General features: G+C 35.8%; 1 protein-coding gene and 3 long non-coding RNA genes across 4 annotated transcripts; 1 reads left to right on the top strand and 3 right to left on the bottom strand.

The window, feature by feature from the left end:
* The first annotated feature begins 16108 nt into the window (after window positions 1-16108).
* On the top strand, window positions 16109-19547 carry LOC145045544 (protein FAR1-RELATED SEQUENCE 5-like). The gene is made up of 8 exons (XM_078993865.1): window positions 16109-16138; window positions 16558-16795; window positions 17510-17753; window positions 17826-18084; window positions 18206-18295; window positions 18380-18790; window positions 18926-19110; window positions 19193-19547. The coding sequence occupies exons 1-8, from the start codon at window positions 16109-16111 to the stop codon at window positions 19545-19547; spliced, it is 1812 nt and encodes a 603-aa protein (XP_078849991.1).
* A 6663-nt stretch (window positions 19548-26210) lies between these two features.
* Window positions 26211-27602, bottom strand: LOC144998194 (uncharacterized). The gene is made up of 3 exons (XR_013660193.1): window positions 27163-27602; window positions 26884-26950; window positions 26211-26271 (listed from the first exon to the last, which is right to left on the bottom strand). It is a non-coding gene; the product is annotated as an uncharacterized LOC144998194 (long non-coding RNA).
* A 7427-nt stretch (window positions 27603-35029) lies between these two features.
* Window positions 35030-36422, bottom strand: LOC144998201 (uncharacterized). Its single transcript, XR_013660194.1, has 3 exons — window positions 35983-36422; window positions 35704-35770; window positions 35030-35091 (listed from the first exon to the last, which is right to left on the bottom strand). It is a non-coding gene; the product is annotated as an uncharacterized LOC144998201 (long non-coding RNA).
* Window positions 36423-43835: 7413 nt separating this feature from the next.
* LOC144998218 (uncharacterized) lies at window positions 43836-45228 on the bottom strand. Its single transcript, XR_013660200.1, has 3 exons — window positions 44789-45228; window positions 44510-44576; window positions 43836-43897 (listed from the first exon to the last, which is right to left on the bottom strand). It is a non-coding gene; the product is annotated as an uncharacterized LOC144998218 (long non-coding RNA).
* Between the last annotated feature and the right edge of the window lie 26861 nt (window positions 45229-72089).

Below are 72089 nucleotides of genomic sequence, written 5' to 3'. Positions count from 1 at the left end.
GCCTATCTTGTAGAGACAGAGAGAGACCGAGCGATCTGGTTGATTTGGTTCCGTTATGTTACTAGAGCAGAGAGCAACAGAGCATTCTGCTAGGTTCGGTTCTTTGATTTTGCCAGAGCAGAGAGTAACCGAGCGGTCTGGTGGATTCGGTTCCTTGATTGTACCAGAGCAGAGAGTAACAGAGCGGTCTGTTAGGTTCGGTTCTTGAATTTTACCAGAACAGAGAGCAACCGAGCGGTCTGTTAGGTTCGGTTCTTGAATTTTACCAGAACAGAGAGTGACAGAGCGGTCTGTTAGGTTCGGTTCTTGAATTTTACCAGAACAGAGAGCAACCGAGCGGTCTGTTAGGTTCGGTTCTTGAATTTTACCAGAACAGAGAGTGACCGAGCGGTCTGTTAGGTTCGGTTCTTGAATTTGACCAGAACAGAGAGTGACCGAGCGGTCTGTTAGGTTCGGTTCTTGAATTTGACCAGAACAGAGAGCAACCGAGCGGTCTGTTAGGTTCGGTTCTTGAATTTGACCAGAACAGAGAGTGACCGAGCGGTCTGTTAGGTTCGGTTCTTGAAATTTTTATTTTTATTTTTATTTTTTTTTTTTTTAAATAGAGACATGAGGATTTGGGACCGATTCTGCAACCATCATGCCTAAGCCTTGCAATATCTGATTGAATGATGCTTCAGGAAGAGCTTTTGTAAAGATGTCAGCCAGCTGATCAGTGGTTCTTACGAAGTGAACTTCGACATTTCCATCTTCCACATGATCTTTGATGAAGTGATACCGTAGTGCTATGTGTTTGGTTTTGGAGTGTTGCACTGGGTTATGACAAATCCTAATTGCACTTTCGGAGTCACAATATAGTGGGATCTTCTTCATATTGAGTCCATAGTCTCGAAGTTGACTTTGGATCCAAATCACTTGTGATGTGCATGATGCGGCTGCAATGTATTCTGCTTCGGCTGTAGATAGCGACACGCATGTCTGTTTCTTGGATTGCCAGCTAACTAACTTCCCGTCAAGAAATTGACATCCACCGGTCGTGCTTTTTCGGTCGAGTCCACATCCTCCAAGGTCAGCATCAGAATAGGCTTGAACGAAGAAGCCTGAGTTGGATGGATACCAAAGACCTAAGGAGGTGGTTCGCTTGAGATATCGGAGGATGTTCTTCACTGCAAGCATGTGAGGTTCACGGGGGTTTGCCTGAAATCGAGCACAATAACACACAGAAAACATGATATCAGGTCTGCTAGCAGTAAGATACATTAACGATCCAATCATTTGACGATAGAACGTGATATCAACAGCTGGTTTGTCTAGAGATGGGTTAAGCTTAGTGCCGAATGCCATTGGGACTTTGACTTTTGAGTCTCCCATCATACCGAACTTTGCTAGGAGAGTCTTCGTGTAAGCTTCCTGATTAATAAAGATGCCTTCGGGTCCCTGTCTTATGTTTAAACCAAGGAAAAAGTTAATAGGACCCATTGAGCTCATTTCAAACTTAGTCTCCATCAGCTTTCTAAATTCAGCCGTTAAGCTTGGATTTGTGGAGCCAAAGATGATATCATCGACATAAATTTGAACTATCATAAGGTGGTTACCTTCCTTTTTGCGAAAGAAGGTTGGGTCAACCGAACCTTGTTTAAATTTAGACATCTTTAAAAATTTTGTAAGCGTTTCATACCAGGCTCTCGGAGCTTGTTTAAGGTCGTACACAGCTTTATCCAGAATATAGCAATGATTTGGATGCTTTTCGTTCACGAATCCAGGAGGTTGCTCTACGTACACCGTCTCTTCAAGTTCTCCATTGAGAAATGCACACTTGACGTCCATTTGGAAAACTTCAAAGTTCTTGTGAGCAGCATAAGCTAGGAATATTCTAACAGATTCTAGCCGAGCTACTGGAGCGAAAGTCTCTTCGTAGTCTATCCCTTCCTCTTGACAATATCCCTTGACCACCAAACGAGCCTTGTTCCGTATAACATTACCTTCCTTGTCCATTTTGTTCCTAAAGACCCATTTGAGACCAACAACCGAAGCATCTGGAGGAGTTGGAATTAGGCGCCAGACTTTGTTTCTTTCAAATTCGTTCAACTCGTCTTGCATTGCTTGAACCCAATCAGAGTGGTCGAGAGCAGTGTTAACTGTCTTTGGTTCAACTTTTGATACGAATGAATTGAACATGCAAAACTCTACCTTTGAAAATAAGGAAGTCTGTTTTGCCTTCAGTTGTGATCGGGTCAGAACCTTTTCAGATACATCCCCAACTACCTGAGAGACAGGATGATCTCTGGTCCATTTGATAAGAGGAGGGTAATTTGGATCAACGGTTGGGTCTAAGTCGGCATTGATTATTTCTTCTAGTTCAGATTGGCTATCATAACCGAGTGTCACATCGTCATGTTCTACCTCAGTTGGTGTACTTTGGAAGATATGAGGTTCGTGTGATTCTAGTGGACCTGAGCTTGCTGGTGTTGAGACCTCTTCGGTTGAAGTTGTGGAATTTGGCTCCCCCTGGACTTGAGCATGTGGCTCCCCCTCGACTTGTGTGCATGGCTCCCCTTCGACTTGTGTGCATGGCTCCCCCTCGACTTGAGCACTTGGCTCCCCCTCGATTTGAGCTTCGTTGGAAGGAGAGTCGTTACAGATTGATTCTTCTTCATACATTCTCCTTGCAGCATCTTCAACAATCTGCTCCATGTGATCAACTTTGTTATCTGTTGCACCAGCTTCAGAAAGTGAAGCATTCTCTGGTTCGTCAAAGAGCTCCAGAAATGTCTCGAATAGATTAGCAACCGAGACTGTAGTCATGCCATTTGGAGAAAAGATTTCCCCTGTGATATTTTCTTTAGCCTGTAGCTTCTTGACATAGTTGTCGTCAAAGGTCACATAATACGTCTCTTCAATTTTTCTTGAACGCTTATTTAGGACCCTGTATGCCTTGGATGTGAGAGAGTAACCCAGGAAAATTCCTTCGTCGGCTTTGACATCAAACTTGTTGCGGTGTTCTTTAGAGTTGAAGATGAAACACCTTGAGCCGAACACATGAAAAAATTTCACATTTGGCTTCCTGTTGTTCAATATCTCATATGGGGTGAGTGCGAACCTTTTGTTGAGATATGACCTGTTCTGCGTAAAACAAGCAGCACAAATAGCATCAGCCCAAAAATAAAGAGGTAAAGAAGCGAAACTTAGCATAGTTCGGGCAGCTTCACACAAGGATCGGTTTCGTCTTTCGACTATTCCGTTCTGTTGTGGTGTGTAGGGAGCTGAGAAATTATGACTAATTCCCTTCTCTGCAAGAAACTCTTCAAACTCCCTGTTCTTGAATTCGAGACCATTGTCGCTTCGGATGTTGCGAACAACCTTTTTGAGTTGTACTTCAATTTGCGTAATAAACGTTTTCAGCTTTTGAGTCGCTTCAGATTTGAGCTTTAGAAAGAACACCCATGTAAATCGAGAAAAGTCATCAACAATAACAAGAATGTACTTGCTACCACCGATGCTTTCGATAGATGAAGGACCACACAAATCAATATGAATTAATTCGAGTGGTTCAACAACTTTTGTGTTGATAATAGATGGATGACTTTGACGACTCTGCTTTCCCATTTCGCATGCAGCACATAGATGATCCCTGTCGAACTTGAGTAATGGAAGGCCCTTTACATGACCTCCTGTAACAAGACGATTGATATCTTTGAAGTTAAGATGAGATAATCTTCGGTGCCACAACCAGCTTTCATCGGATTGCGCTTTTGACAATAAGCATACAGCTGGGTTTCCTTTGATGGGTTTCATGTTTAAGGGAAACATTTCACCCATTCGCTCTGACTTGAGAATTATTTTATTTGACTTTTTCTCTATAATTTCTAAACCTTCATCATCGAATGAGACTTTGAGACCTGTACCTCCAACCAGTTGAGATACACTAATGAGGTTGTGTTGGAGTCCTTCCACATATGCCACCTTCCTTATTGAGAAATCCCCATTGGTTATCATTCCGTATCCCTTTATGGTGCCGAAAGAATTGTTTCCGAACTTGACGTTGCCACCATTTGCAAGCGATCTGTACTCCCTAAGCTCTTCTTTCCTTCCTGTCATGTGACGTGAGCAGCCACTATCAATGTACCATTCTTCATCAAACTGCTCGTCACTTATAACCTGTAAAATTTAGAGAGATTTAGGAACCCAAAGTTTCTTGGGTCCACGTGAGCTTTGCATGGAAACAGGAGCAATGAGAGAGATATCAACAAGATAAGTTCTTTTTACGAGAGTTGTTTTATCTTTCCTTTTAATGGTGTACACTTTTATTTTGTTAAGATTAGTAGAGTTAGATTCGGTCTTTGATGTGGATTTATCGACTTTCTGCTTCCACTTTTGCTCAGTTGATGAATGAGATTTAGAACGAGATTGATATGAAACTGAGGATGAAGAAGAATTGGAAGAATGAAAAGAATCAGACTTAGAAGGAGACTTTAGGTGACCCTTTTGTTTTTGATCATTGGAGGGACCGACCTTAGAGTTTTGAACTCTTTTGTCTTCAGAACCGAACCTTTGTGTTTGGTTCGAGCCACTTTTGGAACAGAACCTTTGGTTCTGGTTGATATCCTTTTCAGAACCGAACTTCTGCTTTCGGTTGTTGTCCTTTTGTGAACCGAACCTCGGCTTTCGGTTTTTGTCCTTTTGTGAACCGAACCTCGGCTTTCGGTTTTTGGGACTTTCAAGCTTTTCTTCAGGAATGTCTTCATACTTTAGATTCTTGTCTTGATGAGTGAAGTATGCATTCTGGGAACGCCAAAATTGTTTCCTTTCCGAAAGGTTCTTCCGGTATCTGATGTTCCTTTCTATCTTCCTGTTCCGCATCTGAGATGGTTGATGATGAACATTTGCTTTTGTTTTTGCTGACCCCTTGATCGGTTCCATTTGAACTGCGGTGGAATTACTTTGAGCTGAAGAAGCCGAAGGAATGGTTTCTGTTGGTGAGTGAACATCCTTCTGAGGAGTATCTTTTGTACCACTAGTGCTCGGCTCACTGAAGTTGTTTGGCTTATTCAAAGGTTCGGGTATATATCTTCCTTTGCTCTTCCATGAAGTTCGTTCAGATAAACCAATGATTTCGTCTGCATTATCAATAGGAGCTTCCCAGAAGTATTCATCACAGCCATCAGCATTGTCTTTGTCTACAATGGCTGCAAGTTCGGCTGTTTGATGTTCAGTTACTCCTGTTACCTTGTATACTTGATTTGGAGTAGTCCTGACCTTTTGATACACAACAGCTTTCTCAACTAATTTTGGGGATTTTTGATGGGACAACCGAGCGAACTCTACCGAATTTTCAGAAATAAGATTCTTGTGATTTTCTGGCTCGGTTTTAATAAATTCTGAGCAGTCAACCGTGTCCTCTACAGAAATTTCACTCATATTGTCATCCTCATCAAGCTCAGATGCATTTTCAACATCAATTTTGTTTTCTGAGCTTACTTTGATGTTTAAAGAGTCAAATTTTTGCATGGTTTCGGTCCTCAGTTTAAGTCTATCATTTTCATCCAAAAGATTTTTAAGCATGAGCTTGTGGTCTTTAGATTTAATGAAGGACTCAATTTTGTCCAGTCCATACATGTAGGTGGGATTTATGTTATCAGATGATATCACACTTTCACAGTTATATGCTTCGGCATCGATTTCATCTTCCTTAAATTCCAGGAAGGGCAAAATCATGCGGTGAATTCTTTGGCCTATTTCACAATCCAAGTGGAGCTGAGTAATATTAGAATACAGACGTTTAGCAATTAAACAAAAAACATTTCGTTGTTTTAACAATTTCAAATTGTCTCTTTGCAAATAAATGTTTTCATCTTTAACTCTGACTAATTCCGATTCCTTTAACTCTATCCACATTCTCCGCTCCTCACTCTTCGACGCTGCCCTGCTCAATTGATCAGTTAGGTTAGAATTTGTGACCCGAGTTTGAGTTAAGCTACTATCTAGATGAGATATTCTTGTATTAACACCTTTTAGTTCTTTCTCATAAGAGGATGATGGTATTTTACATGAAACAAAAACAGATTGTACCTTCTTTATCAGTTCATCAAGCTCATTGAACTGCTGGCTGAGTGGTTTGGCTGTGAAGCACATATCCTCTTTTGCATTCTGTCCATCATTGCCTCCATCGGTGTTGTATCCCCTCAATTGAGATACGTCAGAAACCATAAGGCATTTACCACCACTGCCTTCTTCCTTAGACACGAACGCCTTTCCATGAGTAGGCTGCCTCACTTCCTCGTCTTCTGAGTCAGTAGACCAAACTTCCGTGCTACTGAACTCATCACCTGGAACAGAACCCTGCACAATAAGGGCATTACAAGGCGGGTTAGCAGCAGACTTCTTCTTTCTCAACTCATCTAGCCTTTTCTGCAACACAGCTTCCTCATCGTTTCCATCATCTTTCTCAGCCATTTTCTTGAGGACACAGTCCTTAGCATAATGGTTTTTCCCACCACAGTAAAAGCAGCTCACTACAGAGTCGCCGTCAACCTTTGGTTCCTTCTTGTGCTCCTCAACTTTCGGTTCATTAACCACCTTTTCTGAGCTGTAACTTCCCTGCCAGTTTCGGTTTTTGTTGCTGGGAAATTTCTTCTTTATGAACCTTTTGGGATTGGATACCATCAAGGCATAATCTTCTGATGTGAGATCATATTCTTCCAGGCTGAGGTCTTCATCCTCCATAACGACTTTACTTTTTGACAAGAGAGCCAACGAACCGAGACCAGAAACGACATTCTTTTCTTGCACCACGTTTTTCTCTTGAGACTTGAGAATTCCCACCAGTTTCGCCAAAGAGTATGATTTAAATTGCTCATGGGCTTTAACTGTGGAAACTACTGCTCTCCACTCAGACCTTAGACCATTCAGGAATGTAACTTTCTGTTCGATGAGCTTCCTTTCGATATCATGTTTGATCATCTTGCTGAGAAGATGATTGAAGCGATCGAATGTCTGGGTCACAGATTCTTCAGCCCCTTGTCTGAATTCACCGAACTCAGATAGAAGCAGAGTTTGAATAGAATGTTCGAGATCTTCGTCTGTAGAATACAATTCACGAAGTCTGTCCCATACACCCTTCGCCGTCGTGCAAGAGCTAACCAATCTGAATGTATCGGACTAAAGGGCAAACCGGATCAATCTTAGTGCTTTGATATTGCATTGGAACTTGTCTTTTTCATCTTGTGCAATGTCTTTCACGTCCTTAAGCAGATCATTGTATTCTTTTTGAGTTTTAATGACTCTGGACGTTGCAGAATGAGAAAACGGTCCGTTGGTGATGGCTTCCCAAATCAAATACCCATTTTCCTCCGACCCAATAACGTAGTCTTCGAAATGATGTGCCCATACTTCATAATCGTTGGTGTATAAGATCGGAATCCTTGTCGTCGAACCAATGCTGTTTGAAATATTGATAACGTTTGATTGTGTCGCGTCCATTATGATCGTAAAAACCTGTTCAAAGATCAGACTTGTAATAAAGCGGATTAGGGCAAAATAATAAATATCAAGATACGTCAATAAAGAGATGACGGCTCAATAAATATTGATGATTGCGGAAAAACCCTAATGATAATCTTTTTCACAGAAAAGATGTGTATCAATTACACAGCCTCCTGCTATGATACCAATTGATGAGATTATAGAGTCTTTTAATCTATAAAGATCGATTAGATCTTGAACAAGTAAATAAACAATGACGATATAAACACAGTAAAATTATGGAACAAGAATGAATCAAACGTGTTGAATGATTAAAACAAAATCCTCAGAAGAGCTCGATTAAGAACATCAACTGTAGAGGATTGGAAGGTTACAAGTATGATAAAAAAAAACCTTTAGTCGTCTGGAAAATATTGTATACTCAGATCTCTCAAAACCTTAACCTAATATGCATGCAAGCATAAGCTTATATACAAAGCATAAAAAACACACGGTTGGACAAGCCCAAACCGTAATACAAAGAATTATAAACAAACGAGCCCAAAAGACGCTATCTTCTAAGCCCAACAGAATCATTGTCAAATTTTAGTACTGGTAACCCTCGAACTAAATCTTCAGTTACAAGTTTATTTATATTTCGAAAGTTCAAATGTGACAATCTTCTATGCCAAAGCCAGCTGAGATCATTAGTTGCTTTTGATAGTAAACACACAGCTGGTTTTCCCACAATTGGTTTGATGTCCAGTGTAAACATATCACCATATCTTTTGGATTTGAGAAGTATTTCATTTGTCTTTGCATTTGAGATGATACTTCCTTCTTCATTAAATACAACTTGATTTCCAGTACCCACAACAAGTTGTGATACACTTATCAAATTATGTTGAAGTCCTTCAACATAGGCAACTCTGTTTACAGTGAAATTTCCATTTGTGACTTTCCCATACCCTTTCACTTGACACTTGTGATTATTTCCAAATTTGACAACTCCAGCATTTTCCAAGCTTCGGTAATCTCGCAAATTTTCTTTTCTTCCAGTCATATGACAAGAGCAACCACTATCAATATTCCATTTCATATCATATTGCTCGGCACATATCACCTGCATTTATTGAAAAAATTTAGGAACCTAAGACTTATTGGGTCCATTATTAGTAGAATTAAACAACTTTTTGGAACTTAAAAAACCATGTTTTCACTTTGTTTGTAACAAAATCCATTATATCAACATCATCAGTTCTAGATATTGAAATATAGTCATTCAATGATTTTGGATTCCCATTGATTGTAATCTTATCCTTCACAACATTCACATTTTTGATAACTGCTTTCCATTTTTGAACCGGAACTTGCGAATTATGAGATGATGTACTAGCAGTTGAAGAATTATTTGTGAACTTATCAAATGCACTTTTGATTTGTTGTTCTGAAAACTTTCCACTTTGATATTTCTTTCCTTTCCCTTCAAACCATGATTGATCATGCTTACATCAGATTTTCCTTTTGTGTATGAAACTTTGGTTGGTTTTGATATTGAAGGATTTGGAAAATTTGGTTGTTTTGGTGAAAATTTCACTTTGACCTGAGTTGAGTTCTTCAAACTTGATGAAGTATTCGTAAATTTGTCAACATTTGGAAACTTTTGATTATTTGCAAATTTTTGCGAATTCTCAAATTTTCTATTGTTATCATATTTGCGAACATATGGAACTTTGTTAACAGAGTTTATTTGTTTATTAAAACTTGAATTTGTTTGTGTGTTTTTATTTTGAAATTTTGATGATGTTTTTGAAATTTGTTCTTTTTCATCTCTTGATTTTTCATTGGTCACAACTTGCCAGAATATTGCTTTTCTTGCTTGTCTTCTTGAAACATTATTTTCTGTTGAATAATTTCCAACCATCAATTTGAATTCTTGAGAATTTGTAATGATTTTTGTTTTTGAAACACATAAGGATTTTGGGTTAAATTGTTTTCTTCTGTGTTTTGATTTGCGAAGAAACCTTCAGTCGTGGACTTTTGATTATCTTTTTTCAATCATTTTATTAAACTCATGATGAACTTTCTCAGCATTTCCAGTAGTGACAAAAACTTGATTTGGAAAAATAGTTTTATCAGTACATACAAAATTTAGATATACCACTGTGTTGGTTTCCAAATAATGTGTGCCTTTGTCATTTAGAATTTTGTCAAATTCTTTTGTATTTTCAAACACTTGATCAACCACAACCCTTTGATGTGTTTCAGTTGAAATTTTCTTTTCTTCTTTATTTTCATCAGTATCATCAGATTTCCAGCTTTCAACTTCCACATTATCAAACTTACAATGTTGCGAAGTTGAAGAGTTATCAATTTCATCCTCTACTATTGAATCAACTATTATTTCTTTACCTTTGATCTTAGATGTGATATTAATGATTGACAATTGAGAACAATCAATCTCTTCTTCTTCTTCTATCTCACTGATTTCACTCACATTATCAGAATTTTCATCAATATCAGCATAATTGAATTGTGAGGTAAGAGTTGAATTTTCGGTTTTTGTTAAGATTTTCACTTGTTCACTTTTTGTCAAACTTTCATTTACAATGTTAACCAACTCATTAGCATTCAAAAATTCATCAATTTTGACAATACCATATGAATATCTATCATCAGGTATTTTGTCAAACTGAGCAATTGTACTTTCGCAATCATAAGAAACAACATCAACTTTTTCACGTTCATACTCAAGAAAAGGAAAAAGTTTCCTATGTTGTTCTTTGCTAATATCAGAAGAATGATGTAAAGCTGTTAATTTTGCATACAATCGTTTTGCAAAATTACAATATATGTTTCTTTGTGCTAGCAACAACCTAACATCATTAGTAAGATTATTCCTATCACAATCTATATTTTTGACTTTCATTTCTAATTTTTCAACTCTACTCTTCTTTATTTCTAAATCTCTTCGTGTCTCTTTAAGTTGCACATTTAATTTTTTAGCTTCATTACTAGCAGACACAATAACAGAATCAAAATAAGCCACAGTATCATCAAATGAAACAATTTCAGCATCATAAGCAGATAATGGAATATTAAAAGATTCAAGAATTGCATGTACCTTGGTTGTCATGGGAGACTTGTCAGTGGATTTAGACATAAAACATTGCCCTGAAATGTTCTCTTCGCAATCCTCAAAACTTGCGAACATTGCTCCATGTGTGGGATGCCTCATTTCTTCATCATCAGAACCTGAAGACCAGATCTGATAAGTTCCACTTTCTTCTATATCAGATTCTCCTTTAGCAACTAAAGACACTCCTTTGGTCTTAGCACGTAATTCTTTAATCTTTTCGGAGTAGTAAGCTTCATCTTTAACTTTTTCTTTCTTTTCTTCTTTCTTTCGCAACATGCAATCAGCTGCGAAATGATTCGCACCATTGAAATAGTGACAGTAAATTCCTAAATCACCCTTCAACTTTTTCTCTTCATTCGCATTTTTCTGCTTTTCATCTGTTTTCTCCATTTTCTTCCTCTCCTCCCCTCCAGTTCTTGTGACATCATTTTTTACATCACTATTCTTTCCTTTTGGATTAAAAGGCTTTTTGAAAAAAAATTTAACTCTGTTGTTTGAATAGTATGCTACAACTTCATCATCGGAGTTCATTAAAAATCCTTCTACATCTGAACCATATTTTTCATCATTTTCTGATACCTTTGAAACAAGAGCCAAAGGACCACCAATAGCTTGTTTTGATTCTTCATACATTTCTGTGACCTCACATTCATGTGTTTTCAGTTGATTGTAAAGATCATTCAATGTAGTTGTATCAAAACTTTGTTGATTCTTAATCATCATGCTCACATTTCGCCATTCCTTGCGAAGACCCATAATGAAAGTTAAATTGAACTCCATGAGAGATCTAGTGATACCATACCTATTGCAGCGAAACATAAGCTCATTCAGACGATCATAGCAATTTTCGAGAGTTTATGTATCCTTTTGTCTGAATTCCTTCAGTTCAACTAGACATTGCTTCACAGAGTTGATCTTCGTCTTTTCACTACCTTGATACTTTTCTTTTAGAGTATTCCAGATATCTTTTGTTGTTTTACAACTACGAATGTAATTGTAAACCACAGGAGGTAGAGCACCTCTTAGTTCTCTCATGCATCTCTTTTCATTATTCTTCAGTCGATTTCATTGTTCTTCAACATCAGTAGATGCAGTGGATGATCTAATTGGTTGAACATTAGCAGGAGCTTGTACTGTTCCATCGATACACTTCCAAAGTTCTTCATCAATTCCATTTAAGTAATCTTCCATTCTATCAGCCCACTGATCATAGTATTCTGGAATTAACATCGGAATTTTGGTTGAGGAACCAAGCAAGTGAGAGAAAGAAGTCATTGTATTCATGTTAAAGTTCGCCATTGATGAACACAGAAAATATCTGAAAAAACTTGAAAACTTGATGAATTTCAGAATTTTATCAAATGAATTGATCACAAATCACTAATCGATTACTCGACTTAACAATTCAAATACAAAATCAATTCAAATCTGAAGATCAATAGAGATTTTCAAAACCAAAAATGCACGGAAAATTTTGAGTAAATTTGTAACTCAAAAAGCAAATGATTCTTATACGAAAATCAGATCTAAGCAGTTTGAATCCTGCTCTGATACCAATTGATGAGAATTGTTATCGAGAATTTTGAAAAGAAAAGATAGATTTGAACGATTAAAGATGAAGAACACAAAGAGTAAATATTAATCAGATCTCATATTAATTAAGACTGATTACAAAATAAGCAGAAGAGAATTCTAGCATTCGTATCCTCTAATTCTAGCCTAAGTCCCTATTTATAGGGAACAGACAAAAAATATACTAAGTCTATACATTTTCAGTTCGCACAAAAAATGACTTAGCAAAATAACACAAAATGCGAAACAACACAAAACACTCTATTCGACTTTTTACAATATACATCAACACTTATGGGCTTAGACACCTAATCCAATAGTTAAGTCAGAGACATGCAATCATTACTTGTATTGGTAATGTGACACATTTTATATACTTATCGATCTTCTTGTCCTCTGGACTTACAAGACTCGAACATAGCATTGTGAGATCGTCAAATCGAGATGAGTAAGCTAAAATCTTCATTCCCTTCATGGTTAAGTCTTGCAATTCTTTTTTATATTTATTTATCTCATCTCGGAGGTAGTGTATTTCTATGTGCCTAATCTTTAGTACTTCCTAAGGTTTGGCATAATTGGAGTCAATGCACATGATTTTCATATAGTAGTTCCACCAGGTAAAGATTGTGTCCATAAAAGTGCAGGTGGCAAACTTACCACGACAATTTACTACTCATGAACTATCATGGAATATTGATTCCATCTTTTCAATTTAGAGTTTCATTCCTACAACTCCTTCTTTGATGTAGAAGGATTTGGTTTTGTAGGTCATGAATTCTAGGTATGTGTGTGCCTTTGCAATGTCATTATTACTTTCATGGATGTTGCTTCCAATTATACCATGTTCAGAGGCTTTGTTCTTATTGGTCTTGTAAGTAGCCAGATTGTTAGCAACTTGTTGCTCAATAATTAACTCACTTGTAGTTGTGTCAAGTGATTGTTTTGTTGATGGATGCTCACTCATTGATTTCTAGTGAGACATTGTTTCTTCCTATAAATGGTTCAAGGGAAAATGAGTAATGTGTAATTATCGTCGTAAATATAAGCGATAATACTACGATCATGTTATATTTGACATAGGGTTCGTCTAAGTATACGTTCATCATGAGTATTATGGGTAGGTAACTATACGTCATTACAAAGAAGGGAATTTACGAGAAGAATGAGTGGACGGAAACTATCATGTACTGTACAAAAGTGTGAAGAAAATATTGAAGAGAAATTTGACCACTACTCAATGTTTTGACCATATCTCAAGTTTTGAGGCTCTTGTTTATTTGAATCAGGATATTCTAGAAACTAAAAAAAATTTCCTACAAGTTTTATTTTTTGTGTTTTTAATGATTTTGTTGTTTTTGCTTTCTAAAGGGCCACATAATACGAAGGGTAAGTGCAGGTGCCCTATTTTGAACTTGGATGGTTCACACATATGTGGGACATTCCATAGCATAAAGAAATAGATTAATTGAATATCTAAGATGAACTCCATAATGATATGCGAACATGCATATTTAATAAGGTATTCATAAGATATCTAATAGGAGTATCCATAGACCATCATAGTGGAGTAATTATAATTATGCATTAAACATCATACATGATTGATGTTTATGAGTGAAAGAGTTTCACGAGGTTTGGAAGTAGATATCTACCAATATTCATAAGATGTTCACTAAAATTTTCAAGAGTTCCTAAGTGTTTCGAATTGTGATCATTATTGAGTCCTTTAGAATTTACAAGCATTTTAGTCTATCATCTACCGAATCTAAGTTTAGTTGCGCATCGGTCTAACCAAAACTAAACATAGGCGATCAGTCTATGTTCAGTTATGGTTCGACCCATGTACAATAAAAATTAGCTAAAGTATCTGACCTAAAGCATTTCGTTGTATCTGGGTTCGAGTTTTATATATAACTCTATATATAAATTAATAATATTTATTAATTATTAGTTTATAAAAATAAACTCAATGTATAGAGCATCGTAGCTCTAAAGAGTGAATGTAAGTGTTAGATGTTGTAGGATAGGGTATACCTAATCCTATGAGAGTAAGCCCTAGACAATAGTCATGTTTTCCTAAGAAAGTACAAGTTCGCTATAGTCGTTACCACTAACACTAATCTGTCACACCTCAGCCGACGGTGGAAGCATCGAGGTTGGGACATCAAAAATTAAATCACACTTAACACATATACATTGAATAGTACAAGACTTGAATAGCATTACATGTCTTCATAGAATTTAATACAAGGATTACATTGATTCAAACTTCGAAATTCAAGTTTACCTACCAAGTTTAGCAAAGCGTAAATTAACAAAAGACCTGAACAGGTTGGCCAACAACAAAAGACAAGAAAAGATAGGTTATTCCATAACTCACGAGGCTTGAAATCCAGCTTCTATTTTCTTAAGAATACACACGTTTGAACATACATCAATAAAAATTGTTTATGAGTTCTACAGATTTTGACTCTGTTTGTCTTGTTAAAATAGATTTTTTATATAATAGTGAACAGTTATCATATTGTATAAATGTTAGTTTTATAGTTCTGAGTTGTAATTTCACAATGAGATGTGTCATCATGGCCAAAACGTAAATGTACTTGTAGTCCCATAAAAGTATCGATGTTGATTTACTTTTGAAATATAAGTTAGAGTCCACAGGGTTTCGCGTTGTATACTCTTAGGTATTTATTTTATTTAAGTAAAACACTATACTTAATCCTGATCTAAGAGTCAATCATTATAATATATATAGTTCTATTCTAACTTGTATTAGAATTTGTGAAGTGAATTATGAGTATGTAGAATTTTATTCGAGCTATAGTGAGTTTTATGAAAATTAATTTTATAAAACGTAGAATGTTTGCAAGGAAAAGTTAGTACAAGTATATAATAAAAAATGTTACTGATATGATTTACATGAAACTCATACTTGTAATTCAATACAAGTATTCATGTTAATTTACTTATAATGAATAAGTAAAAAATCAATATATTTTCATGAAGTGGAATATTAAGTGTTTATTCTATGTAAATAAACACTAAATATTTGTTTAACATTCTACATGTAAATCTCTATACTACATATAACCTAATCTTAGTCTGTATTATTATTTTCGTATACAGGGTTTCATAGAACAATAAACGAGCTATATGACTTGAACCCACCTCCGTGAAGCACATTGAAAATTAGATTGTAGCTTCTTCTCCTAATGAGGCTTCATCGACGTTGTGATAAAAAGAGTACGATAAAAATAAGAAGTTGTCGTTTGTTTTGTCTCGTCAAACGATGGTTGCAGCTAGCAACCATAGACGGGGGTGTCAACCCGTATAGATCTATACACAATTTCTTCACTCATATTGGATTAACGATTATTAAAAAGGACTTCACTAAGTTGGTGATCTTATTTTGATGAATGAGAAACTACCACAACAATCTCAAGTTTTAGTTACAAATACCAATTGTTTATGTTCAGAAATTTTTTGTTGTAAAGCTTTATGAACTTTACATGAAAAGCTACAAAAGTTTTCATATCCACGGTTTAGTTATAATTCCCAATTATTTATGCTTGGAAACTTTTGGTTGTAAAGCATAATGAACCCTAAATGTAAAGCTACAAAAGTTTTTCGATCCATGTTTTAGTTACAATTCTCAATTATTTATGTTCGGAAACTTTTGGTTGTAAAACTTATTGAACCTTAAGTGTAAAGCTAAAAATTTTTTCCTATCCCAGTTTTAGTTACAATTCTCAATTGCTTATGTTTGGAAACTTTTGGTTGTAAAGCTTAATGAATCCTAAGTGTAAAGCTACAAAAGTTTTCCTATCCAAATCGTGTAGCATAACGACTGTGTTTCAACTAAAACTTGATTTCAACCTAAGTGAAACCCACCAATACCGTAACAGTCTAAACCTGCAAAACTATGGTAGAAAAATGCATATGAAAAATAAAGCAGTTCAACATGTACATAAACAACACAAACATTTTAACGAATACATATACCATTTCCTTTTACGTCTTTTGATATATATATATATATATATATATATATATATATATATATATATAATTAAGTTCAAATGAGAACTACTTTAAAGTCAGAACATGAGGACAAATCTCAGCTAATCAATATATATAATTAATTAAATATATAAATTATAATATTTTACATTAATAAAGGCAATGTTTGATTGTTTAATCAGATTTATAGAATATATCAATCAAACTCCTATAATGAAGGAACGTTTTATATTATCTCTATCAAACATTTATGAATTCTTCAATCATCAATCGTGTGTATCAATCTTGTGTGTCAGTCCTCAATATTAGCAAACTGAATCGAATATTCAAGTTAAGTTGTTCTGAAAGGTGTCCTTAAGAAGCAATTGAAGAATTTGTCATTCTGCAATGAGTTTGATGATATAAACGCGATCAATGAAGATGACGAGATCAATTACGCTCAAACTACATCAGTCGAGGACAATTTTTTGTTAAGTGATGATGAATTTTGTTCGACTGATGATGATAATACCGCGTTTGGGAAAGTCGACATCATGGATGACCACAATCAACGGGATTTCACATTTCTTGAAAATGTTGATCAATCTATTCAAGTTCCTGGTATGTTTGTTTTTTTTAAAGTTTGTTAAAAATGTGTCGATTACAAAACACAATTTTGTATATTGTTAGAATACTATCAAAAAATTGACATTCCAGTATCGTATACTATCTATTTAAGCTTATTTCATTAATTGACATTTTAGTATTGTATAATATCTATTCAATTTTATTTGATTTGTTGATTTATTATTTGTATTATGTTATTAACTTGTCATGGTTATTAGAAGTTACAGACATTGATCAAGACTTGGTAATAGCTGGTAAATCGTATTGGATTCCTTAGGTCCCTCATGATCTCAAGCCAATAATAAACCATAAATACCCATCTGATGATGCAATTGAAGACATGTACAGAAGATATGCATGTGCAGCAGGTTTTGATGTGAGAAAGTCAACAAAGAAAAAAGCATGGTATGGTGTACATGAAATATCTGCTATGTAACAGGAAAGGTTTCCAAAATACATCTATTGTTGAAGAAAGGCACGTATACGATTTAATTTTTTTTCCTGGAACTACCAAATGGTTGTTATATGAATTTGAAGAAAAACACAATCATCCACTTATACCAAGGGAACATATGTTGTTTTCACGTCATTATAGGAAGCTGGATGACACTCAAAAATCTTTCATTCTTACAATGTCTACTCAAAATATTGGTGCAACCATAGCTTAGAAGATGTTTACAAGTATTCTTGGTGGATACAATTTTGTAGGCGGTCTAATTGATGACTTCAAAAATTACATGAGGGATCTCAAATGCTTTATAGGTGGTAGTGATGCTCAGATGCTAGCGGACAAGCTGAATAACAGAAAAGAAAATGTTAAGAATTTTTCGTTTGAGTATCGAGTTGAGAATAAGCGGTTGAATGCTCTTTTTTGGGCAGATGAAACATCCAAGATAAATTATAAAGAGTTTGGTGATGTCGTTTCTTTCGATGCTACTTTTCGAACTAACAGGTTGTAAAAGATTGTAGTTTATTAAATTTCTATTTATTAATAATATACATATTAATTCAAATACTTTTACAGATACCATATGGTTTTTGTCCCTTTTTCTGGAATTGATAATCACAAGAGGTGTGTCACTTTTGGTGCTGGCTTGTTGAGCGGAGAAGACACTGATTCCTATATATGGTTGTTGAAATATTTTCTTAAAGCTTTTGGCAAACAACCATTGTTGGTTTTATCCGACCAAGACCCTGCAATGAAGAAAGCCATCAAAACCGTTTTCCCACAATCGATTCATAGGCTTTGCATGTGGCATATCACATCTAAATTGCCATTGAAGGTATTTATTCTTGTCTATGTAATACAATTTTACCTATAAAACAATCATATTTTTGGTGTATACAAATCAGAATGTATTGGTTTTATAGTTGATTACATATATTACATTTACAAATTCACAGGTTTCTTTGAACATCGTCAACAAACCTGAATTTCGTAAAAAATTCAACTTCTTGATATGGAATTCTAAGCTTGAAGTTGATGACTTTGAGGTAGGGTGTAAGTCGTTATTGAATGAATATAAGCTCACAGATAATAAATGGTTGGATGATATACATGGATTGAGACATTTCTAGATACCTGCATTTTTCAAACATGTACCTTTATCAGGATTAATGCGAACCACATCTCGTTCTGAAAGTGAGAATTCAACATTTCACCAAAACACGCATTATGCTTCTACTCTTGTCCATTTCATAATTTCATTTGAAGCTACTATGGAGAAGCAAAGATTCACTCAGTCATCTTTCGACTTCAAAACTAACGACAAACATCCAACAATGAGGACACCATTTGAGATCAAGAAGAATGCCTCTATGTTTTATACTCACACTGGTTTTCGTCAAGTTCAAAATGAAATGCACTTGTCTATAGTTTCATGTACTCAAATTTCGATCAGCACATTCAATGATGTTGATGAGTGTCTTGTCAAGGAATTTATTCATTACATTCCTTCTAATTCAAATGCTTCTCAGCTTGATCCAGAAGTTGAAAATGATGATTAATGGGATATACCAATACGCGAGTCTACTTAAAAGGTAATTGCTCTTGAAACTTGTACTCTTACTCTTTTAAGTTTGATATATTTTTTTACTGCCTTTTATTCACTTTATTCAATACAGGTTACACCCAATAAGTTTGCACAAACATTTACATGTCCTTGTATAAAGTTTGAGCAATTTGGTTTTTTGTGTCGCCACATTTTTACCGTAATGAAGACATATAACATCAAAGAGATTCCTTCCAAATATTTACTCAGACGCTGGCAGGAGGACATCATCCTCACAGAGCTATTGAAAGTTTTTTCGTTATGCTAATTCTCACGAGAATACCCTAAGAGTTGCACTTGATATATTTTCTACTGTTGACAACTGTGTATCTTCTCTCAGCAATAATCACACCAAATTGAAAGAATACTTTGACGAAATAAAGCAGCTTGAAGCAAAGTTCCTTTCCAATTTCACAACTCATGATAAAGGAAACAAGAATAAAGAGTTCGGAAAAACACTTGGTGTTACCATTCCCACTAGTGTGCATATTCACAATCCTGGAGAAATCCGCAATAGAGGAAGTGGTACTAAAAAAAGAATGAAAATTTCGAGAGAGGTTGCAACAGAAAAGTCAAAGGGTTTTAGATGCAGTTATTTTCGCAATGAAAACGATCATGATTGGCGAAATTGCCATGTAAGGAAAGAAGATGAGAAGAACAACATTTTCAAAGAACGTCCCGGGAAGAAGAATTAATTATATTTAGCATTCTTTTTATTGTGCGTTCATGTTCTAAACTTAAATTTTTTTCTTTACACCTACTTGTTTTAGATTTTTCATATTCATATTATAGACATGCTTGAATGCTAATAAGAACTTTGTTTGTCGTTTATATTGTTTTCCATTTCTCTATATATGTTATTTTTATCTTAGTCTATAGTAATTTTTTATGTACAAATTTATGCATCATTGAATGATATTAGTATTCATACTATTACAGAACACTCAATATATGATGTGTCGTTTCCAAAAATTAAAAACATATTAAGTTTTTCCAAACAAATGTTGTGTTGCATACATAAAAATATGACGTATTTTTCAAAACCCCTCGAAAAGAGCATACTCACAATGACAGTCATTTACAATACTACATACATTATCAAGTACTAAAATTTCATCACTTAATGTATATATCTTGTACTGTACCGTATACACATTTATTGTGTTCTTTTTTTAAAATTTTATACACATTACATGTACATATAAGTGTCAACAAAAATTGTACATATATTGCTAATTGCGAATTTATAATGATTTCGTTGTTCTACTTACAACTTTGGATTACATATACTTTCTGGAATTTACAGTTGTGTATTATGCAACATTCAAATCACATTCCATGACATGTCCATTAAAGTAAAAGCTATAAAAAATTAATTGTTGAAAATCGAATTCACTTTTACCTTAGAATAAATCATTTCAGACACATTGATCAAACAGTCAACACATAGTCAGCATAATAATCCATACATAACTAGTAGTTATAAGGGTTCAAACCACAACCAACATAAAACTTTAGACACATAACAAAAACAGATCCATACTACATTAACCCTAAATAAAAGCCTACCATCCCACCAAAGAAAACTGTTTGTCAAAACAATAGTAATCAACAAGCCAGACCCAAAAAAAACAAGCACCTTCCCCATCAACTTTTAACCAATTGTTTCATCAAAGACTACTTTTAGCTTCTCCTGAGCTGTTCTCTTCCTTGTCGCCTTATCCATTTTAACAAACTTTGCATACTCCTTTTCAAAATCACACTTCAAAATTTTATGATCAGACAAAAGCAACTTCACCAAATACTTGTACCTTAACTTCTGTAAATACATATCTTGTGTTTTTAAATCCACAGCTAGCCCACAGTCCCACTTTGATGTTTGATCCCCCATAAAACGCTCCATATGTCGCATAAGGTAGATTCCACCATCATCTGAATGGTTGTATGCTTGACACTTCATTTTCAACATCACCACATTCCTTGTCATCAGGGTCTTCACCCTCTTCTTATAGACATCATTTAGAAAACGGCAGGAATTTTTTTGCTGTTAACAAAACATTACAGACAATCTTTAATTATGTAACACAAATTTTACTAACCATTTACATAATCATATAAACATATATTAAGATTAATGATCTTATTTTTATACTTACCAGCACATGGGGTATGTTCCCATAGACCGACTCAACTGTCCCCACCAATCTCCTTTGATCAATTATCAAAATTGAAAAACTTTTAAGGTTAAAACATATGAGGTAGTAATTCCCATCAACAATGGGGAAGAAAACCTACAACATTTTAGTCAACATATAACACTTAATAAAAAACAAATAAATGTAATATTACACATTTTAATCATCATATTTTTATTACCAAATCCACATTTTTTAGCTCAGAATCAGTTGTAAGATCTTCAATTGCCGAGGAGACCATAACTTCAAACTCCTTGTATCTCACATCTTCATTTACCCTCTCGTCAAACATTGATTCACGCTAGGCATTACAATTAAACAACACAATAAGTAACATTAAATTTTTTAAAAACTATTATTATATTTTTTAAAATAAACCATACCAGTGTACCTGCTGTAAAAAAAATTCTAGACTATGACAAATCTGCCTTACTCTCTTCCAATTTGTTTAGTACAACACTCCAAAATTCGATTACATTTGAATGAATATTCACTTTTGCTGCAATAGTTCTGGCATTCAAAACCCTTCTTTCATTTCCCATACGAGCTCCCTGCATTTTTTCATGGTTGTATACATCAAATATTTTACACAACATTAATCATAAAAAAAAACAAATAAACAAGTATGCAACTACACCTTTTATCCATTCCTAATCCAATAATAGCTTGTGTAACCAATATTTCTTTTTTCTCAACTGAATCTTTCAAGTCCACAACTCTTTGTACAAAAGGTGACTTTAATATAGGCCCATGCTTCATTTCTCTTTTTTCTCTCATTTTAATCCTTACTACAACTTCAACATTTCTCTTTGTCCTTTTAAGACATCCCTATTCCACAATTGCATCATCTTTTCCTTCATTCCCTTTCGAAGTATTCATCTCATCTGCGCATTCATTAAGTATAGCTTCAAACGATGGACAATCATTATTAAACATACTACTCCTTTTAGAGTTATTCCTTTCTATTTCATCAGCTTGCTTTATCCAACCAGGTGTTAATATACAAGGAGAATCAAAAGTAGAATTCCCATTGTACATTACAACGTCCATTCCTATATTTTGTTGTTGTGTACCATCATGATGCTCAAACAGAACCTTATCATTGCACATACCGGTTGGCTTCACAATTGTCGGGGACATTCCTTCCATTCCATGATCTGAAGCATCCACATTCGGTTCATAATGATCTTTTGGTCCATTAAGTAAATCCTCCACCATCTTATTTGTCAAATTAGTAATCATTTGGTTCATATCCTCATCTGTTTGTCCTCCGTTTGTTGCATTCACACTCATACCATCAACCTTCATTCTATCTTCATGCCCTTCAGCAATTAAGGCTTTTAGTGTCGTCCCATTAAAGATGTCAACAACCTTCTTAATCACTGCCTTCATTTTATCATTATTCGGATGCATTTCCATACACATCAAACTACTTGCCTCTACAACATGCTTCTGCTCAACCAACCTTCCTACCATACTCTTAATAATCCCACAACTCTCCTACAATAAAAATAAATGAACCGTTACTTAAACAATCTAATATTTTTTTAATACTATACAATTAACAAACCATAAAATAAATTAATTAATATTCCTATTATATTTATTATACAATCATTTTACCTCAACTGATCTATCTTTTGAATGATCTTGATTCATCATCGCATCATAAAACACACCATCCAAATTTTCTCTTAAACTTAGATTTCCAAATACACCCCTGCTTACTTCATATTCTTCTAACACTCTAAGGTGCTCTGAATCAATTTCTATGATGAAGGGCCTATGCCTACGCAAATTCACATCTTCACATATCACTCTGTCTACATACGCCATCTGCACAATTATATTCAATAAGTTTTTCATTACAATTAATTTTTAATGATAAAAAAATTAAAAGATTAAATCAATATTCAATATCATACCATTAGAAGCGCTACAGGTCCTGTGAAGTAGCAGTTTTTGTCATTTGGCTTCCATTTATTCTTGCTTTTTCCTAAACAATCCACTATGTACTCACACCAGTTAATCCTTGATACATCTTCGCATTGAATTAACTTTTCAATAAAATTAATTCTACAAGACCCCATTGTCTCTGTTTCAGCAAAAGTGTTAACGAATAACGTCAAGAAATTTAGCTTAAACAACTCATCCGCAACATTTGTTTTCTTTATATTTTTCAAATAGTTCCCATTATAATAATTTCCCTTCCTATATTGTCCTTTCCAAGCTTCAAGCAAAGGATCATTCTTATCACATTCATCCAGTGTGTTAAAATCCAAACCCTTATTCGGAAGCCCAAACATAGCTTCCAATGTCTCGTTTGTTATGGCCACTTCTCCACTTTTAACCCTTATGGAACAAGAACCTATTGTGAAGCTATCTACAACAAAATATGCTAGCTTTCCAGATAGTGTATCAATCTTCATTCCCAAAAAAGATCCAAAACCCATATCACGTACCATTTTTTCTCTGGCTCTTTGACAAATACAAAGAATTTGGAGACATACGAGTACTCAACCTTTGAAATTCAGTTCCTACCTTCCCTTCTTTACATTTTCCTTCAGATCTAATTACTTTTTTCCCTTTCACCTAAACCTTTTTATCATTAACACTCTTGTCAACCCTTTTCCTTTTCATTTTCTTTTCATTCTTTCAAGAACCCACCTCATTTTTCTTCTCAACAAAATCATCATCACTTGATTCATTCTTATATGATTTTCCATTGCTTCTCTTTTTGGGTAATTCTAGTTTTTTCCCCACCCAGGTACCTCTTTCTTCCCTTCACTTCTCATATATTTATTTCCTTCAACTACACGGATGCTTGATGACCCTGTACATTTTAGTAAAAATTTATCATTCTTACATTTTACACAATGTATGTACAAAATTTATCCAATAACTAATGTACCTAAGAAAATCATTACCTCACATATTGACAAATTAATACAAATTCATAATAGATTAATCAATACAATCCATTTTATCTCATATTCACACATGAATACATATTCATGTGCCAAAAAAACTAACCCCTCATATAATGTACTCATAAAAGACTACATACTCACTTCCTATAACAATACACATTCACCGACAGATTACTCATTCACTTCCACATTCATTGTAGATTGCTCATTCACTTAATCAATTACAAACTGTAGGCGTAAAACTTATCCCACAAAACTTGATTCACATTCAATATAAAATTATCATTCATTGCCACACACATTCACTATTGCATAGTCATTTATATTCATTATTGATTACACATTCAATTATGAACCACATAATCACACATCCACATTCTATACAGATTACCAACTTCACTACCATACATATTCACTAATGAATGTATACTAATTTACTTACCATACATAACAACTATACCCATACACCCACTCATACACGCATAGACATTACTAAATTTATTTATTTACAACATCAAACTATGGCCTTAGAAGTAACACCATTCACTTCCACACTTATTAAATGTTGAATTTTTTAGGCATCATTACTCATATTCAAAACAAAAACAAAACATTCATTAAAGCATCCACATCAATACGCAAAATCAGTATTACCAAACTCAACAAAGAATATCACCTTCTACATAATATATTCATAAATGCATCTACATTTTCTCTATTGTTATTTTTCTACACAGAAGTATGTGCCTAAAAGGAATACACATTTCAATTTTAATCATGGAACACAATTTATGAAACTGAACCAATTTACAGTTTACAAATAACATTTAAGGCGATACGAACTCTTTTTTTCAAAGATCATACAAAATAAAATTCAAATTTTAATCAAACAACTCTATCGCATATGCTACAATCACATTTAAATACACATTCATTCAAAACAGAATTATAACTCATATCACATCCACAACCAAATTGTTATTCAAGCAAACCAAACATACGATCAAATCACACTCACTACCAACTACTAGTTACACAAAAAAACTTCAATTTTACCTATAAACAGCCAAAACATCATAAATCCTCAGAAAACCCTATAACAAAACCCTATTTCCGATCGTAGATCAAAAACCAAAAATTAAATCTTTATGTTATCTGATTCAATCTACAAGACTTCTTCTTTTTCAAGATCGATAGCATTGGTAGCCGTATTACTAAACTTTGACTGAAATCCCACTTCCATCATTCTTTGACTCCTTCTCAAGCTTTGTGCTCTCGTCCACCTCATTTCACTTCAATTTTATAACATAAAACAATTCACATAATATCTTGGAATTTTTTTTGAAGATTCTATCAAGATCGTTTCACCCAAATGGAAACGATTTGGTTAGATTTTTTCTCCGAGGGTTTATCGGGAACCGTTTGCAATTTCACACTATTACCTTATTTAACAATATCGTATGTTACATAAACCTCATTAAATACATAAATATCACTCTATAATATTACGAGTATCAACAAAACATGTTAGCATACATATAAATTAGGAATACTCAATCTTGACCCTTAAATACAGCAAATCTAATGGTTAAAATTAGTCCTTATGTTCTCACATAAAAAAGTTGTTCTCAGTTTAACCTAACCCTATATATGTGTGTGTGTATATATATATATATATATATATATATATATATATATATATATATATATATATAGGCTTAGGTTATTTTGTTTTTACTAAGTATTGTGTGCCAAAATGCACAAATCTGGACCAATGGATGAAATTAATCAATGAACATGATTTGAGGGTGTATGATATTACAATGGGGTAACATGTAGCATATAATCACACAATTTTAAGCAAAAGGGTATTTTAGACAATTAACTACATTTATAAAAGGAAATTTTCGGATTTTTAGGGATGATTAATTTTCCTAATTTAAAAAAAAAAATCTGAATTTTTTAATTAATTCAATTTCAAATTTTTACCGATTTTACTCTGTCAGAATATTATTTGTTAGAATGATGCTCTTTCAGAATTTTATTCTAATAGAATATTATTTTGTTAGAATGATGCTCTTTCAGAATTTTATTCTAATATAAAATTATTGAAGAAAAACAAAATTTTTGAATCGAATGTTGAAAAATAACAACATTCTAATATATTCTTATACATCCAAACTTAAATACAAATTCATACATATTCTTACAGACTAAAATCTTTATACATTTTAATATAATTATACATATTCTAAAAGAATATCAAGGTCTTCAACGCCTTTTTCCAGTCATTCCTATCACAAATACAACAAAAACTAATAATTGTTAAAAAAAACATGTTACTTACAATTAACTATCACTTAATATATTCTGATAGAATACATAGAATATGATATAATGCTTATAATACATTCTGGCAGAATACATTGATTTTATTATGATAGAATAAATTCTGATAGAATATATAGAATACATTCAAAGGTATTGTATTTACAGCTAGTAATTCCAACAGAATGCATACCACAAGGTTAAATTCTTTAAATACTCTTTCAGACATTTCAACAAACACTTGTTAGACATTATCATCGAACAAGCCAAAAACCATATTTGATTTACTTGCAATAGTTTACATATAAACATAATTTCCAGCAACATAATTTAGAATGCATACCACAAGGTTCAAAGAGTAAATTAATTTGTGTTTATGAAAAATAAAAAGGCACAAACAACCTAGAATTGTATTCCATAACCGAAAGAAAAACAAAATATATGGCAGACCCATTAAAGCATAGAAACGTGGTTTTCATATAAGATTTGAAAACATTATTTTGTAAGAAAGAAGAGCATCCACATAAAAGAAATTGAAACTCATCAACTTGAACACATGAATAAAGAATGTTACTTACATTATAAGGCCCTGATACAAGAGCTGGAACCATACGAACTAACATCTTTTTCTATGCTTCCTTCTAACTGAAAGTGACTCATTAAGCAAGAAAGAACAAAATTTGGAATAAGTAACTGAAGTTCACTGAGACATTTTAACAAACAGTTGGTGTGCAAATCGGAATATTTTCAATTCCACCAACAGTTCACTAAGACAGCAAGTTGGAATATTTTCAATTCTACATAACTAAAGAACTTACTATCTAAATATGACATTTTTAACAAAAAAGAAAAGTTACCCGGATCTGATCGATGGTGTGTGCCATGTGTCTCGTTACTAATCTTTGTAGAAAAATCAATCATATGCCGTGAAGATGATGACTGTGTTGCATGTAGTATATGAAGATGATGAAGAAAATGTCGACGACGGCATAGGGTTAATTATTTGGAGACTTGAAAATGATAAGATTTATAAAAAAAAACTGCACACGTGATTTAAGGGACCACCATTCGACTTCCCTGAATCGTTTGATGCCTTCTCGATTTGATGAAGACGATGATGAGGATCGAAGTCCCTTTCTCAGCCCACCCTACAAATCTATTTGACCCTCACTAGTGCCCTTGATTTTTGACTGCTCCCATTCGATCGTTCCTTATTCCCGATCTGTTGAAGAAGACGCGTCCCCTCTTTGTGCATTTAGGGTTGTGGATATGATGATTTTAAATAAGCAAAACAGTAGTAGACGTGATTTAAGGGATATACCAAATATATAAGAATTTATTTTTAGTTTATAAAAACAAAATGACCCATCTACCCTTTTTTTACATTAATGATTTATTTATTTTTCTTGAATTCTTATTGGTGCATTTAGGCACACAATAGTTGCTAAAAACATTTGAACCTAATTCTATATATATATATATATATATATATATATATATATATATATATATATATATATATATATATATATATATATATATATATATATATATATATATATATAACTTGATTAAATGTGACAACTATTAAGAATGGACGTAAAATATTTGTGAATATTACATCAATGATGTAAATGAACGTAAGATAAAAGGGAATGTAAATGAATGTAACATAAACATAAACTTAAGGTTGCATGTATTCTCCCCCCGAAATATTTGAGAAGATAAAAGGGATTGTAAAACTCACCATCATCGCATGAATTTTGTTTGTTTCGATTTTAGGGTTTTTAACTTGGTTTCTTTTCGTTTTTCGACCGGTGGACTTTTTGAATGAAGTAACACCTGATACTTTATCAATAATATATGTTTAACCTAGAAAATACTATTCTTATATTCAAAGAAGGCTACAGGTGTTCTTCGGAGGATACACGCGACCGGTTATGGTGGTGCGTGTGTTGTGATTTTTGACCCGTTTTGGGTTGTTTTTGTGACAAAAGAAGAAGAAAAATAAGAGTATATTACCTAGGTATTTTGTGTAAAAGTAGAGTACCAAAAAATGTTTAGACAAGTAGGATTTAAGTGTAAAAACATGGCAGCTTCTTGGCCCTTTTACCAGATGAAAACAACCACGTTTTGGGGCTGTTTTGTACCCTCAAAGATAGCAACAAATAGGAGGTTTTTAAGGAGTAAAGATGGGGTTGTGATTGGGTTTTAATACACTAAAAAACAAATCCTTGTAGGTTTTTTTAGATCACGAAATAGGGCAGTAAAATAGAGACCTTTTGTTGGGTGTTTGTCACTCAAAAAACAACCAATGTTTTCGGGTGGTTTGAGTCTCCAAAACTTAGCAAAAGAGCAAGAAAAGAATGGGTTTAGGTTCTGTTTTGGTGACCCATTTTGGAGAAGTGAATAAACATACTTTTAGAGGTGTTTTGGGGTTGCAACATTTTTTTTAGAAGCCATTATTTTGAAATCAGAGTTAATAAGAAGATAATGCGGAATCTCAAATCATAATTCTGTAGATATGTATGTTTAGTCCCGCCATTGCAATCTGATAAGTACGTGCAAAATAAATAATCCACAACTAAAAGTACATAGCTTAGTGAGTTCTTTAAAACACCACACACAACACAACATAATAATCAGCTAAGGATTATCAATGAACTCTAGAGACTATCAACGGTCTCAATGGGTTAAAAGCACCTATTATTGATTAACAGCACTCTTCATGGGTTATCGGCAACCCTGTGGACTATCCGGAATCCCAACAACTCATCTCATATATAACAGAAATCAACAAATAAGACCCAGCTGGTCGATATTCATATATTACCACACATGCCTGTATAGTGAGAAAAATCACCTAAATAAAGAGCTGATACCCCCTACTCTTAGCCCTGCATAATCAACTACACGAACCTCTTAAACCAAAACAAGATAAATATTAGGCTATAGCTCAACAAATCTCCAAGTTTGACTAATATTCAAACAGGTCAATAAGTCAATGATAAACAGTCAAAGTCCACTTTAGTAGGTTGCCACGCCATGGGAGAAAAACGACAAAATAATCGGATATCCCCCAGTCGTCACACCATGGCCTCCATTTCCCACGCCGTGGGAACTGGGTCTCAACAACTTAATGCATTAAGTTATTTTCGTTCAAATTCAAGAGCTCCAATACTCAGATCCAGTCATTCCCAAGGTCTTGATGGATAAAATCCACAGCTAGCCCACAGTCCCACTTTGATGTTTGATCCCCCATAAAACGCTCCATATGTCGCATAAGGTAGATTCCACCATCATCTGAATGGTTGTATGCTTGACACTTCATTTTCAACATCACCACATTCCTTGTCATCAGGGTCTTCACCCTCTTCTTATAGACATCATTTAGAAAACGGCAAGAATTTTTTTGCTGTTAACAAAACATTACAGACAATCTTTAATTATGTAACACAAATTTTACTAACCATTTACATAATCATATAAACATATATTAAGATTAATGATCTTATTTTTATACTTACCAGCACATGGGGTATGTTCCCATAGACCGACTCAACTGTCCCCACCAATCTCCTTTGATCAATTATCAAAATTGAAAAACTTTTAAGGTTAAAACATATGAGGTAATAATTCCCATCAACAATGGGGAAGAAAACCTACAACATTTTAGTCAACATATAACACTTAATAAAAAACAAATAAATGTAATATTACACATTTTAATCATCATATTTTTATTACCAAATCCACATTTTTTAGCTCAGAATCAGTTGTAAGATCTTCAATTGCCGAGGAGACCATAACTTCAAACTCCTTGTATCTCACATCTTCATTTACCCTCTCGTCAAACATTGATTCACGCTAGGCATTACAATTAAACAACACAATAAGTAACATTAAATTTTTTAAAAACTATTATTATATTTTTTAAAATAAACCATACCAGTGTACCTTCTGTAAAAAAAATTCTAGACTATGACAAATCTGCCTTACTCTCTTCCAATTTGTTTAGTACAACACTCCAAAATTCGATTACATTTGAATGAATATTCACTTTTGCTGCAATAGTTCTGGCATTCAAAACCCTTCTTTCATTTCCCATACGAGCTCCCTGCATTTTTTCATGGTTGTATACATCAAATATTTTACACAACATTAATCATAAAAAAAAACAAATAAACAAGTATGCAACTACACCTTTTATCCATTCCTAATCCAATAATAGCTTGTGTAACCAATATTTCTTTTTTCTCAACTAAATCTTTCAAGTCCACAACTCTTTGTACAAAAGGTGACTTTAATATAGGCCCATGCTTCATTTCTCTTTTTTCTCTCATTTTAATCCTTACTACAACTTCAACATTTCTCTTTGTCCTTTTAAGACATCCCTATTCCACAATTGCATCATCTTTTCCTTCATTCCCTTTCGAAGTATTCATCTCATCTGCGCATTCATTAAGTATAGCTTCAAACGATGGACAATCATTATTAAACATACTACTCCTTTTAGAGTTATTCCTTTCTATTTCATCAGCTTGCTTTATCCAACCAGGTGTTAATATACAAGGAGAATCAAAAGTAGAATTCCCATTGTACATTACAACGTCCATTCCTATATTTTGTTGTTGTGTACCATCATGATGCTCAAACAGAACCTTATCATTGCACATACCGGTTGGCTTCACAATTGTCGGGGACATTCCTTCCATTCCATGATCTGAAGCATCCACATTCGGTTCATAATGATCTTTTGGTCCATTAAGTAAATCCTCCACCATCTTATTTGTCAAATTAGTAATCATTTGGTTCATATCCTCATCTGTTTGTCCTCCGTTTGTTGCATTCACACTCATACCATCAACCTTCATTCTATCTTCATGCCCTTCAGCAATTAAGGCTTTTAGTGTCGTCCCATTAAAGATGTCAACAACCTTCTTAATCACTGCCTTCATTTTATCATTATTCGGATGCATTTCCATACACATCAAACTACTTGCCTCTACAACATGCTTCTGCTCAACCAACCTTCCTACCATACTCTTAATAATCCCACAACTCTCCTACAATAAAAATAAATGAACCGTTACTTAAACAATCTAATATTTTTTTAATACTATACAATTAACAAACCATAAAATAAATTAATTAATATTCCTATTATATTTATTATACAATCATTTTACCTCAACTGATCTATCTTTTGAATGATCTTGATTCATCATCGCATCATAAAACACACCATCCAAATTTTCTCTTAAACTTAGATTTCCAAATACACCCCTGCTTACTTCATATTCTTCTAACACTCTAAGGTGCTCTGAATCAATTTCTATGATGAAGGGCCTATGCCTACGCAAATTCACATCTTCACATATCACTCTGTCTACATACGCCATCTGCACAATTATATTCAATAAGTTTTTCATTACAATTAATTTTTAATGATAAAAAAATTAAAAGATTAAATCAATATTCAATATCATACCATTAGAAGCGCTACAGGTCCTGTGAAGTAGCAGTTTTTGTCATTTGGCTTCCATTTATTCTTGCTTTTTCCTAAACAATCCACTATGTACTCACACCAGTTAATCCTTGATACATCTTCGCATTGAATTAACTTTTCAATAAAATTAATTCTACAAGACCCCATTGTCTCTGTTTCAGCAAAAGTGTTAACGAATAACGTCAAGAAATTTAGCTTAAACAACTCATCCGCAACATTTGTTTTCTTTATATTTTTCAAATAGTTCCCATTATAATAATTTCCCTTCCTATATTGTCCTTTCCAAGCTTCAAGCAAAGGATCATTCTTATCACATTCATCCAGTGTGTTAAAATCCAAACCCTTATTCGGAAGCCCAAACATAGCTTCCAATGTCTCGTTTGTTATGGCCACTTCTCCACTTTTAACCCTTATGGAACAAGAACCTATTGTGAAGCTATCTACAACAAAATATGCTAGCTTTCCAGATAGTGTATCAATCTTCATTCCCAAAAAAGATCCAAAACCCATATCACGTACCATTTTTTCTCTGGCTCTTTGACAAATACAAAGAATTTGGAGACATACGAGTACTCAACCTTTGAAATTCAGTTCCTACCTTCCCTTCTTTACATTTTCCTTCAGCTCTAATTACTTTTTTCCCTTTCACCTAAACCTTTTTATCATTAACACTCTTGTCAACCCTTTTCCTTTTCATTTTCTTTTCATTCTTTCAAGAACCCACCTCATTTTTCTTCTCAACAAAATCATCATCACTTGATTCATTCTTATATGATTTTCCATTGCTTCTCTTTTTGGGTAATTCTAGTTTTTTCCCCACCCAGGTACCTCTTTCTTCCCTTCACTTCTCATATATTTATTTCCTTCAACTACACGGATGCTTGATGACCCTGTACATTTTAGTAAAAATTTATCATTCTTACATTTTACACAATGTATGTACAAAATTTATCCAATAACTAATGTACCTAAGAAAATCATTACCTCACATATTGACAAATTAATACAAATTCATAATAGATTAATCAATACAATCCATTTTATCCCATATTCACACATGAATACATATTCATGTGCCAAAAAAACTAACCCCTCATATAATGTACTCATAAAAGACTACATACTCACTTCCTATAACAATACACATTCACCGACAGATTACTCATTCACTTCCACATTCATTGTAGATTGCTCATTCACTTAATCAATTACAAACTGTAGGCGTAAAACTTATCCCACAAAACTTGATTCACATTCAATATAAAATTATCATTCATTGCCACACACATTCACTATTGCATAGTCATTTATATTCATTATTGATTACACATTCAATTATGAACCACATAATCACACATCCACATTCTATACAGATTACCAACTTCACTACCATACATATTCACTAATGAATGTATACTAATTTACTTACCATACATAACAACTATACCCATACACCCACTCATACACGCATAGACATTACTAAATTTATTTATTTACAACATCAAACTATGGCCTTAGAAGTAACACCATTCACTTCCACACTTATTAAATGTTGAATTTTTTAGGCATCATTACTCATATTCAAAACAAAAACAAAACATTCATTAAAGCATCCACATCAATACGCAAAATCAGTATTACCAAACTCAACAAAGAATATCACCTTCTACATAATATATTCATAAATGCATCTACATTTTCTCTATTGTTATTTTTCTACACAGAAGTATGTGCCTAAAAGGAATACACATTTCAATTTTAATCATGGAACACAATTTATGAAACTGAACCAATTTACAGTTTACAAATAACATTTAAGGCGATACGAACTCTTTTTTTCAAAGATCATACAAAATAAAATTCAAATTTTAATCAAACAACTCTATCGCATATGCTACAATCACATTTAAATACACATTCATTCAAAACAGAATTATAACTCATATCACATCCACAACCAAATTGTTATTCAAGCAAACCAAACATACGATCAAATCACACTCACTACCAACTACTAGTTACACAAAAAAACTTCAATTTTACCTATAAACAGCCAAAACATCATAAATCCTCAGAAAACCCTATAACAAAACCCTATTTCCGATCGTAGATCAAAAACCAAAAATTAAATCTTTATGTTATCTGATTCAATCTACAAGACTTCTTCTTTTTCAAGATCGATAGCATTGGTAGCCGTATTACTAAACTTTGACTGAAATCCCACTTCCATCATTCTTTGACTCCTTCTCAAGCTTTGTGCTCTCGTCCACCTCATTTCACTTCAATTTTATAACATAAAACAATTCACATAATATCTTGGAATTTTTTTTGAAGATTCTATCAAGATCGTTTCACCCAAATGGAAACGATTTGGTTAGATTTTTTCTCCGAGGGTTTATCGGGAACCGTTTGCAATTTCACACTATTACCTTATTTAACAATATCGTATGTTACATAAACCTCATTAAATACATAAATATCACTCTATAATATTACGAGTATCAACAAAACATGTTAGCATACATATAAATTAGGAATACTCAATCTTGACCCTTAAATACAGCAAATCTAATGGTTAAAATTAGTCCTTATGTTCTCACATAAAAAAGTTGTTCTCAGTTTAACCTAACCCTATATATGTGTGTGTGTATATATATATATATATATATATATATATATATATATATATATATATATAGGCTTAGGTTATTTTGTTTTTACTAAGTATTGTGTGCCAAAATGCACAAATCTGGACCAATGGATGAAATTAATCAATGAACATGATTTGAGGGTGTATGATATTACAATGGGGTAACATGTAGCATATAATCACACAATTTTAAGCAAAAGGGTATTTTAGACAATTAACTACATTTATAAAAGGAAATTTTCGGATTTTTAGGGATGATTAATTTTCCTAATTTAAAAAAAAAAATCTGAATTTTTTAATTAATTCAATTTCAAATTTTTACCGATTTTACTCTGTCAGAATATTATTTGTTAGAATGATGCTCTTTCAGAATTTTATTCTAATAGAATATTATTTTGTTAGAATGATGCTCTTTCAGAATTTTATTCTAATATAAAATTATTGAAGAAAAACAAAATTTTTGAATCGAATGTTGAAAAATAACAACATTCTAATATATTCTTATACATCCAAACTTAAATACAAATTCATACATATTCTTACAGACTAAAATCTTTATACATTTTAATATAATTATACATATTCTAAAAGAATATCAAGGTCTTCAACGCCTTTTTCCAGTCATTCCTATCACAAATACAACAAAAACTAATAATTGTTAAAAAAAACATGTTACTTACAATTAACTATCACTTAATATATTCTGATAGAATACATAGAATATGATATAATGCTTATAATACATTCTGGCAGAATACATTGATTTTATTATGATAGAATAAATTCTGATAGAATATATAGAATACATTCAAAGGTATTGTATTTACAGCTAGTAATTCCAACAGAATGCATACCACAAGGTTAAATTCTTTAAATACTCTTTCAGACATTTCAACAAACACTTGTTAGACATTATCATCGAACAAGCCAAAAACCATATTTGATTTACTTGCAATAGTTTACATATAAACATAATTTCCAGCAACATAATTTAGAATGCATACCACAAGGTTCAAAGAGTAAATTAATTTGTGTTTATGAAAAATAAAAAGGCACAAACAACCTAGAATTGTATTCCATAACCGAAAGAAAAACAAAATATATGGCAGACCCATTAAAGCATAGAAACGTGGTTTTCATATAAGATTTGAAAACATTATTTTGTAAGAAAGAAGAGCATCCACATAAAAGAAATTGAAACTCATCAACTTGAACACATGAATAAAGAATGTTACTTACATTATAAGGCCCTGATACAAGAGCTGGAACCATACGAACTAACATCTTTTTCTATGCTTCCTTCTAACTGAAAGTGACTCATTAAGCAAGAAAGAACAAAATTTGGAATAAGTAACTGAAGTTCACTGAGACATTTTAACAAACAGTTGGTGTGCAAATCGGAATATTTTCAATTCCACCAACAGTTCACTAAGACAGCAAGTTGGAATATTTTCAATTCTACATAACTAAAGAACTTACTATCTAAATATGACATTTTTAACAAAAAAGAAAAGTTACCCGGATCTGATCGATGGTGTGTGCCATGTGTCTCGTTACTAATCTTTGTAGAAAAATCAATCATATGCCGTGAAGATGATGACTGTGTTGCATGTAGTATATGAAGATGATGAAGAAAATGTCGACGACGGCATAGGGTTAATTATTTGGAGACTTGAAAATGATAAGATTTATAAAAAAAAACTGCACACGTGATTTAAGGGACCACCATTCGACTTCCCTGAATCGTTTGATGCCTTCTCGATTTGATGAAGACGATGATGAGGATCGAAGTCCCTTTCTCAGCCCACCCTACAAATCTATTTGACCCTCACTAGTGCCCTTGATTTTTGACTGCTCCCATTCGATCGTTCCTTATTCCCGATCTGTTGAAGAAGACGCGTCCCCTCTTTGTGCATTTAGGGTTGTGGATATGATGATTTTAAATAAGCAAAACAGTAGTAGACGTGATTTAAGGGATATACCAAATATATAAGAATTTATTTTTAGTTTATAAAAACAAAATGACCCATCTACCCTTTTTTTACATTAATGATTTATTTATTTTTCTTGAATTCTTATTGGTGCATTTAGGCACACAATAGTTGCTAAAAACATTTGAACCTAATTCTATATATATATATATATATATATATATATATATATATATATATATATATATATATATATATATATATATATATAACTTGATTAAATGTGACAACTATTAAGAATGGACGTAAAATATTTGTGAATATTACATCAATGATGTAAATGAACGTAAGATAAAAGGGAATGTAAATGAATGTAACATAAACATAAACTTAAGGTTGCATGTATTCTCCCCCCGAAATATTTGAGAAGATAAAAGGGATTGTAAAACTCACCATCATCGCATGAATTTTGTTTGTTTCGATTTTAGGGTTTTTAACTTGGTTTCTTTTCGTTTTTCGACCGGTGGACTTTTTGAATGAAGTAACACCTGATACTTTATCAATAATATATGTTTAACCTAGAAAATACTATTCTTATATTCAAAGAAGGCTACAGGTGTTCTTCGGAGGATACACGCGACCGGTTATGGTGGTGCGTGTGTTGTGATTTTTGACCCGTTTTGGGTTGTTTTTGTGACAAAAGAAGAAGAAAAATAAGAGTATATTACCTAGGTATTTTGTGTAAAAGTAGAGTACCAAAAAATGTTTAGACAAGTAGGATTTAAGTGTAAAAACATGGCAGCTTCTTGGCCCTTTTACCAGATGAAAACAACCACGTTTTGGGGCTGTTTTGTACCCTCAAAGATAGCAACAAATAGGAGGTTTTTAAGGAGTAAAGATGGGGTTGTGATTGGGTTTTAATACACTAAAAAACAAATCCTTGTAGGTTTTTTTAGATCACGAAATAGGGCAGTAAAATAGAGACCTTTTGTTGGGTGTTTGTCACTCAAAAAACAACCAATGTTTTCGGGTGGTTTGAGTCTCCAAAACTTAGCAAAAGAGCAAGAAAAGAATGGGTTTAGGTTCTGTTTTGGTGACCCATTTTGGAGAAGTGAATAAACATACTTTTAGAGGTGTTTTGGGGTTGCAACATTTTTTTTAGAAGCCATTATTTTGAAATCAGAGTTAATAAGAAGATAATGCGGAATCTCAAATCATAATTCTGTAGATATGTATGTTTAGTCCCGCCATTGCAATCTGATAAGTACGTGCAAAATAAATAATCCACAACTAAAAGTACATAGCTTAGTGAGTTCTTTAAAACACCACACACAACACAACATAATAATCAGCTAAGGATTATCAATGAACTCTAGAGACTATCAACGGTCTCAATGGGTTAAAAGCACCTATTGTTGATTAACAGCACTCCTCATGGGTTATCGGCAACCCTGTGGACTATCCGGAATCCCAACAACTCATCTCATATATAACAGAAATCAACAAATAAGACCCAGCTGGTCGATATTCATATATTACCACACATGCCTGTATAGTGAGAAAAATCACCTAAATAAAGAGCTGATACCCCCTACTCTTAGCCCTGCATAATCAACTACACGAACCTCTTAAACCAAAACAAGATAAATATTAGGCTATAGCTCAACAAATCTCCAAGTTTGACTAATATTCAAACAGGTCAATAAGTCAATGATAAACAGTCAAAGTCCACTTTAGTAGGTTGCCACGCCATGGGAGAAAAACGACAAAATAATCGGATATCCCCCAGTCGTCACACCATGGCCTCCATTTCCCACGCCGTGGGAACTGGGTCTCAACAACTTAATGCATTAAGTTATTTTCGTTCAAATTCAAGAGCTCCAATACTCAGATCCAGTCATTCCCAAGGTCTTGATGGATAAAATCCACAGCTAGCCCACAGTCCCACTTTGATGTTTGATCCCCCATAAAACGCTCCATATGTCGCATAAGGTAGATTCCACCATCATCTGAATGGTTGTATGCTTGACACTTCATTTTCAACATCACCACATTCCTTGTCATCAGGGTCTTCACCCTCTTCTTATAGACATCATTTAGAAAACGGCAGGAATTTTTTTGCTGTTAACAAAACATTACAGACAATCTTTAATTATGTAACACAAATTTTACTAACCATTTACATAATCATATAAACATATATTAAGATTAGTGATCTTATTTTTATACTTACCAGCACATGGGGTATGTTCCCATAGACCGACTCAACTGTCCCCACCAATCTCCTTTGATCAATTATCAAAATTGAAAAACTTTTAAGGTTAAAACATATGAGGTAGTAATTCCCATCAACAATGGGGAAGAAAACCTACAACATTTTAGTCAACATATAACACTTAATAAAAAACAAATAAATGTAATATTACACATTTTAATCATCATATTTTTATTACCAAATCCACATTTTTTAGCTCAGAATCAGTTGTAAGATCTTCAATTGCCGAGGAGACCATAACTTCAAACTCCTTGTATCTCACATCTTCATTTACCCTCTCGTCAAACATTGATTCACGCTAGGCATTACAATTAAACAACACAATAAGTAACATTAAATTTTTTAAAAACTATTATTATATTTTTTAAAATAAACCATACCAGTGTACCTGCTGTAAAAAAAATTCTAGACTATGACAAATCTGCCTTACTCTCTTCCAATTTGTTTAGTACAACACTCCAAAATTCGATTACATTTGAATGAATATTCACTTTTGCTGCAATAGTTCTGGCATTCAAAACCCTTCTTTCATTTCCCATACGAGCTCCCTGCATTTTTTCATGGTTGTATACATCAAATATTTTACACAACATTAATCATAAAAAAAAACAAATAAACAAGTATGCAACTACACCTTTTATCCATTCCTAATCCAATAATAGCTTGTGTAACCAATATTTCTTTTTTCTCAACTGAATCTTTCAAGTCCACAACTCTTTGTACAAAAGGTGACTTTAATATAGGCCCATGCTTCATTTCTCTTTTTTCTCTCATTTTAATCCTTACTACAACTTCAACATTTCTCTTTGTCCTTTTAAGACATCCCTATTCCACAATTGCATCATCTTTTCCTTCATTCCCTTTCGAAGTATTCATCTCATCTGCGCATTCATTAAGTATAGCTTCAAACGATGGACAATCATTATTAAACATACTACTCCTTTTAGAGTTATTCCTTTCTATTTCATCAGCTTGCTTTATCCAACCAGGTGTTAATATACAAGGAGAATCAAAAGTAGAATTCCCATTGTACATTACAACATCCATTCCTATATTTTGTTGTTGTGTACCATCATGATGCTCAAACAGAACCTTATCATTGCACATACCGGTTGGCTTCACAATTGTCGGGGACATTCCTTCCATTCCATGATCTGAAGCATCCACATTCGGTTCATAATGATCTTTTGGTCCATTAAGTAAATCCTCCACCATCTTATTTGTCAAATTAGTAATCATTTGGTTCATATCCTCATCTGTTTGTCCTCCGTTTGTTGCATTCACACTCATACCATCAACCTTCATTCTATCTTCATGCCCTTCAGCAATTAAGGCTTTTAGTGTCATCCCATTAAAGATGTCAACAACCTTCTTAATCACTGCCTTCATTTTATCATTATTCGGATGCATTTCCATACACATCAAACTACTTGCCTCTACAACATGCTTCTGCTCAACCAACCTTCCTACCATACTCTTAATAATCCCACAACTCTCCTACAATAAAAATAAATGAACCGTTACTTAAACAATCTAATATTTTTTTAATACTATACAATTAACAAACCATAAAATAAATTAATTAATATTCCTATTATATTTATTATACAATCATTTTACCTCAACTGATCTATCTTTTGAATGATCTTGATTCATCATCGCATCATAAAACACACCATCCAAATTTTCTCTTAAACTTAGATTTCCAAATACACCCCTGCTTACTTCATATTCTTCTAACACTCTAAGGTGCTCTGAATCAATTTCTATGATGAAGGGCCTATGCCTACGCAAATTCACATCTTCACATATCACTCTGTCTACATACGCCATCTGCACAATTATATTCAATAAGTTTTTCATTACAATTAATTTTTAATGATAAAAAAATTAAAAGATTAAATCAATATTCAATATCATACCATTAGAAGCGCTACAGGTCCTGTGAAGTAGCAGTTTTTGTCATTTGGCTTCCATTTATTCTTGCTTTTTCCTAAACAATCCACTATGTACTCACACCAGTTAATCCTTGATACATCTTCGCATTGAATTAACTTTTCAATAAAATTAATTCTACAAGACCCCATTGTCTCTGTTTCAGCAAAAGTGTTAACGAATAACGTCAAGAAATTTAGCTTAAACAACTCATCCGCAACATTTGTTTTCTTTATATTTTTCAAATAGTTCCCATTATAATAATTTCCCTTCCTATATTGTCCTTTCCAAGCTTCAAGCAAAGGATCATTCTTATCACATTCATCCAGTGTGTTAAAATCCAAACCCTTATTCGGAAGCCCAAACATAGCTTCCAATGTCTCGTTTGTTATGGCCACTTCTCCACTTTTAACCCTTATGGAACAAGAACCTATTGTGAAGCTATCTACAACAAAATATGCTAGCTTTCCAGATAGTGTATCAATCTTCATTCCCAAAAAAGATCCAAAACCCATATCACGTACCATTTTTTCTCTGGCTCTTTGACAAATACAAAGAATTTGGAGACATACGAGTACTCAACCTTTGAAATTCAGTTCCTACCTTCCCTTCTTTACATTTTCCTTCAGCTCTAATTACTTTTTTCCCTTTCACCTAAACCTTTTTATCATTAACACTCTTGTCAACCCTTTTCCTTTTCATTTTCTTTTCATTCTTTCAAGAACCCACCTCATTTTTCTTCTCAACAAAATCATCATCACTTGATTCATTCTTATATGATTTTCCATTGCTTCTCTTTTTGGGTAATTCTAGTTTTTTCCCCACCCAGGTACCTCTTTCTTCCCTTCACTTCTCATATATTTATTTCCTTCAACTACACGGATGCTTGATGACCCTGTACATTTTAGTAAAAATTTATCATTCTTACATTTTACACAATGTATGTACAAAATTTATCCAATAACTAATGTACCTAAGAAAATCATTACCTCACATATTGACAAATTAATACAAATTCATAATAGATTAATCAATACAATCCATTTTATCCCATATTCACACATAAATACATATTCATGTGCCAAAAAAAACTAACCCCTCATATAATGTACTCATAAAAGACTACATACTCACTTCCTATAACAATACACATTCACCGACAGATTACTCATTCACTTCCACATTCATTGTAGATTGCTCATTCACTTAATCAATTACAAACTGTAGGCGTAAAACTTATCCCACAAAACTTGATTCACATTCAATATAAAATTATCATTCATTGCCACACACATTCACTATTGCATAGTCATTTATATTCATTATTGATTACACATTCAATTATGAACCACATAATCACACATCCACATTCTATACAGATTACCAACTTCACTACCATACATATTCACTAATGAATGTATACTAATTTACTTACCATACATAACAACTATACCCATACACCCACTCATACACGCATAGACATTACTAAATTTATTTATTTACAACATCAAACTATGGCCTTAGAAGTAACACCATTCACTTCCACACTTATTAAATGTTGAATTTTTTAGGCATCATTACTCATATTCAAAACAAAAACAAAACATTCATTAAAGCATCCACATCAATACGCAAAATCAGTATTACCAAACTCAACAAAGAATATCACCTTCTACATAATATATTCATAAATGCATCTACATTTTCTCTATTGTTATTTTTCTACACAGAAGTATGCGCCTAAAAGGAATACACATTTCAATTTTAATCATGGAACACAATTTATGAAACTGAACCAATTTACAGTTTACAAATAACATTTAAGGCGATACGAACTCTTTTTTTCAAAGATCATACAAAATAAAATTCAAATTTTAATCAAACAACTCTATCGCATATGCTACAATCACATTTAAATACACATTCATTCAAAACAGAATTATAACTCATATCACATCCACAACCAAATTGTTATTCAAGCAAACCAAACATACGATCAAATCACACTCACTACCAACTACTAGTTACACAAAAAAACTTCAATTTTACCTATAAACAGCCAAAACATCATAAATCCTCAGAAAACCCTATAACAAAACCCTATTTCCGATCGTAGATCAAAAACCAAAAATTAAATCTTTATGTTATCTGATTCAATCTACAAGACTTCTTCTTTTTCAAGATCGATAGCATTGGTAGCCGTATTACTAAACTTTGACTGAAATCCCACTTCCATCATTCTTTGACTCCTTCTCAAGCTTTGTGCTCTCGTCCACCTCATTTCACTTCAATTTTATAACATAAAACAATTCACATAATATCTTGGAATTTTTTTTGAAGATTCTATCAAGATCGTTTCACCCAAATGGAAACGATTTGGTTAGATTTTTTCTCCGAGGGTTTATCGGGAACCGTTTGCAATTTCACACTATTACCTTATTTAACAATATCGTATGTTACATAAACCTCATTAAATACATAAATATCACTCTATAATATTACGAGTATCAACAAAACATGTTAGCATACATATAAATTAGGAATACTCAATCTTGACCCTTAAATACAGCAAATCTAATGGTTAAAATTAGTCCTTATGTTCTCACATAAAAAAGTTGTTCTCAGTTTAACCTAACCCTATATATGTGTTTGTGTATATATATATATATATATATATATATATATATATATATATATATATATATATATATATAGGCTTAGGTTATTTTGTTTTTACTAAGTATTGTGTGCCAAAATGCACAAATCTGGACCAATGGATGAAATTAATCAATGAACATGATTTGAGGGTGTATGATATTACAATGGGGTAACATGTAGCATATAATCACACAATTTTAAGCAAAAGGGTATTTTAGACAATTAACTACATTTATAAAAAGAAATTTTCGGATTTTTAGGGATGATTAATTTTCCTAATTTAAAAAAAAAATCTGAATTTTTTAATTAATTCAATTTCAAATTTTTACCGATTTTACTCTGTCAGAATATTATTTGTTAGAATGATGCTCTTTCAGAATTTTATTCTAATAGAATATTATTTTGTTAGAATGATGCTCTTTCAGAATTTTATTCTAATATAAAATTATTGAAGAAAAACAAAATTTTTGAATCGAATGTTGAAAAATAACAACATTCTAATATATTCTTATACATCCAAACTTAAATACAAATTCATACATATTCTTACAGACTAAAATCTTTATACATTTTAATATAATTATACATATTCTAAAAGAATATCAAGGTCTTCAACGCCTTTTTCCAGTCATTCCTATCACAAATACAACAAAAACTAATAATTGTTAAAAAAAACATGTTACTTACAATTAACTATCACTTAATATATTCTGATAGAATACATAGAATATGATATAATGCTTATAATACATTCTGGCAGAATACATTGATTTTATTATGATAGAATAAATTCTGATAGAATATATAGAATACATTCAAAGGTATTGTATTTACAGCTAGTAATTCCAACAGAATGCATACCACAAGGTTAAATTCTTTAAATACTCTTTCAGACATTTCAACAAACACTTGTTAGACATTATCATCGAACAAGCCAAAAACCATATTTGATTTACTTGCAATAGTTTACATATAAACATAATTTCCAGCAACATAATTTAGAATGCATACCACAAGGTTCAAAGAGTAAATTAATTTGTGTTTATGAAAAATAAAAAGGCACAAACAACCTAGAATTGTATTCCATAACCGAAAGAAAAACAAAATATATGGCAGACCCATTAAAGCATAGAAACGTGGTTTTCATATAAGATTTGAAAACATTATTTTGTAAGAAAGAAGAGCATCCACATAAAAGAAATTGAAACTCATCAACTTGAACACATGAATAAAGAATGTTACTTACATTATAAGGCCCTGATACAAGAGCTGGAACCATACGAACTAACATCTTTTTCTATGCTTCCTTCTAACTGAAAGTGACTCATTAAGCAAGAAAGAACAAAATTTGGAATAAGTAACTGAAGTTCACTGAGACATTTTAACAAACAGTTGGTGTGCAAATCGGAATATTTTCAATTCCACCAACAGTTCACTAAGACAGCAAGTTGGAATATTTTCAATTCTACATAACTAAAGAACTTACTATCTAAATATGACATTTTTAACAAAAAAGAAAAGTTACCCGGATCTGATCGATGGTGTGTGCCATGTGTCTCGTTACTAATCTTTGTAGAAAAATCAATCATATGCCGTGAAGATGATGACTGTGTTGCATGTAGTATATGAAGATGATGAAGAAAATGTCGACGACGGCATAGGGTTAATTATTTGGAGACTTGAAAATGATAAGATTTATAAAAAAAAACTGCACACGTGATTTAAGGGACCACCATTCGACTTCCCTGAATCGTTTGATGCCTTCTCGATTTGATGAAGACGATGATGAGGATCGAAGTCCCTTTCTCAGCCCACCCTACAAATCTATTTGACCCTCACTAGTGCCCTTGATTTTTGACTGCTCCCATTCGATCGTTCCTTATTCCCGATCTGTTGAAGAAGACGCGTCCCCTCTTTGTGCATTTAGGGTTGTGGATATGATGATTTTAAATAAGCAAAACAGTAGTAGACGTGATTTAAGGGATATACCAAATATATAAGAATTTATTTTTAGTTTATAAAAACAAAATGACCCATCTACCCTTTTTTTACATTAATGATTTATTTATTTTTCTTGAATTCTTATTGGTGCATTTAGGCACACAATAGTTGCTAAAAACATTTGAACCTAATTCTATATATATATATATATATATATATATATATATATATATATAACTTGATTAAATGTGACAACTATTAAGAATGGACGTAAAATATTTGTGAATATTACATCAATGATGTAAATGAACGTAAGATAAAAGGGAATGTAAATGAATGTAACATAAACATAAACTTAAGGTTGCATGTATTCTCCCCCCGAAATATTTGAGAAGATAAAAGGGATTGTAAAACTCACCATCATCGCATGAATTTTGTTTGTTTCGATTTTAGGGTTTTTAACTTGGTTTCTTTTCGTTTTTCGACCGGTGGACTTTTTGAATGAAGTAACACCTGATACTTTATCAATAATATATGTTTAACCTAGAAAATACTATTCTTATATTCAAAGAAGGCTACAGGTGTTCTTCGGAGGATACACGCGACCGGTTATGGTGGTGCGTGTGTTGTGATTTTTGACCCGTTTTGGGTTGTTTTTGTGACAAAAGAAGAAGAAAAATAAGAGTATATTACCTAGGTATTTTGTGTAAAAGTAGAGTACCAAAAAATGTTTAGACAAGTAGGATTTAAGTGTAAAAACATGGCAGCTTCTTGGCCCTTTTACCAGATGAAAACAACCACGTTTTGGGGCTGTTTTGTACCCTCAAAGATAGCAACAAATAGGAGGTTTTTAAGGAGTAAAGATGGGGTTGTGATTGGGTTTTAATACACTAAAAAACAAATCCTTGTAGGTTTTTTTAGATCACGAAATAGGGCAGTAAAATAGAGACCTTTTGTTGGGTGTTTGTCACTCAAAAAACAACCAATGTTTTCGGGTGGTTTGAGTCTCCAAAACTTAGCAAAAGAGCAAGAAAAGAATGGGTTTAGGTTCTGTTTTGGTGACCCATTTTGGAGAAGTGAATAAACATACTTTTAGAGGTGTTTTGGGGTTGCAACATTTTTTTTAGAAGCCATTATTTTGAAATCAGAGTTAATAAGAAGATAATGCGGAATCTCAAATCATAATTCTGTAGATATGTATGTTTAGTCCCGCCATTGCAATCTGATAAGTACGTGCAAAATAAATAATCCACAACTAAAAGTACATAGCTTAGTGAGTTCTTTAAAACACCACACACAACACAACATAATAATCAGCTAAGGATTATCAATGAACTCTAGAGACTATCAACGGTCTCAATGGGTTAAAAGCACCTATTGTTGATTAACAGCACTCCTCATGGGTTATCGGCAACCCTGTGGACTATCCGGAATCCCAACAACTCATCTCATATATAACAGAAATCAACAAATAAGACCCAGCTGGTCGATATTCATATATTACCACACATGCCTGTATAGTGAGAAAAATCACCTAAATAAAGAGCTGATACCCCCTACTCTTAGCCCTGCATAATCAACTACACGAACCTCTTAAACCAAAACAAGATAAATATTAGGCTATAGCTCAACAAATCTCCAAGTTTGACTAATATTCAAACAGGTCAATAAGTCAATGATAAACAGTCAAAGTCCACTTTAGTAGGTTGCCACGCCATGGGAGAAAAACGACAAAATAATCGGATATCCCCCAGTCGTCACACCATGGCCTCCATTTCCCACGCCGTGGGAACTGGGTCTCAACAACTTAATGCATTAAGTTATTTTCGTTCAAATTCAAGAGCTCCAATACTCAGATCCAGTCATTCCCAAGGTCTTGATGGATAAAATTTCCAACTTTACTTATTAAGACATCCAAATTAGTCTAGATCCTTAAACCTAGATCGTTAATGATAACCTAAGGCATAGAATCAACCATTAAGCTCTTAATGACCAGTGCTACAAATCCATAGCTTCCAGAAGGACTTCTTCTTCTATTCTAACATAAAGATCGAAACTTTACGGACATGTACGACCAATGCAAAGTTAGTTCTCAATCTAGGTCAAAATGGGAAAAAACGACCAACATTTAATATATAGATCTCAAAACACAATCAAACTTTAGATCCAAAAGATATATTAACCAAGGGACCAAGATGAGCTATAAGGTTGCAAACTTTGTCTCTTCAAACCAACCCCAACCTGAATACGAACCAAGAAATGCGATAAATCTTATATCTACGAAGAAAGAACCAAAAAGGTGGAAGCTTTATACCTTTCAAAGCTCCACAATATGCATGATGTGCAAGATCGAAAGTAAAGCACTCTTCCAACTAGCAAGCACACCACTCTATCTCAAAAAATACAAGCCAAAGCTTCAAACTTTAAGAATCACCACTAATACAACAAGAATCACTCTAAGCCGGTTAGGGTTTCATTTCAAAGGGTTGGAGGCTGAAAAGGATGCCCTAATCCTTGGGATTAAGCATTTAAATATGGAGAAAACCCTAAAAATCAAGGACTTAGGCCAAAACAATTTTAACGACGTGACGACTAACTAAACACACGGTCATGCATAAGATACACCACATCGTGGTGCTTTAATCACCACATTGTGGCACTTAGCTTCTAGAAAAAAATCAGATCTCTGATCCCATCAAGCCCTCACCTGATCCATCCTAGTAACTGGCGTTACAACGCTCCCCCACTAAAATTATATTTCATCCTTGAAATCTACATTGGTTATAATTTTAATTGCACTAACACAATCCATATGATCCCACCAACCTTTTCAAATAATTAACACGTCCATAACGAACTCGAGTGACCATATAGAACCTAACTGAAGCCAACAACCAATCGGTCACTTGAACACTTAACCGTAAAAATGACCTAAATCAAAGTTAAAGGTACTTAAATGTGAATTTCCAAAACCAGGTCTAACAGTCATCCCCATTAATGTACTCTACAAACCGGAAGTCCAACAACCGAAGCACTAGAGACATACATATCGGCTGGCGATCATCCACTCGCCTTACATACCCCCAAGTCCCTAACCAATGACACCACTTTTAGTCGCATAACAACACTCAAAACACTCTGATCAAGAGTTCGACCCGTTCCAATCTCAAAGATCACCTAAGAGCACCCAACTTCACACTTGGCTTTTTGACAAGTCATGACTAACTAACTGATCCCACAAGCGAAACCATAGTCAAAACCAAATTCATGTGTTATCCAAGCTTCCCTAACCATTCATGTGAACAATTGTGATCTAATACACCCAAGAGACTCATAACCACCCGGATCACCGACCTCCTGGTATTATAACCAGTGTACAACTATCCTTATGTCAATCTAATCAACTACGGGTTACCAGCAACCCTGGGACTATCAGAAGTCCGGAGAACCATTAGTGGTCCTGAAGTTATCAACAACTTTGTAAATACTTATAACAGCCATCAACTACTTAAGACTCAACTAGACTGGCGAGTAGCCTACTACGACATACGTAAAATAGTGAGAGAATTTACGTGATACTTCTTGTAACTCTCTAAAAATTCAAGCTAATTTAAACGTTTCAAAAACATCCCAAATTCATTAAGTTATTACAAAAAGGTTTTCAATACATTTATTATCAGAGTATTCCCAATACCATAACATAAAACATAAACATGAGGAGCGGTACGATCACGCCTTCGCCTTGCCACGGTCTCCTAAAGTACCTGAAAAACATTAAAACCACAACTGTAACCCCAAAAGCTTAGTAAGATACCCCCAAAATACCAACCACATATACCACGCATAACATATCATAACCGAACAAAACAACCATGCATTTCGGGTCTACTGTGTGACTGGTCCGCGGCACCGGGCCTTCAGTCCACCTGGTCCACCCTCCGAGTCTAGCCATGTCCCTCGAGTTTGCAGTGTGGTTAGTCCGCCCGCACCGGGCCTTCAACCCTCCTCGTCCACTCTCTAAGTCTACAGTATGACCGGTCCGCCCGCATCGGGCCTTCGTTCGGCCTGGTCCACTCTCTGAGCCTCGGCACGTCTAGTCCGCCCTCGTGGGGCCTATAGCCTATCTGGACCGCTCGTTGGGCCTTCGGAATAACTGGTTTGCCCTGGGTATGTTGGCCTATAGCACAAAGCATGCCCCGCCTCAACCCAACCCCAGTCACACAACCATGTGCACATAGACATACAATCATATAACAATTCGCATCCAATCAAACCGATCTAGCAGATCACATAACATAACATACTCTAAACAGGATACCAACCTAGCCGGTCACTAGCATAGCATCATCCTATATACCAGGATACCAACCTTAACCAGGTCTCTAACATATACCACCCTAACTACCAGGATACAAACATAACAAAGCAACAATATAACAACAATACCCAGATTACAATCCAATAAACGGTCGGCCTTGGTGCCTTAGACCCTGTTGATATAGTGAGGATAACTCACCTTGCAACTGCTGACTGAAAAGATAAGATCACGCTGCTCCAACCTCCGATACGAACTCCACCCCTGATAATACCAAAATACTAAACCCAATAAATACCAAAAATTACCAAAATACCCTTGAAGTCAACTGGTCAACTCTTGGCCAAAGTCAAAGTCCTCAGTCAAAGTCAAACTTCATGACTGACGCTACTCGCCGAGTCAGCCCGCTAACTCACTGAGTCCCTCAACTATGAAAAATCTCGTCTCAACTCACTGAGTCATCCCTTGACTCACCGATTCTCAGCTTAACCAGAAAAGGCTAGGACCTCAAGACCAGACTCGCCGAGTCCAAGAACAGACTCGCCGAGTCCAAGGCTATCTTCAACCAACTCGCTGAGTTGTTCTTCCAACTCGCCGAGTTTCGTCCCATCTTCAAGCAACTCGCCGAGTACACCCATGTGACTCGCCGAGTACCACTAGCTCTTAACCCATACAGAGGCTTTCCAAGCCATGCAGGGGTTCCAATCCATGGATCTACTCTTCCACAAGCTATTCCTCACGTAAAGTTGCAAACTTTAAATATATCCAAAGAGATCTAATCATATTATACTCTAGGGCTAGGGTTTGGGACAAAAGAACTTCACCAACAACTCTTGAGCATAGACTTTATGGCTTTCTGGATCATTAACAACCTAGATCTGAGGTAGCAACCTCAGATCTTACACCAAACTTGAGATGGGCCTCATTCATACCACAAAAACCCCACAATTGATAGATCTAGATGCACAAAAGCTCAAACAGCAGATCATTACCCCAAATGAAAGCTCCAACTGAAGAATAAGCTAAATCTCTGCAAAGCCCCTTGCTCCAACCTTCTTGTTCTTCACTTCCCCTCCAAGATTTCCTCCTCCAAGACTCTATATGCTCTCCAACTCTCTCACAACCGACAGTTAGGGTTTCTGGACTTCAAGGGAGAGTAAAGAGGCTGGGGAGAGGGTGTTGTGTTCATTATATAGGGCTCAACCCCCGGGATTAGGGTTTTCCCCATACAGCACCAACTCGCCGAGTCCACCCATGAAACTCGCCGAGTTGGTCACGTATCACGTGACCTGAACGCAACTCGACTTGCTGAGTCTATCCATAGACTCACTGATTCCGACCTTCTTATTTACACTTATAGTCCTTCAACTTTACTTCTAAATTTCGGGATGTTACACTTCTTCATAAAATGAACATGGGTCCACTAAGAAGAATCCCAACAATGAACTGCTACAAAACCACCAGGAGTTTTCTAGCAAGTCAAAACACTACAACAACTCGACCCAACCTACTGGTTACTAAGCCTTTAGTGACAACATGATACTGCTCAAGCACCAATAAGGCTACACTATTAACAAATCAATACATAGGTCTCGAATTAGCAACTATCAGCACCATTCACTAGCATGAAACCCATAATGGCTCACGACACGCCATGAAGCCTTCCATCCAATGGGAGGAGAAGCTCACGGCTCCTCATCATCCTTGCCATCACCTAACCACAACCACGAGGACTCCCAACCAACATCAAATAGTCTAAAGACACACTGTCATCATCCTACTAACCAATAAGGACCCAGACGACATCCCACTTAACACTATCAAAATTTATGAGCCATATCATTATGAAACACACACTCTTCCACAACACTACACACTCCAACTTGTAAATACAACATGACACACTCCCTATGAGAAAACACAATGCTCCTTAGGCGAACTATGTTTCTTCTTGAACGTGACCTTACCAACAAGCTAATGTACCGGTAAATCGAACAAAATGACGAATCCTCAACCACTATTGGACACATTCTTCTATTGGCCACATTCAAGATCCCACACCTTGAAGAACTGAAAAAATCCCATCAATATGTAAAAGATCAACAAAACATTCAATTTCAGAAAGGATTCCAAAATTAATTAGAAATGCTACCAAAATCCTGCTCGAAACAATCCTAATACTAACCCAGTCGATGCGATATGCCGAAACTGAATCTTGGGCAACCAGTATCATTCCTAAAAACTGTACATCATTGATTCAATATTTGATCTTCCAATAACTAAGACCAACTATCATCTCAAATCACAAGATTCAACAATTCCACAACCAAGAATCAAGAGGTAACCTACACCGAGACTAAAACATAACTTTACTAGACTTGACTAAGGGTCGGCTCATCAGTAACGACCTTAGTTGATTCTAGTTGAATACTTTGAATAACCTCAATTGCTACTTATAAATAAACAACCAATGATCAAAAATTGATCAGGAACCCAACCCGATGCCCCATACATACTAAACAAAATACCTACAAAAATACTATTAGCGAACTCTGAAACTGCCTGATACATCAATGACTGCCAATCCTCGGCCATGAATAACCAACCTATACCCTGAGCTAACAATTTTTCCTATAAATGATACACATATGAGCATTCAATGCCCCTCCATCCAGATTCTTGGTGCTACCCAAAAAGGATATACTTGCCATAATAAGTTCCTTACCCATCAACTTTATACTCTGAGAACAACTCGTGCATTCTCAAAGACGTGCACCTAATGATAGCTTGCTTTAAACCCATGATTTGTCTAAACCTTAAGTTATCCGCATCCATGGAAGGTTCTAATAGATACTCGCAACATGAAATTTATTAATCACGAGCACTTCGATGGTAACCCACTTTCTTACCCCATACGACCATAAACCTAAACCAAAATCTTGCTCACATGAACTACATACTCCTCTTACCCCTCATGATGAAACGATGAAATCGAATAATGATCCTTCAAGAAGAATACCCAGTTCTCCCCCACTTAGTGTTTGAACCATCATCGATTTACAAATGAAACCCCAAAACCTCAGACCAGCTTAACTGTGGCCATACTCAACTTGACTCTTAGAATGCATAAACAACACAAAATGATCATTATAACAAGAAAACTCTGAATCTTAGATGTAGACTTTATAGATCTTTCTCCCAATATCGCTAACTAAACATAGTGAAAATGATAAGAACACAATTGGGTAGGCTAGGCACCTTCCGAACTAAACTTACACACATGAAACCTTACACTTGGAAGGCTGATCAACAACTTCATCCTCCTCTTGAGACTCCAAGAATCCCTTACAAAGGCTCAAACATAGCTCCAACAAACCCAACATAACTACAGAAATCTCTCACATCCTAAAACATGAACCACTCGATGCCCCCCCCCCCTCAGATTTACATGACCTTTAAGAGTCTACAATACATATTCCACCTACACATGGCCATCACCTTGGCAATCGAACCACAAGAACCATCTAGTCTTAAATATGCTTTTACCACGACACAAAGACAAATTAGTACGAACCAAAATTCACCTTCCTTCAGAAGAACCGGTGAGGAGATGGCCATCACCTATCTTAACCATCGAGTGACCCACATCCGACCCCTCCTCTTGGGGCCTAGTGGGTAGGAAATACAACCCCGATACAGAACGTAACATCCCTTGCCATCGGCTGACCACTCAACCTTATGCTACAACTCTCGAGTCGATCATCTCAGTAGGTTCCTTCATGAGTACCGCGACTAAGACTGGAACTACTTTAAGCAAGGTTCTAAATGTCTCTAAATCAGCTAACCCTCATAGGTCTGCACCAACGAATTCTAAACTATCACGGGCACTAAGGTCTAAACAATTACCAATCTCATTCAAAGAAAATATAAATGATATGGTGACAATGACAGAGATGACTGCAACTATGTTGGTGTTATTCCACACGATCTACCCTCCACTAGCTTCCTAGAAACCTATTCAACCCTTCCCGATCCCCATGTAGGTCCTGTGACTTCAGTAGTATGGGCCCCTACTACCTTCTATACATATATATACGTGTCTTGAGAATTACCTCAAAGTTCCTAAGTCACTATACCAAACCACTAACAATCTCAGATACTTGTGCCACAACAGACATACACTACCACCCATCCTATACTCTCTCTTTCTATATATATATATATATATATATATATATATATATATATATATATGATTCTTCTCATGCATGAGCATCCACTAAGATTCTTTTCTAGGAACTCTATCACTGCCAAGTGTATCAGCGCACCTAAATGCTTAGAGAACCGACAAAAAAAATGTTAAGATTACCACCATAGAATTGTTGGATTAGGTATTTAAGCCCATAACTATAATTGCGATGTACTTGACCCGATAGTAGCATGGTCCTTTAAGGTTGCCTTCACCAGTGCAATTTGATAGGATGAACTTTTGAGAATAAGGTTATTTATGATTTATTAATATATTATAAGTATAATATATTAATTGAGAAATGATATTCTTTAATTATTATTGATCAAGAATTAATTTGGAATTAATTTTGTGATCAAAAGAGACTAATTAAGTATATGGGGATTGATTATGTAAATCAATGATTGTTATAGTGTGGGCTAATGCTCAATGGTTATTTAGGATCGACTAAACCAACGAGATAGTCCATGGATAGTCCATGGAGGTTCAACCCATGGAGCCTAAGTAATGTGAAAGGTCATGGTGCATTAGGGTTTGCATGGATGTAATACTAGCATTTGTCACACTATAAAAGCACACCCCTAGAGCGAAAATCAGTTACTCCATTCATTCTAGGAGAGTGATATTGATTTTGTGCTAAGTAACTTATTCTCTCAAACCTCCTCTTGGATTTGGTTTTTGTAACACATTAGAGGCATCACAATTAAGGTGCTCAAGCTTTCAAAGGTCAAGAACTACAGCCTACATATAAGTGGTAATCATCTAAACTAGTTTTTATGTTATATAGCTTCAATTGTAGGCTAGTTATGGTGTATGTTTTGGAAAATTTAAAAATGCATGTATAATTAGAGAAAACATAGATCCAAAGCATCTAGGGTTGTATATGCATCATAGGAGTGTTATAGTGCTCAAAACCCAACAGTATCATCAGTGCCTAGGTCATTAATTCTCATTAAAAGTATAATGATAAACATAAAGTCACTAAACTTTATTAAATTCCCAATCTTAGTTACTTTAGGAAAATGTGAAAATGGTGCTAATCCATGAAATTACACTTTGCACCTTGTTAAGTCGTTAGTGGAGCATGTGTTGTTAACCGACACACTAATCTAGGACTGACAATGTGTGGCAAAGGGTAGCTTGATGTTATTCATAGATAATTGGAATGTGTGTGGTTAACTGGCACATTGTTTAGGTGATTTGCAACATTGAGTGTACCAAGCTAACTTGCATGGTTATTCACACATTGTTTGTGATCCTTGGCATCCTAGTCACAAACTTGATAAGCACAATCGAGATTTAAACATGCCATTAAAATGTTGAATTAATCTCAATGGATCTAGGAATTTTAATCCAATTAAAATTTAATAATCTATTTCTTTTTTCATGGCAGAAATTTGTAAATCGTCATTTACCTATCTTCAAATATTTTACAATTGGATTATGGCATCCTTTTCGCATTTGTAGAATATTGTGTTGGGTCCTAGCCTTAATATTTCATTTGGGTGTTATATTAAGGATTATCATCTAATCTAAACTTTGTTCTTCTTCTTTTTCATATATCTATCCCAAACAATGCTTCCAACCCAATCCTTCAGGATGTTTCTCCCTCATCAACCTATCTGGGAGGCTAATTTTCGATGGCTCGAACTTCGATGACTGGATTCGAAACATCCAAATGGCTATTCGCTATGAAGACAAAAAATATGACCTAGATAAAGAGCTTAAGGAGATTGATGTCACCACTGCTACTCCCGAACATATTGCTGAACATACTACTCATGAGAGGGATGTGACAAAAGTGTCGTGTCTAATGATTGCTACCATGACTGCTGAGCTACAGAATTCCTATGAGGACTACTATCCTTTTGAAATGTATTAAGATTTAATGGAAAGATGCCAACAAAGTGCTCGGCAGGAGAGGTATGAGATCCTTGACTCCAAGATCACAACCGAAATGAAGGATGGAGAACCCATCATGGCCCACTTGTAAAAGATGCAGAGATATGTGGACCTCTTGCTTAAATTGAATGTCAATTTTGATGAAGCGTTGGACATAGATATCATTTTACACTCTTTACCTTCTTGTTATGATCAGTTTCGTATGACGTATCATATGAAGAAGGAGGAGGTCACTCTTAGCAAACTTCAAGGCCTTCTAAGAACTACAAAATACAACTTGAAAGGAATGTTGGTTGTGTCTATTCCTACTACTACTACTTTTGCCCCTATTTTGGCAATTGGACATGGGAAGAGAAAGAATATAAAGGCTCCCTACAAGAGTCTTAAGGGAAAGTCTCTTGATGTATCCTCTTCCAGTGGGACCAAATTTCGTTCTGTTAATCCCTCATCCAGTCCGAAGGATGCAGAGTGCTTCCAATGTCATGAAAAAGGGCATTGGAAATGAAGCTGCCCAAAATACTTGCAAGACATAAAGGATGGAAAGATCACGACCTCCTTTGAAGGTATTTACACTATTCAATCTAATAACTCATCACATGCTAATTCTTGGGTCCTTGATACAGGTTATGGATTTCACATTTGTTTTGAGTTGCAAGGAGTAAAAAGAAGTGGGGATGTGGAGCACGGGATGATAAACTTAATCATGGGAAAAAGGAAAGTGTCGCATGTAACCAAGACTGGAGTTTATTCTTTATTTCTTAGTAATGGTTTAAAGTTTGGATTTGAATAATTGTTGTTACTCAGCCGATATGACGATAAACATTATTTCCTTTCATAGTTTGTATAAACAAGGTTTTACCTTTTCTTTTAATAATGAAGTTGGTAGTATTAATTCTTATTATCATGGTGTGTTTTATTTTGAAGAATTACCTTGCAATGGTATATATGAAACTGTGATGGTTGTAGATAACCTAGGAAATAATGTGTTGAATATTGATTCCTCCAATGTTTTGGACAAGACATGCTTGTGACATTGTTGTCTTGGACATGTCAATGAGAAGCATATAGCCTAACTCCAAAAGGATAGAGTCTTGGAGTCATTCGACTTGAAGTCATATGAAACTTGCTAATCTAGTTTACTTAGAAAGATGTCCAATTCACCCTTCAATGGTACTTGTGAAAGGGGTGAGGATCTGTTGGACCTCATACACACCGATGTGTGTGGAACATTCAGAACCGCCACAAGGGATGCTAACCTCTTTTAAGTGACTTTCACTGATGATTACAGTAGCTATGGCTATATCTACTTAATAAAGAATAGGTCGGAAACTTTTGAAAAGTTCAAGGAGCTTAAGCAAGAAGTGGAGAGTCAATTGGGCAGGAAAATAAAGATGTTATGATATGATCGAGGAGGAGAGTATCTTAGGATCGAGTTCTTATAATATCTTAACGAATGTGGAATTGCTTCACAATTTCCACCTAGGACACCACAACTTAATAGTGTCGCTGAAAGGCGCAATCGAACCTTGATAGACATGGTTTGTTCCATGATGAGTAGAGCTTCGTTACCTATCTTATTTTGGGGGTAATCCTTAGAGACTGCCGCCCATATCCTTAATCTAGTCCATACCAAAAAGGTTTCCAAAACACCTCACGAGAGGTGGACAGGGAAGGTTCCCTCGTTAGACCATATCAAAGTTTGGGGGTGCGAGGCTTTCATGAGACTCGAGACTCACGACAAGCTCGATCATTGGACTAAGTAATTTATTTTCATTGGCTACCCAAAGAAGTCCTTTGGATATCTCTTCTATAGACCGAGTGACAATGTTGTCTTTGTTGCTATGAGATGATTCGTTCGTGAGAGAGTACTCATATACCAAGAGCACAGTGGTAAGAAAATTGACCATGAAGAGCTTCAAGAGTTAAGCAATGAAGGAACCCCAAACACTAGTACTCAACCCGAGGAGGAAACTCCGATTGAACCAATTGACAAGTCCGTACCTCTGAGGCGTTCTAGTAGACTTAGTGTTCCACCTGTGTTATATGGTTTTCATATAATAGCTGAAGGTGATACAATTATTAGTGATAACACACTGGTAAATCTGGATGAACCTAACAACTACAAGGAGGCCATGGCAAGCCCCGAGTTTACATAATGGAAAGAGGCTAAGGACAGCAAGATTCAGTCCATGTATGACAATCAAGTTTGGAACTTGGTTGAGAATGTACCGGGTCGTAAGACAGTCGGATGTAAATGTGCGTTTCAACATGGAGAACTCCAAGCAAGGTGACTTACCTATCCAAGGCAATAGAAAACTGAGTAAAACTCAGAGTTTGAGTACGAAGCCTGAGATAGCAGAGATGAGTCGAATACCATATGCTTCCGCAGTTGGATCGGTTATGTATGCTATGACTTGTACTAGCCCTAATGTTGCCTTTGCATTGAGCATGGTCAGCAGATATCAAGGGAATCTTGTTAAAGCCCATTGGACTGTGGTTAAAAATATTCTTAAGTACCTGTAAAGAACTAAGGACTGGGTACTTACCCTCGGTGGGAGTGATGACTTGGGAGTGACAGGGTATAGTGATGCCAACTTTCAAACTGACAGAGATAATTTCCGCTCTCAGTCGGGCTGGGTGTATACCCCGAATGGAGGAGCAGTAACATGGAAAAGTTCAAAGCAGGAGGTTGTAGCTGATTTAATGTGCAAATCAGAGTACATAGAAGCAAGCGAAGCTTTGAAGGAGGCAATATGGTTGAAAAACTTCATCGGAGACCTTGGGGTCATACCATCCATAAAGGAGCCTGTGGAGATTTTCTGCGATAATGAAGGGGCGGTTGCCTTAACCAAGCAACTAAGCGATCATGGTATATCCATACATATCAACAGAAAGTACCACTTTATAAGACATCAAGTAGAATAAGGAAACCTCGTGGTGAAGAGCATATCGCCAAAGAACAACCCAACAGATCTCCTTACGAAGGCACTGACTAGGGTTAAGCACTTGCAGCATGTAAGGGGCATTGGGCGAATGGACGGTATTTGTTTTAGTGTTTAGATAAATAGAAACTTGTAACAACGAAATTGTAATAGACATTTGATGATTAAATAAAAAGAGTTTTATTTATAAGTAAAGTTACTGTCTTGTGTCAATTATTTACTATTGTTTCACTTTACATGTTTTGACTTCTAGAATAATAAGATTATTCAAACCATCCACAAGCGATCATACTTTGGAAGTAAGTAATGAGGCTAGACTGTCGTGAGTTGGCTTGTAGATTTTCTAAGGCGTTAGACATAGCAAAAGTTTGCTACACCATTCATGAGTGGTCCTGAAATAATATTTGAGTATTGGATTCAACCCGCACTCACCTGAATTACTTCATGGAATTTATCACGAGTAATTATGAGACGATAATAGCATATAATCTTCAAACCAAGATATATGAGTTGTTGAGGATGATTTGGTTGTGCATTGATGTCATGAAAATGTATCAATAACTTGATGTTATAAAATGTGTCATTGTGCATTATTTGATGAGTAGTTAGTACAAGAATATAATTTCGAAGTTTATCTGCTCCTTTTATCCTAAGAGGATTAAAAGTTATATCTTGGGCCCCTTAATGATTCTGTTTTGACTATGTGTCGGTCCCAGTCAGAACTAAATTGATGTGTTCAGTTATGTTCTATGTCAAACGAATCGGAAATCGGGAAACAAATTGCAGGACAATAAGTATGACTATGTTCCATGTATTTGTCCGCATAGATATCTTGAGAACAAAGGAATATATGATTCCTTATCTAAAGGATGCGTCACTGATTGGGTTAGAGTTCGACAACGGCTTTTGAGAGCTACGATTGCTAATCGGATTTTGAAGTTGCATTGGCAGTTATAATTATTAGACTTAGCTAAGTGGGAGCCTGTTGGATTAGGTGTCTAAGCCCATAACTATAATTGAAATGTACTTTACCTGATACTACTAGGGTCCTTTTGGGTTGCCTTCACCTGTGCAATTTGATAGGATAGACTTTTGAGAATAAGATCATCTATGATTTATTAATATATTATAAGTATAATATATTAATTGAGAAATCATATTATTTAATTAGTATTGGTTAAGAATTATTTTGGAATTAATTTTGTGATCAAAAGAGACTAATTAAATATATGGGGATTGATTATGTAAATCAATGATTCTTATAGTGTGGGCTAATGATCCATGGTTATTTAAGATGGGCTAAACCAATAAGATAGTCCATGGATAGTCCATGGAGGTTTGACCCATGGATCCTAAGTAATGTAAAAGGTAATGGTGCATTAGGGTTTGCATGGATGTAACCCCTAGCATTTGTCACACTATAAAAGGACATCCATAGAGCCAAAATTGGTTACTCCATTCTTTCTAGGAGAGTGATATTGATTTTGTGCTAAGTAACTTATTCTCTCAAGCCTCCTCTTGAATTTGGTGTTTGTGACACATTAGAGGCATCACACTTGAGGTGCTCAAGCTTTCAAAAGTCAAGAAGTACACCGTACATATAAGAGGTAATCATTTAAACTAGTTTTTATGTTATATAGCTTCAATTATATTTTAGTTAGGGTGTATGCTTTGGAAAATTGAAAAATGCATGTAGAATTAGAGAAAACATAGATCCAACTCATCTAGGGTTGTATGTGCACCATAGGAGTGTTATAGTGCTCAAAACCCAACAAGACTTCCTCATAAACAAGTGTTCACACTATCATACAATACCACTCCTCCACGATCACTAGCAATACTCACTCCACCTTGGTATCTAGTATCACTTGTGAAAGAAACTACTACCAATGTTAATTAACTATATTATGAATACAATTAGATGCAACAAAACTTAAATAATCTTTCGACAGAAAGACCCAACCCTATAATGGTTAGACTCAGACGAGAGTTGCACATCAAGGCCAAGTCAATCATTCAAACATTATTTAACCTTTGCACATATAACTTATCATATCATATAGTAGTTAACTCACGTCAATACGAGTTTCACAAAGCACAAAGCAAGTAACATGCGAGCAGTAACACTCTATTAAAAAAACATCATAAGGATTAGGCAATTCTAACACATAATTATTGAGGGTCCTTAGCCTACACACTATCATGCACCTCTAACAGCTCACATACCCCACACAAAAGGCATCTCTCCAAAGCAGGCACTCTAGTATACCACCCTGAGTAGATCCTTAGCCTAAGTTATACATGCACAACATACTATAACACATATAACAACAACTCAAATACAACATATATAAGACAAGTATAGATATTTAGGGAAATCAATTTTTCTAAGATCCAACAAACTATACACATGGAATCTTCGCCTTTCTTCTCTTGAAATGAACCTTTTTCAAAAATGGTTTATAAAAACTCTCAGATCCATAGTTTGAGTTTGGAGTCCCACGATGTTTATCCAAATCCCAAAAACCATGGCTCTGATACCATCTTGTAGCATCCCAAAAGCAGGGCTAATGTAACCTCTGTAAAAATCAAGCCAATTTGAACTTTTCAAAACCATTAATTATTACAAACTTGTTTTCAAAATGTATAATATCACATTATCCCATAAACATAAACATAAACGTGAGGAGATATACGAACATGTCTTTTCCTTCCTGCGATCTCCTAAGGTGCCAGAAACCAAAACTAAAACTGTAAGCATATAGCTTAGTGAGTTTCCCCAAGATACCGATGCATAAAAACAATACACATAATAACAACATGTAATGGGTCCACAGCTCTACAGACTGCATTACCCCATTGGCCCATGGTGTGAGTCTAGCTTGCCTTCCGGACCCACAGCTCACATCTGGCTTGCCCCCGAGCCCACAACACAAGTCTGGTTTTCTTTCGAGCCCGTAGCTTATGACTGGCTTTCCCCCTGTAGTCCTAAGACTAAAATATGACCGATTAGCCCTCAGTGCGAGCCTGGCATGCTCCCCAGGCCCTCAGCCCGCATCTGGAATGCTCTAATACCCTAACCCCTCAGTACGAGTCCGGTATACCACTCGATCCTCAACTCATATCTGGTATGCTAACAAGTCCTCAATATGAGTCTGGTCTGCCTTCCCGGCCCTCAACTCATATCTAGCATACTCCAAGATTTGTTGGTCACCGCACGAAGTAGTGCAATCTCAACCCTTTCCATACAACATGTCTAGATATACAGCTAATCGCACATACAGATAATCAAACAGTAACACAGGTATTCCTACAGATCTACCTAATGGCATAGAAAAATAGCATGCATAATCATCTCATACTCAACATGTATTCAACTACTGGGATATCAAATCCAATAGGTTGGCCTTGGTGCCTTAGACCCCATAGTATTGTGAGGATAACTCACCTCGCAAGTAGTGCTAAAAGTACTAAAAACCTTTGATCACTGTCTCCCCAGGAAACCTGAACTATCACATAATAATTACCAAGTCAATACACAAGGTATCAGTCTTGACTAAGGGTCCACACAATCCATCATGTCTTTTCTCTTTGTTGGGCCAAGGCCCAATTCCAAATCCACAATCTTTTATGTCCATATACACAAGGCTCATTATTGGCCAAATTTACAAAATTGGATCCAACTCCCTAATTGGGCCTCATTCCAAGATCCATATTCAAAACTGGCCCAAACACCATATCCATAAAGTCCAGCAAAGGCCCAAATCCAACTAGTGCATAAACAGTCGACAACCCGAAGCCCAATTGTTAAAGGCCTAAATGAGGACGTACACGGGGCATACTCCTCTGGTACGGTGGGCGTACTTGTCCTGATGTTGACCACCATCGGGGTGATTGACCCAGTACACTGTGAGTACTAGATTTACGTTGGGCGTACATAGTGGTTTGCCAAAATCTGAATAAGTGCTTAATGCCTTAAGCACTTAAACCCAAACATTAGATCCAGAGACCAAATGTTCCTAGTACCCATAAAGTCACGAACTTTATCACTTTGGACGTCCAGAAAGCTCTTAATACTTGGTCTTAATCCATTAATACCTTCTTACTCCATGCATGGGACATCTTAAGCCATTGGTACCTCATTTTTAACACTCAAAACCCCTTCAAGATTCTAGAAGGACAGTTCATTTCATCCAAATCACATCATGCACCATCTTGGGACTTTTTGGGACAACAAATGGTTCTTGAAAGCAAAATGGCAAGATCTGTACATACATGCATAAAGTTTGAAGCTTTTTACCTTCTGGAGCTTCTAGGGCACAACCCAACTTCAGATCTACAAGCTTGATCTTTGTCTCCCACTCCTTGATGCAACACCTTTTTCTTAAAACACTCAAGAAACACTCAATAAGCTCAAACACTCAAGGAAATGGCAAGGGTTTGGGCAAAACGACTCTAACCAGTGGAAGCTGGGCTAAGGGAGGGTTTTGTGCTCATCATGTTGCTTATATAGCCCCCAAACCCTGAATATTAAGGTTTCATCCAGACTTAAGTACTCCCAGTGTACTAAGGTTGCAACCTTGGCCCTTATACTTATCTTCGCTCTACACTTCCAACACCAAGGACTACAAATGGCCAAGTAATGATAGAAGTGGGTCCGGAATACCCGCAAAATCTCGGGATGTTACAATTGTCCCCCACTTGACCTAGACTTCATCCTTGAAGTCTACCAAGGTAAATAGATCCGAGTAATGTTCTCTCATCTCGGTCTCGGGCTCCCACGTCCACTCAGATCCCCTTTGATGATCCCATCGTACCTTTATCAAAGGTATCCCCTTATTTCGTAGAATCTAAATCTTCCTCTCTAGTATGGCCACGGGCCTCTCCATGTAATTCAGGAACTCATCGACCTGAATATCATCCAACGATACTACTTCCTCCTGATCTATAATGAACTTTCGCAATTGTGAAATGTGAAAACTGTTGTGGATCCGACTGAGCTCCTCCGGTAGCTCTAGCATGTATGTCACCTTGCCAACCATGGCAATGATCTTGAATAGACCAATGTATCGGGGACCCAATTTCATCTCTTCCGGAAGCAGATGACACCCTTCCAGGGCGATACCTTCTGGAGTACCATGTCACTGGCCTGGAACTCTAACTCAGATCGACGTCTATTGGCGTAACTCTTCTGACGACTCTGAGCAGTCTGCAGTCACTATCTATTCTGCTGAATCTTCTTGGTACTCTACAAGACTACCTCCATCCTTCCCATCACCCTGTGCCCAACTTCACACCAACAAATCGAGGTGCGATATCTCCACCCATCCAATAGCTCAAAAGGTGGGGCGCCAAAGTTGGAATGATAACTGTTGTTGTAAGTGAACTCTACAAGGGGTAGGTGGGAATCCTAGCTCCCACCAAATTCAATGACACACGCCCTCAACATGTCCTCGAGGGTCTGAATGGTCCACTCGCTCTGCGGATGAAATGTTGTCCTAAAATGCAGTCATGTGCCCAGTTCCTGGTGGAGCTTCTCACTGAAACAAGAGGTGAATCTAACATCTCGGTTAGAAACAATGGAGAACGAGACCCCATGGCGAGCAATGATCTCGCGAACATAAACATTAGCCAAAGTTTGTGACTAGGATGCCGAGGAACACAAACTAGGTGTCAATAACCATGCAAATTGACTTGGTTCCCTTAATCTTTATCACCTAATCGATGTGCCGGTTACCCACATGAGCTCCACTGATCTATGGTAAACGTTAAGTCACCCTTTGCCACTCTTACTAGTCCATGTAAGTGTGTCAGTTACCCATACACGCTCCACCAACGACTTGGTAAGGTACAAAGTGTAATTTCATGGGTTAGCACCGAATTCACATTTTCCTAAAGTAACTAAGATTGGGAATTTATAAAAGGTTTAGTTACTTTATATTTATCATTATACTTATAATGAGAATTATAGTCCTTCTCCTACCCATTCGGCTAACGACCCTCAGCCAGTCAAGGAAGTGGTGGGTGAGAGTGGACACCCATTAAGTTGCCATTTTATAGGAAACAACCTTATAGCCCCCCCCCCCTCTTATAGACCAGCTTCGTGAATGAGGCCTATTAACGGTAAGACTGACTTTGTTCTTATACATATATATATATATATATATATATATATATATATATATATATATATATATATAACTATTAACTATTAATATAATAATAGTATAAGGGTTCAATATTAACTTTTAAAATTCTAAGGGTTTGACTTGGAATTAAAGTATTAATGGGGAAACTTTACAAATTCTAAAACTTGATGGCATGTTTTGAACAATTCAAAAACTTTTGGATTTTCATAACATATGAGTTTAATTAAGGTTTTAAAAACTTTAATGAATAGACTCTTCAATTGTGTAACCTATGAATTTTTAATGCATCTATAAAAGAAATGACTTTTGTTAATCCATAACTTGAGGAAAAATTGTGGACTCCATTAAAAACATTTAGATCAAGAATTAACTAAGAAACAATTTGCAAATAATTCCTATGATCTACCAAAACCCATAAGTCTATGAACAATCATATCAACAATTTCAAGAATTACATAAACACTCATAAAACTTGAAATTTTGATAATAACATTGAAATTGGCTTACCATAATCATTACCACATCAAAAACTGATTTTATAAGTCCAAAACAATTTAAGGTAATGATTCTAGACCAATTCCAACTCCAAAACTCGAAGATATGATGTCAGGGGGTCCAACTCGTCGAGTGCATGAACAAACTCGACGAGTTTGATGATTTTAGGCATGGACTCATCAAGTCATCTGTCCAGACAGCATATAAACTTTGATTTACAGCCAATATCAGCAAGTATAATTGAAAACAAGCCTAGGCTTTGATACCACTGATGGGTTTTGAGCATTCTAACACTCCTATGATGTACCTTGGATCCATGTTTTCTCTATTATGCATGCAAATATTCAATATTCCAAGGTTTTACCTTAACTAGCATAATATGAAGTATATACAATACAAGAATCTAGTAGAATGACATACCTTTTGATGGAGCATGAAGTTTTCAATCTTTAAGAGCTTAGTGCCAAAAGTGTTGCACCTCAAATGGTTCACACAACACCAAAAAACAATTGGAATAACTTGAGAATAAGGATACTTGCACCAAAATCGGTTTTGCCCTCTTACGTACACACACTAGTCCATTTCATGAACTATAGACCTTTTATATAGTTTGGAGGATTAGGGTTACATTCATGTAAACCCTAATACCCATGACCTTTCATTTCCATAGGATCCATGGGTTAAAAACTCCATGGACTTTCCTTTCAAGCTTAGCCTATTCTATATAAGCATTGGCCAACTCTATAAGAGTCCATATTTAATTAATTCCTTTTGATCACTAAATTAGTTCTAAATTAATTCTTGATCAATACTAATTAAATAATATGATTTCATATTAATATATTAGATCTTATAATATATTAATATAAATCATAAGTATCCTTTTTCTCATTTTGTCTATCCAATTGTTCCGATGCCATGCAACCCAAATGGACCGTGCAACTCTCAGGTCGAGTACATACCAATAATATTTATGGTCTTAGACATCTAATCAAAAAGTAACGTATCTAAATATTAAGAGCGAATACCACCGCTCCCAACTCCAGAACATGACTAGGATATCTCATTTCATGTGGCTTCAGCTGCCGCGATGCGAAGGCTATCACCCGTCCTCTTTGCATGAGGACCGCCCCCAAACTCGTGATAGATGCATCACAGAACGCCACAAAATCCTCAACTTCCTCTGGGAGAGTAAAAACTAGAGCCTCGCACAAACGCTATCGGAGGGTCTCAAACACCCTCTACTACTCAGGCCCCCACTGGAAATCCATCCCCTTCCTCGTCAGGAGAGTGAGGGGTACTGTAATCTTGGAGAAATCTCATATTAATCTTTGGTAGTACCTTGATAATCCTAGAAAACTCCTGATATTTGAAGGAGATCTCTGCACCTCACACTGCATGAGTGCCTTGATTTTGGTCGGGTCGACCAAAATTCCCTCCTGTTTAACAAGATGTCTGAGGAACTGGACCTCTCGTAACCAAAACTCACACTTCAAAAACTTGGCATATACCAAGATATCATCTATAAACACGACGACTAAGTGGAGCTCCTCGTGTTGCTCTCGGGTCTTGGAATATACCAAGATATCATCTATAAACACGATAACCGAGCAGTCAAGCATCACTCTGCAAACCCAATTCATCAGGTCCATAAATACTTCTGGCGCGTTGGTGAGCATAAACGGAATCACCATGAGCTCGTAATGTCCATAACGAGTCCAAAATGCGGTCTTCTCCACGTCCTCCTCTCTGTCCCGGACCTGATGATACCCATACCTCAAGTCTATCTTGGAAAACCAAGATGCACCCTATAACTGATCAAAAAGGTCATCTATCCCCGGGAGTGGATAACGGTTCTTCAGCGTCAACTTGTCCAACTCCCTATAATCAATGTACATCCAGTGCGAACCGTCCTTCTTCCTGACGAAAAGGACCAGGGCTTGCCCAACAGTTCCTGCAGCTATGACGATAACTCCTGCATCTCGGGTGGCGCCAATCGGTACAACGCCTTAGTGATATGGGCCACACCTGGTAACAGGTCGATCCGAAACATGACCTGCCTCTCCGGAGGAATCCTTGGTAACTCCTCTGGGAACACGTCAGCAAACTCTCTAACCACTAGAGCCTCTGAAATGCGAGTCTGATCCCTGACCCGCATATCCACCGCATATGCCAGATAGCCCACACACTCGTGTTGAATATACTGCCGAGCCCTGGCAGCTAAACAAAACACTGATCCCACTCTGGTACCCTCACCATATATAATCAGTTCTCCCCCACTTGGGGTTCGAACTACTACTCGCTGACCCTCGCAATCAATCATGGCACCGAATCGACTAAGACAGTCCATCCCCACAATCACACACACATCCCTCATGGGAATCAAAATCAAGTCTATCGGGAAGGACACCCCTGAAGATCTCCAACTCACATCCTTAGTAGACCGATGAAGTAGAAACCCCATGTTCATTGGTGATAGAGACTCGTAACGAACACTCTAGCTCTCCTACTAGCACACTGAACTCCCCACTAAACGCCTGAGATATAAACGACCGACTCACCCCTGAGTCAAATAAAATCACTGCGGGCAAGGAGTTCCCTAAGAACGTACCTAATCACAGGTACACAAAGTAAGCATAAAACAGATATAATAACATAAGGGATAGAAATATACCAACAACCACATCCGGTGTTGCCCTGGCCTCCTCTGCTGTGAGCTAGAAGGCGCGTCCCTGAGCCCTCAGAGGCTCTGCTTTAACCTATCTCTCGTCTATAGTACCCAATGTGGCTGGTAAGGGAGCCTGCATCGGCTCAGCGCAGAGCAACGGATAGTTGGCCTTCACATGGTCAATCTTCTCATAGTGGTAACATAACTTCACACTCGGAACTAGGATAGGATGACGACGATCCTTCACATAATGCCCCTCCTTGCCACATTTGTGGCACCCACTACTTGATGAAAAAACTCTATAATGACCCTTTCCGCACTTCCCACAAGTACGGCCCCGCTAGCCTCTGGTCCTAGTATCAATGGTCTTGGACCGCTTCGGTGTCGGCTGTGACTACGTCGGGGCCTGTCGCTGCTTTCCCAACTATAACTCGATCTTCAGCTCAAGCCGCCTGGTGGCCTCCTGTAATGCCAACAATGTGTCACATCATTAGGTAGCAACAAACTGATGGATGTCAATCGTGAGCATGCTCAGATAACGTGTCATCTGAGCCTGCTTAGAAGCAAACTCTGAGAATAACATCGCCATCTCCGTTAACATACGGATGATCTCAGTCACGGTCTCACCATCCTGTATCAACTGCAAAAACTCCTGAGCCAGCCGCTCCTGCTCGACCTGTGGAATATAGCGGGAGCAGAACATATCCCTGAACTACTTTGCATGCTTGATCGCGTAGGAGCCTCATGTATGATGGGCGTACGTGAGGGTACGCCGGGCGTACATGTCAGAGAGTCAAAACCCTAATTGTCGGACGTGATACATATTTAAGCAACCTTAATTCCCTTGGACTTAGCCCTAAAGAGCCTCCACTTCCTTAGAATGCCCTTATACTCCAGAGAACTTGTGTGTGACCATTTTGAGCTTAGAGAAGTGCTTTGTGACTCTTTTAGTGTCCATTCCATGAAGAAGAGGAGGTTTTACAAGCTTAGAACGAGTTGGTGCTTCAAGATCCTACATCTTAGTCATCTTGCAAAGCTTCTAGAGGTATAAAGCCTGCACCTTTCCATCTTATTCTCTAGATCTAGCTAGGGTTTCTTGTTTGGTCCCTTTTTGGATGATTTTGTACCTCCTTTGAGAGTTAAGAAACTCCAAGAGAAGGGATAGACAGATATGAGGTCCTTTGGTCCTTTAGTACCATAAAAATGGAAGCTTGATGAGAGCTTTGCCCTCGTGCATGGGTTAAATACATTGGAAAGGTCTTGATGGAGAGGTTGGGTGTGTTTGAGCCATGTAAGGGCATAAAGTTGCGAACTTTATGCCTTAGGACATCTTTATAGAATCAGAACTAAGTTTTAGATGTAAAGGAAGAGTATTGAGCACTTAATGTGGAAGGTGCTTAAATTGAGGGTACGTTGGGTGTAACTCAGTGTGCGCGAGGCGTAGTCCCATGTCCCAGTACACGGCGCATACCAAGATGGTACGTTGAGCACATGCAATGCAGATTGGCCGAACCTGTTTTGGGCCCTTACGCTATTTGGGCCTTATTTGATTATTGGGCTTGGTATAATCTTGGAATTATGAGTCATATATAATTGTTCTGGGCCATGCAATTAGTGTTCGGCCTTATCGAGCCAAGAATCCCATTAAGGATTTTGGACTTGGGCTTTGGGCCCATTAGCAAAAGATGGATATTTGGGCCTTATGGGGGTTGGGGAACTAGGTTCCCTCGGTTAACCAAAGTTCTAACATTGATTAATATTATCATTCAGCTTGGGAGGTTTCAGACTATTAGAAGAGCAACTATTGCATTCAGCAAACAGAGGTGAGTCTTCTCACCATACCAATGGGTCTAAGGCACCAAGGCCGACGCATTATGTGTTTTTGGTATATATGTTAGTTAGTATGTGAGTTTATATGGTATGTGATTATATGTTTTTCATGAAGACCCTGGGTAAGCCCGTGGCATTGGATGTGACACCATGTAGGGTAGCCCATGGCAATCCTAGACTCCTAGGTAAAGACCATTTGGGGTAGCCCATAACATTTGATGTAAGACCATGTGGGGTAGCCCATGGCAATCCTAGGTAAAGTCCATGTAGGGTATCCCATGGCATTGTATGTAAGACCATGTGGGGTAGCCCATGATAGTCCTAGGTAAAGACCATGCGGGGTAGCCCATGGCACTGTTGCAGGTTTTATGTATGCATGGTTTATGTGATATGTGTGTAGCCTTAATTAGTTAACAGCATATGTGCATGTGTAGTGTGTGGTATGGTCTGGGGAACTCACTAATCATTTCTCTTACAGGTTGTTGATTTGTTTCAGGTACATCTAAGCCCAAGGGCAAGGGCAATGCACTCTATCTCTCTCTTTCACTGTTAGGAATTGGGGACACTTTGATGATTTGAATAAGTTTTAATGAATCATTGATTTGAAAACAATTATGTGGGAATTTCATGGTCTATGAACTTATGTTTTATTAATTAAAAGTGAAAATTTTCTTTAAATTTTGAGTCGTTACAAGTTGGTATCAGAGCCTTGGTTTGAGGGATTCGAGCACACTCTTGGGTGTGTCAGGACTCAAACTGTGGAAATGGTAAAAAATGTTTTCAGAAGTAACTTAAAAGATTTTCAAAAGCAAGTGAAAAATGATAGTGCAACGTGTGTGATCAGCCGAGCCAAGTAAGTAGTTCCCCCAATATGTTAGCCATGTTATACTGATAATTGAGCCTTGTTAAATATATGGAATTTGCTATGTGTATGTTTTAAAATTGTATACAGTTAGGAGCTTATAGCCTCAGAATGATTCATTTAACCTTATTTCATGTTCCTTGTTGGGTGGTGGTCCTAGTGTAGAGTCTCTTATTCGAAAACCTATTTGATCATTTCTGTGTAAAATTTGCATGCATAAGGTCAGCCTATCATGATTGGTTTGATTGATATGAGTAGAGTAAATCTTACGACAGCCTGAGGCTAGTATACTTGGTAATTGTAGGATAAGGTTTGGTTGCGGGATGAATTGAAGTTATCAGGTAGAGCAGTGGGGAAAGGTACAGGCAGGTATGGAAGGTAGTATTGGGCCCGTACTACTGGAAGCACATGACCTGTACCCAAAGCATTGTTAGATCTGACGACAACAAGGAGGACCAGTGTAGGAAGATCCCTTATATGGAAATCCTGATCATTATAATTTATGATATTTTAGTCCAGCATGGTGGTGACACGTTTTAGAGCGGGAGGATCAGGATCAGGGTCTGGATCTGGGGAGGGATCTGGAGACACTACTGATGTCATTGATGAGAGGTTGCACGAGCTCATTGCAGCCAAGATTACCAGGGGCATCCTTGATGCGACCCCAATCATATTTGGGATGGTCAAGCAGGGCACTATGGAGATTATGGAGGAGAGACTCAGATCTTTCAGGGCTGAGTTGGCGGCGGGTCAGGTTGGGACTCAAACTCCCTCATTACCGGAGTTCAAGGCATGTGGGGCACCGGAGTTCTTAGGGGTCAAGCACCCCATTGAGAGTCGCGCTAGATAACAGACATCGAGAATGCCCAACATATGAGTCCTTGCTCGGATACGGCAAAAGTTGGGTTTGCTTCGTGTATGTTGAGAGACAGGGCCCGTGATTGATGGGGCGAGGTTACGAGTCAGGTGGGGCCATCCATAGTGGCCGAGATGTCATGGGTCGAGTTTGTTCGGTGGTTTGATTCAGAGTTTGCACCGCCTATTAAGGTGCAACGTCTAGTGTGGGAGTTTCATGATTTGCAGAAGACCACCGAGACTGTGGCGGAGATCACCGCCAAGTTTCGAGAGCGCGCATTGTTGATCCCACATTATGCTAAGAAGCGTGGAGATGAGGAGGACCCGATATCATTCCATGTTGAGGGATGATATTAGGGAGTTTTTGAGTTTTACAGGGAGCAAAACCCTGAATGAGATGGTGGAGAAGACCTGTGAAAGGGAGATGGAGTTGGATACCCTCACAAAGCGAAAGACTGAGCAGGTGCAGGCAGCAGGGGGTCAGGCTAAAAAGCCTAAGACCTCTGATGCTTCGGGAAAGAGCCAGTGTGGCAAGTGCGGGAGGTTTCATAGTGGTGCGTGTCGGAAAGCTAGGGTATCGGGATGCTACTCGTGTGGTTAGCAAGGCCACGTGAGCAA

This window comes from Lactuca saligna, chromosome 5 (assembly GCF_052625555.1).
Source record: "Lactuca saligna cultivar CGN05327 chromosome 5, ASM5262555v1, whole genome shotgun sequence".
Taxonomy (NCBI): domain Eukaryota; kingdom Viridiplantae; phylum Streptophyta; class Magnoliopsida; order Asterales; family Asteraceae; genus Lactuca; species Lactuca saligna.
Note: the sequence above shows the minus strand (reverse complement) of the source record. Positions and strands in the feature narration are given on the sequence as shown.

What these genes read in the sequence shown, in the direction of transcription:
- LOC145045544 (XM_078993865.1), top strand. Translation starts at nt 16,109, where the DNA reads ATGCATATGAAAAATAAAGCAGTTCAACAT. An exon ending in AAAATAAAGCAGTTCAACAT is followed by an intron (nt 16,139 to 16,557) that starts GTACATAAACAA and finishes GTCCTTAAGAAG; the next exon opens with CAATTGAAGAATTTGTCATT. An exon ending in TTGAAGTTGATGACTTTGAG is followed by an intron (nt 18,296 to 18,379) that starts GTAGGGTGTAAG and finishes AGACATTTCTAG; the next exon opens with ATACCTGCATTTTTCAAACA.